General features: G+C 31.0%; 9 protein-coding genes and 1 non-coding gene across 12 annotated transcripts; 3 read left to right on the top strand and 7 right to left on the bottom strand.

Annotated features, from left to right (window-relative positions):
* Positions 1–426: 426 nt before the first annotated feature.
* LOC105112619 (uncharacterized) lies at positions 427–3140 on the bottom strand. Of its 2 annotated transcripts, none has more exons than XM_011008380.1 (3): positions 2886–3140; positions 2363–2569; positions 427–770 (listed from the first exon to the last, which is right to left on the bottom strand). In XM_011008380.1, exons 2-3 carry the CDS (start codon positions 2522–2524, stop codon positions 603–605), a joined length of 330 nt encoding a protein of 109 aa, XP_011006682.1. In that variant the 5' UTR covers positions 2525–2569; positions 2886–3140; the 3' UTR covers positions 427–602. The 2 variants fall into 2 exon arrangements, with proteins under 2 accessions (XP_011006682.1, XP_011006672.1); XM_011008370.1 differs by having other exon boundaries at positions 2363–2545; positions 2886–3138.
* A 4422-nt stretch (positions 3141–7562) lies between these two features.
* On the bottom strand, positions 7563–9215 carry LOC105112612 (momilactone A synthase-like). Its single transcript, XM_011008357.1, has 2 exons — positions 9047–9215; positions 7563–8484 (listed from the first exon to the last, which is right to left on the bottom strand). The coding sequence occupies exons 1-2, from the start codon at positions 9082–9084 to the stop codon at positions 7695–7697; spliced, it is 828 nt and encodes a 275-aa protein (XP_011006659.1). The 5' UTR covers positions 9085–9215; the 3' UTR covers positions 7563–7694.
* A 6110-nt stretch (positions 9216–15325) lies between these two features.
* On the bottom strand, positions 15326–16590 carry LOC105112606 (secoisolariciresinol dehydrogenase-like). Its single transcript, XM_011008345.1, has 2 exons — positions 16492–16590; positions 15326–16192 (listed from the first exon to the last, which is right to left on the bottom strand). The coding sequence occupies exons 1-2, from the start codon at positions 16527–16529 to the stop codon at positions 15415–15417; spliced, it is 816 nt and encodes a 271-aa protein (XP_011006647.1). The 5' UTR covers positions 16530–16590; the 3' UTR covers positions 15326–15414.
* Positions 16591–20161: 3571 nt separating this feature from the next.
* LOC105112594 (secoisolariciresinol dehydrogenase-like) lies at positions 20162–21383 on the bottom strand. The gene is made up of 2 exons (XM_011008333.1): positions 21273–21383; positions 20162–21016 (listed from the first exon to the last, which is right to left on the bottom strand). Exons 1-2 carry the CDS (start codon positions 21308–21310, stop codon positions 20239–20241), a joined length of 816 nt encoding a protein of 271 aa, XP_011006635.1. The 5' UTR covers positions 21311–21383; the 3' UTR covers positions 20162–20238.
* An 11716-nt stretch (positions 21384–33099) lies between these two features.
* Positions 33100–33689, top strand: LOC105119056 (uncharacterized). The gene is made up of 2 exons (XM_011017158.1): positions 33100–33452; positions 33611–33689. Exons 1-2 carry the CDS (start codon positions 33100–33102, stop codon positions 33687–33689), a joined length of 432 nt encoding a protein of 143 aa, XP_011015460.1.
* Positions 33690–43909: 10220 nt separating this feature from the next.
* LOC105112584 (bifunctional nitrilase/nitrile hydratase NIT4A) lies at positions 43910–47359 on the top strand. The gene is made up of 5 exons (XM_011008322.1): positions 43910–44247; positions 44336–44515; positions 44613–44906; positions 45704–45985; positions 46891–47359. The coding sequence occupies exons 1-5, from the start codon at positions 44022–44024 to the stop codon at positions 47040–47042; spliced, it is 1134 nt and encodes a 377-aa protein (XP_011006624.1). The 5' UTR covers positions 43910–44021; the 3' UTR covers positions 47043–47359.
* Positions 47360–47785: 426 nt separating this feature from the next.
* On the bottom strand, positions 47786–51435 carry LOC105112567 (uncharacterized protein At5g41620-like). Of its 2 annotated transcripts, none has more exons than XM_011008305.1 (3): positions 50349–51435; positions 50132–50269; positions 47786–49564 (listed from the first exon to the last, which is right to left on the bottom strand). In XM_011008305.1, exons 1-3 carry the CDS (start codon positions 50754–50756, stop codon positions 48146–48148), a joined length of 1965 nt encoding a protein of 654 aa, XP_011006607.1. In that variant the 5' UTR covers positions 50757–51435; the 3' UTR covers positions 47786–48145. The 2 variants fall into 2 exon arrangements, with proteins under 2 accessions (XP_011006607.1, XP_011006613.1); XM_011008311.1 differs by having other exon boundaries at positions 50132–50254; positions 50349–51433.
* Positions 51436–59709: 8274 nt separating this feature from the next.
* On the bottom strand, positions 59710–61397 carry LOC105112550 (photosystem I subunit O-like). The gene is made up of 4 exons (XM_011008283.1): positions 61196–61397; positions 61017–61089; positions 60736–60915; positions 59710–59917 (listed from the first exon to the last, which is right to left on the bottom strand). The coding sequence occupies exons 1-4, from the start codon at positions 61299–61301 to the stop codon at positions 59821–59823; spliced, it is 456 nt and encodes a 151-aa protein (XP_011006585.1). The 5' UTR covers positions 61302–61397; the 3' UTR covers positions 59710–59820.
* Positions 60166–60237, top strand: TRNAQ-CUG (transfer RNA glutamine (anticodon CUG)). The gene has a single exon. It is a non-coding gene; the product is annotated as a tRNA-Gln (tRNA).
* A 1422-nt stretch (positions 61398–62819) lies between the features above and the next one.
* Positions 62820–64167, bottom strand: LOC105112558 (F-box protein At2g27310-like). Its single transcript, XM_011008294.1, has one exon. It carries the CDS (start codon positions 64071–64073, stop codon positions 63045–63047), a length of 1029 nt encoding a protein of 342 aa, XP_011006596.1. The 5' UTR covers positions 64074–64167; the 3' UTR covers positions 62820–63044.
* Positions 64168–70843: the final 6676 nt, after the last annotated feature.

Below are 70843 nucleotides of genomic sequence, written 5' to 3'. Positions count from 1 at the left end.
TTCTATTGTTTTTATAAATAGATTTATTTTTATTTTTAAAAAATTATTTATTCTATTGTTTTTATAAATAGATTTATTTTTATTTTTAAAAAATTATTTATTCTATTGTTTTTATAAATAGATTTATTTTTATTTTTAAAAAATTATTTATTCTATTGTTTTTATAAATAGATTTATTTTTATTTTTAAAAAAGGCTTGATTCATTATCTTGCCCAATAGTGGTTGGGTGATATGGGTATTGATTATCATTTATGAGAAATAAACAACTTTTTCGGCAACTTCTTCTTCTTCTTTTTTTTTCCGGTTTTTGGCCAATAGGGATTGGGTGATAGAGGCATTCATTAATTATCTTGAGACGAAAAGATGACCGATCCCACACTTGAGCATCATCAGATCAGAGAGTAGTACAAAAGCAAGCTAAGAAGGATCATCAACACATATATTTCACTTGTCATTGATTATATGGATGGTGAACGTTTGACATTGTGACAGCAAATAAGATGTATACTTTTGCATGGGCGGAACTTCAAAGAGTGAACAGAAAAGGAAAAGCTTTCGTTTCCAGAATACACCCTGAGCAAAATTCTTGCAAGGTCGCATCCTAGTCTTCCAGGATCTGCTGCCTTTCAAGCTCAATAATACGTTCAGTCAAAGTGCCTGAAGGGCCAGTTCTTGGTTCGTTAGTACACTTGCATTGCAAGAGTTGCTGCTTAAGACTCCGGACAAGCTCATTAAGCCTGTGAATGTTCTTCTCTTGTGATAAGATAATCTGCAAAGTCGAAGACGTCCATTCGGTGTTTTAAGGAAAGAGTAAGCAAAATTTTGAGACAAAACTGGAATTCTTTTAGCGTTTCTATTTATTCTAGAGTTTGCCTGCAACAAGTAAAGATAAAGCTTGACATGATAAGCTACAATAGGGATAAAGTAGCCGTATAATGATAGTCTCCCTGTTAAGCGACAGCTCAGGAATCACTAGAATCTGAGTGTTACAACAGGTAGCCAAAAAAGAGTAATATAGAATAACATACAATGATATGCCAAAGTCCCATATTAAGAATCACAAGCTAAGAAAATGGAAACAGCCCCAGTTACATCTAAGTATTACATTAGTTAACCCGAAAAAGGCAAGGTAATTACGCGAATTTAATAATGTAAATGTTCAAAAACAATATCCTCGAGTGAACAAAATAAGTTTACAATTCCAGGATCCAAGAAACTATAATGTCCAGGTTACCACGACAGAACTACATGCAGAAATCTCGACATATGAACAACTAATCAACTAAGACATAGAAGCATTAGAAGTTGATTACAATATTTGGCCTCCAATTGTGATCAGGGCATCTTTCTATATGTGGATTATTTATAACAAACTAAAGGATTAGCATTTATGTTCTATGACAAGACTTACTAATACAAAGTCAGTACGATCATTTCACATTTGTTTCTTAATTGAGAGCTCTCAAAGTAATGACTTAAAAGATCATATATCTTTGCTGAATAATAGATCTTTCAAGAGAGTTATTTTGGCAGAACCACTCAATACAAAAATGCCAAACTATTGTCTTCAAATTGATACTTAAGATGAAGAGCTAGCATTTTTATTGGACATGATTACGAGAATGTCAGTATAATAAGATAACCTCCATGGATGTTTGACAATAGCAGAGTAGATTTAGAAATGATGGGTGTTCCAGGTTTGAACCTGGCATGGTGATGCAGTGGATTTTAAAGAAATGTCAAGTTTTCTCTGAATTTTATTTTTTTTGTAATAAGATAACAGTATTCTATGATCCGATTACAGAATTTTGGTTTTCTACAACCCTGGTTTTTCACTCTTGTTTAAATTCAATTTCATATTAGCTTTAGCCATTATTCTGCGGTAGCTGCTGTTTTTTTGATTTCCCTACTATACATCGCACTGGATCTAGTAGCAGCCCCTATGAAGGCAGAGATTGTTACATACATAGTCTAATGCTCCAATTACAACAAACAAATTGCATTATCTAGCGCCATTGTATTAGCAAGTCATAATTAGTAAGATCACCCCTGCACTAGTTATCGAACTGATTTGGTCTACATAGACTATGTCTATCAAACACTTATCCTATCAAGGAAGGCAAGGGTAAACAGAACACATAGACTTCAAAACATCAATGAGCTGATAACTCCAAAAAAAACAGCTTCGGTAACCAATACACATTACTTATAGCATGGAAGATGTTCTAAGTACTAAATGCAGCTAAACTTACAATTTCACAATCAAAATATTCTTTAACAGTTGCAAACACAAATGATTTCATTCACAAACCAACCCAATAAATGGATGGAGAAAACATAGAGAAAGACGACACTCCTTACCTTCTCTTTTACACCTTCTTCCCACTTTGAAATCTGTAGCTGCTTTGGGTTGACAGCAGGCTTCGTGTCAATGTCATTTACAAGAGGTTGTCTCCACTCAAATTGGGATGTGATTATCAGTATCAGTAACAGAAACACAAGTAACATAGGCCTAGACATCATTATAAGCTGCTCTCACAATACCTGCTCAAAATCTAAGAATAAATACTAAAAAAAAAAAAAAAACTTTACGGTCATTCTTGTTTCAAAATTATGAATCTAAAGAAACCCATTTGAGATTGAGCTAAATAGTCATAATCTAAACACAAGCCAGCCCCAAATCGAACATTGCTAAACCCAATTAAGCCTAATTTTGCCCTAATATTCTTTTCGGGTACTTAGAAACCAGAGTAAATGAGATGCTTCTACTTCAACTTGCAATCTTATATATACTAAATGCTCAAAAAACCCAAAATTCTTTTATCTATAAAATGCAAATACGAAACAAAAACAAAACAATATTAAACGAAAAAAAGAAACTTACAGATCATCGAATAAGATGAGAAAAGCCCGTGTCCAAATTCACGATCGGTTTTTGCTAAGTTTTCTTTTTTGACTTTCAGGTGTTTGGGTTTTGCTTTGTGATGATGACTATCGTTTTGAAATTAAGGGTTTTTTTTTTTTTTCAGGAATAGTTTAATTTGGGGGGCTTTAAATGCTTGTTAAGTAGAATTTTTGAAGCAAAAATGAGATTACTTGATATTCAAGAAGCTTTTGCTACAGTACTTTGAAAATTAATCAGTTTCTATCTTAAAAAAAAAAAAAAGTTGTTGATTTTAAAGATAGTGATAGATTAGTCCCTTTAGTTTTTTAAAAATCAATTAATTAGTCCATGAAATACCAGAACAATAACCTACTTTTGTAGTCAAAAGTTTCCTTCTTACCTACTTCGATATGTTTTCAATTCAATTTATATATAATTAACCAAAAACACTTGACAGATTTAAGAGTATAATGATTGAATATTTAGTTTTCAAGATTTTATAGATTAATTAATTGTTTATGTTAAAACATAAAGAATAAGTTATAATTTACTCACTGATTATAAGGGATTCCAATGGATCAAGTTGGAGTTGGATTATTCTCCACCGAATCCTATTTAGAATATCTAAATTCATGAATTGATTTTGCTTTTAACCTATTTAGATCAAGTTCGTTGAAGAATATACTTCATCTGATCTGATAAAAAAAATATTTTATTAATAAATTATAAAACAAAGTATAAATTTAATGTTTATTTATAAAATCATAAAAAATCTAATGAATTATAAAATAAAAATTCATGTATAATATTAAAAAATAATAAATTTATAAAAAAATAATTAAAAAACCAGTTGAAAGTCCATGCATTAAGTGAATCCCTTATCTATCTCCATATTTAATTTCATTCAATTCAAATCAAATTTTATTCTAATCTTATCACACAACTATATTAACTATATTTTTAAAACTTGTTCAACCAGCTGATCACTCAAGGATTTGACTAATTCAGGATTGAAATCAGACGAAGAATGATTTAAAACTCGTCTAACCCAGCAGGTTGACCCGGTTATCCAATAAAACCAGGTTGAAAACTCGATTATAACCCATTAATTATTTTTTATTTTTTTTTAACAAAATAACATCTTTTTTATTTATAAAAAATAGAATTGACTCAGTTGACCCAATCAAAACCCGTGATCCTGGCCTTGGGTCTGGTCAGCATCGGCCCAGATTTAAAAACATTGCACAAAACATAAAAGTCCAATCCACCAGTATTTGATAACTAGTTATAAGTTCCTTGGTTTTATCACGTCTTAGTCTTTGGACAAGATAGTTTTTTTATCACGTTTTTGTCATGAATTAGATAATTTCACATGCTATATTATGAGTTAGATAATTTTTTTATTAATTTTCAAAAAATATTTAGATATTATTAATATTTTTTTAGCAAAATAAAATAAATAAATTAGGTAGAGGTTGATCTTATATGTTATAGTTGACTTTGTAAGTTTAAAGACAACTTAAATGACTAATAAAAATATAATCTGACTAAAAAAAATTAAGACGATATCTTTTTAAAAGAATATTAAAACGACAACATATTGAATCCACTTAGATTTATTTGGATCAACTCGGATTTACTCGAATCAACTAGGGTCAATTTGTTAAATCTTCAACATAAGTCATAAGACCTTGATAACCCTGTAAAAAAAATATGAAGTAAAGAAAATAATAAAAAAATATGAAGTTCAATTCTTAATTAATCTAATATTAAAAGGATGAAATTGAAAATAAAATACAATTAGAAAAATAAGTTGAGTCAACCTGAGTTAATTTGTTAAATCTAAATCATATGACCGGAATAACCACATATAAAGCAAATTGAAATAAATTATAAAACCTAGTTCCTAGTCAACCCGCTATTGAAGGGTGGAATTGAAAAAAAAATCAAAAAAATTAAAAAAACATGAGGCAACCGGCTAATTCATGACTCGGGTTATGAGACTGTAATAATCCATCCTTCAATATTCAAAAATAAATCAATTTCAAAGCACAATTTCTAATCAAACTAATGTTTAAGGACTACATTGAAAAAAATTAAGAAAAATAAAAAAAATATTTCGAGTCAACACACATTGAAAAAAATTAAGAAAAATAAAAAAATATTTTGAGTTAACAGAGTTAACTTGTCAAATTTGGATAATAAAACTGAGATAACTCCATAGCAATAAAATAAAATAAAATTATGAAGTCAAATCCTCAATTTACCCAATGTTGAAGGATGGAGTTCGTAAAAGAAATCCAATTAAAAAAAGGTAAAAAAACCCAAGGCAACTCGATTAACCTATAAAACTCGTGACCTAGGTTATGAAACTATGATAATCCCATCCCATAGAAAGAAAAAAAATAAAGATAAATACACAATATGTTGAAGGATGAAGGTAAGAAAAAAAATCAATTATAAAAAGAACAAAAATATGACCCGAGTTAACCGAGGTTAACATGCCAAACCTAAGTCATAACATCGGGATAACTCTATGAAAAGTAAATTAAAATAAATTATGGAGTCCAATATACATTAAATTCAATGTTGAAAAAAAAATTAAAAACCAAATTATAAAGGGCCTTGTCATTTCACTGTTCATTACTACAGTAAAATATCAAAGCCTTTTAATATATGTTAACTAAATTATTGTCCAGTCTACCCTGTAAGTTAAATTATATCTTTTGGGGTGTAAAAAGAATATGAGTGTTGTTAATGCATTTTTTTAGCAAAACAAATTACACAGGGATTAACTTGATGTAATTCGTCTACTTGACAGGTTTTAAAATAACCCGAATTGTAATGCCCCACACACATTTATCCCTATCCTTTTTTATCATTTGTAGATAAACTCCTAACCTTTTGTTATTTGAATATTGACCTCTCTTAGTCTTACGTATTCATTTCATCCCCCCACAAATGTTTTTTTTTCCAACAATTTAGTACTATATTCACTTTTTATTTCATCAATTTCAATATTTTTATCTTGATTTAGGTTTCTTTAATTTAATTTAATCCATTTTACTACTAGTTAAATTTTTCATATTTTAATGACCCAGAAAAATTATAACCGAGGGTTTACAAGAACAATCAATAAAAACATAGTTTTACTAAAAAAAGAATCAAGACAACATATTTTTTAAAATATTAAAATAACAACATATTAAATTAACTCGAATCAACTTAGGTTAACAAACTAAAATTGATACAAGGTCATGAGACCCTAATATTAAAAAACAAGTCATTTTTTTTATTAAACCCAGTTCTCAATAATTGAACTTTGAATGGTGAAATTGAGAACAAATTCAACTAAAAATTAGTTAAGTTAGCTCGGGTAAACTTGTAAAAATTGGATCATAAGATATAGATAACCTTATAAAAAAATTATGAAGCTCAATTTATAACTAACCCAATATTGAAGGATGAAATTAAAAAAAAAATCGATTAATAAAGAACAAAAAACCACATGAGTCAACTAATCAAACCCATAATCGGGTCATAAAATCAAAATAACCTCACAAAATATAAACAAAAATAAATTATGAAGTCTAATTCTAAATCAATCAAATATTGAAGGATGAAATTAAAAAAAATCAACTAAAAAAAGATAAAAAAAACCCTACTCAACCAGCCTAACCTGCAACTCAAGTCATAAAATTATGATAACTCTATAGAAAGAAAGAGAAAAAATTATGAAACCCTATTCCTGATTAACTCAATGTTAAAGGAGAAAAAAAAAAGACTTGAATTAATTCAGTTAATATGTGAAACTCGAATCAATGGACCATAATAATTTCATAGAAAACAAATAAAAAAATTTATAAACTCCAATTCTCCATCAACTTAATATTAAATGATGAAATTGAAAAAATAATATTCAACTAAAAAAAGAACAAAAAAGAAACCCAAATCAACTTAACTAACCTGTAAAATTATTATTTGGGTTATAAAATCATGATAATTTTATGAAAAGCAAATTCAAAAAGATTATGAATTTTAATTCCTGTTCAATGAATAAAATAAAAAAAAATTAATTAAAAAATAAAAAAAACTTGAGTCAATACAGATTACTTGCAAAACTCACAATACAAGTTATGATATCAAAATAATTTTATAAAAAATAAATTAAAATAAATTATAAAATTCTATATCAATAAATCTAATATTAAAAATTAAAATTAAAAAATTAAAATTAAAAAAAATTAAAAATTAAAACAAAAATAAACTTGGCTTTTCACTCTTCATAGCCAAGTGAAAAGCCAAATCTTTATAGTGTATGTTAATATGGGAGAAAAAGTGAACACACGAAGTCTTTCCAAAAAAAAAATCCAAGCATCTCTTGGGTCATTGTGTGGCCCATTATAATTTTTTTTTTTTTCAGTTTTTCATTTAGCCTTTCCTAGAAGGCTAAGACCAGAAGTGTGGCCCCTTCTTAGAAGGCCCTTGAGAAATAACGTCCGAATATCGATTAAATGAAGTTAAAATACTACCTAATCCCAATTTTGATCCCTAATTTCTCGCATCCCAAACTTTAATGATGACGTGTGTTGACAATATAATATATGTATTTTTATAAAAGTTTTTCTTAATTAAAAATATATCAAATAATATATTTTTATTTTTAATACCAACACATAAAAAAATATAAAAAACATTAATTTAATATTTTTTTCAAAAACAAAAACAAATATTTGTCTCTAATGTTCTAATAATCTATCCTAAAAAGCCTCTTATAACTAGTACAAGGATCCTTTTGGCATCAAGAGATCAGAGACCATACACACTTGGGTTATCATACATACAAGAACCGTTATTGACGATGGTGTAGCCGCCATCTACCACAAGATTGTGGCCACTCACATATCTGGAGTCATCACTTGCCAAGTAGAGAGCTGCTTCAGCCACATCTTCAGGCGTCAGAATTGCTCCCTTAAGGTTAGAATAACCACTGCGAATTTCATCATCGGTCATCTTCAAGAAATTTCTTGACATTTCAGTTGCAACAGTGTACGGGGAGACGCAATTTACACGAATGCCAAATTGTCCAAGCTCAACAGCTGTATTTCTCATTAGCCCTAACACGCCATGCTTTGAACTTGTGTAGGCATGGGATGCAAAACCTCCCAGAATACCACAAACACTAGAGGTTGTTATGATGCTGCCTTGTCGAGCCGGCTTCATCACACGAGCAGCATGTTTAGTGCCCAGGAAAGGACCTACTAGGTTAACCCTAATGACTTCCTCAAATTCAGACATGGAAACATCAACCATGTTGGTTTTCACCACTCCTACAATACCAGCATTATTGAACATAACGTCTAGCTTGCCATGCCTTGAAATGGCTGTGTTCACTGCATTTTCTACATCCGTTTCTTTTGTAATGTCACAATGGATAAAAGAAGCAGATTCAGAGTTCAAATCTTTGCAAACAGAATGAGCCAACTCATCTTGAGTATCTGCAATCACTACTTTTGCTCCATGTTTGAAGAAGTGTCTTGCAGTTGACTCTCCAATGCCACGAGCTCCACCGGTGATCAACGCCACTTTACCTTCTAGCCTATAAATTCCACACGACGGCCACATAATGCAGCCATGTCAAAAACGTGCTTCATGCTAATAATTTGAAGTCTCTTACGTTCTTATGGATGCCTTGATTAAAGAAAACTTACTTGATTTTGCCATTCGTACTAATGGTAGAATCATATCCATCATAAAACTTACGTTTCTTTAATAGAACTCAGATTTAAAAATCTAATTCAATAACATAGCTGAGCCTCAAAGAAGCCCCCCAATGACCCAATGAAAATCTTGAAGTCTAAGCCACTTTATAGATTTCAAGAATCTTTTATATAAAATTAAGATGAGTTTGAAACAATACAAAAAATTGAGAATTATTATATCCATGCATGTTTGAGGTGCCTAATGCCTACATTTCTATATGATAATTAGCAGAAGACAGATGGTACTGATCTGGTAAGTTCCAGCCTATATATCTCTTAATCAAGAAGTCAAAGAACAAATCAGAGAAGCTAAACATTTCATTTATTTTACAGGAATCTGGTTCGATTGATTCTCAGCTAGCTAGTCCAAAGTGTTGAAGGTAACAAAACTGAGATTACCTTCTTGCAACTGTAGAAAGTAGCGAGACACTTCCCATGTTAATTTGATCACTTTGATGAGCTAGGTATGCTCTTGCAAGCAAGAGTATATTCTTATTTTTTTCAGATCAAGACTAGAAATCTTGAGAGTGAAATAAGTCTCTAAAGAAGATTATCTTAGTTCTTAAAGTTATGGCCTCTTCTTTTAATGGAAGTCACAATCAAGTGTCGATACAGAAATCGTTTCTTCTCCACTACTTTGTAAGATGCCATCATTTTCAGACAATGGATCTATCACATCGGCATCTTCCTTGAAATCGCATCGGGTAACAAAATAGAATGGCCCTACAATAATGAAAGCTGAAATAATTGCATTGGCTTTCTCATCTACATTAATTATTCATAGCATAGTCGAAATATTTTACTTGGATCTAACCCGGTTAAAGACGTTGTTGATGTATTCATCAAATCAATTTATAAATTATCGAGTAAATTTAATTTTTAATTAAAACAATGCTGTTATGAGATTTTTTTATAAAAAAATATATAAGTACTACTATACTGTTTTAGTTTTTAAAAATATCATTTTAATTTTAGATATAAAAAAATTCAATATAAAATTTATCATGAATCAAGCTCTAGATGTTCGGTCACTGGGTTGATTCACAAGCCAAATTTTATAACTGTATGATTTTTCATTATAATGACAAATAAATTAGAGAAAAAATTGTTTTAAAATCTTTATTTAGAAGGAAATTGCAAGTATTAAGGCATATTTGTTTTCTGATAACTAGTTTTCAGGAAATCGCTTTTCAAATTTTTTTGTATTTGTTTGTCATTAAAAAAGTTAGTTAATGAAAAACACTTTCCAATCAAAGAAAAATTTAGCTTGATTTCAAGAAAAGTGTTTTCCTAAAATATTTGGGTAGAAAACACTTTCTTGAAGTTGTGAAAAATTTAAAAATATCATATCATTTACTGATTATATCAAATGTGATCTTCAAACTTTTAATTGCTATATATATATATATTTTGAATATTTTTTTTAATTTTATCTCTTAAAATTTATTTTTTATATTAACTTTGGTCCTTATTTTTATAATTATTATTTTTTTCCTTATAATTTTTTATTGAAATTTTTTATCTATCAAATTTGGTCCTCATTCTTTTTATTGTTACTTATTTTATTTGAAATAATTTATGAAATGTCAACTTTATTATTTTAATTTCTTCATCTTTTTTTTTATTTTTTAGATTTGATCTTCATTATTTATTTTATTTGAGATAATTTATGAATTATATATTTTTTTAATTTCATTTTCATTCAACCTTTTAATTTGTAAGATTTGGTCCTCGTTATTTTAATAAACTTGAGAAAAATAAAATATTAATAAGTTATTTTTTAGTTTATTTTCCACGATATAACCAAATACTGGAAAATATTTTTCAACTTATTTTCTATTACACTATCAAACATCAGAAAATAATTTACTTTTTCAGAATTCACTTTAAAAAAAAAACTACTTTCTTACAAACAAACAGAGCCTAAAAAAGTAATTTAAAGTAATTTATAAATGGATAAAAAACCTATTCAAATAACTCCTAGGCCTTCTATTCAGGAAACTCATATATCCTAGTCTTACTCCTCTTGTATTACTCTCGATTTCCCTATTACTTTGTACTTCTATTTTTACTTTTTATATGCTGAGTCTGACTAGGACCACATTTTCATTGAAGTATGTTAATGTTTCAGAAAATTTATACTTATTAATCTTCCTTCACCTGGTATTTTTTGATAAAAATATATTATTATAATCTTAGTTCATTAGTAGCTCCTAATCTATGTGATATAATAATATATAAAAACTTTAATTAATCTCTCAATTCAGATAAAGTAATGAGTTTTGTTTGTAATAAAAATAAGATAAACTAGGAAAAATATAGAAAAATATGCATCTGGGCTAAAATAAATCTTTCATATATAAAAGAACAATAATTTGTACTTGAAAATTTTCTAAGAGATTAAGGGTATCATATCCATCATCTATATAAATTTTTAAGTGGCTATATGGAACGCAATAAGAGTGAATATATACTTAGAAGCTTTTAAGTGATTATAAGTTCTTGGTAAGTAAGAGCTTGTAGTTTTACCAGCATTGTCACAAGAATTAAAAGTCATCCACTAAAGAGTGGTCACCATAATTTCTTTTTTTTACGAGGCATAAACTCTCCAAGAGTGGTGATTACATGATGTTGCAATTTATACTTAAAAGATCAATCACATTCATCTCTTGGAGATTATTATATATAGCATTAGGGAGATTATATTTATCCCTTGAAGATTGATATATATAGCATTAAAAAGATTACATCTATTCCTTAAAGAGTGGTGTATATAGCACTAAAGAGACCAATTAAATACATTCCTTCTAAGATATATTATTGAAAGGCTCTAAGGGATCACCAAGAAAAAATGAAAACAGTCATTTTAAATAACTTATTTATTTAGAAAAAACTTACATTTTTTTATAGATTAATTTAGGTGTCCATGCCAACTTGCGTGCTCGACGACTAATCCCATAGACCCTGAAGTTAACGACCAAGTAAGCCTCCAGTAGTCATCATATGAACAATGAAAGACTCAAACTTAAGAACATAGATGAAGCAAATCTCTTAGTCCCAAGTTTTTACCACTTAGCCACCATCTAAATGGTTAAAAAATAAATAAAAAACTTACATTCTTTTTTTTTTTAGATTAACGTGGGTGTCCGGGTCAGTTTGCGCGCACCACGACTAATCCCACGGGTCCTGAAGTTAACGCTATATATATCAATCTTCAAGGTCCTGAAGTTAACGAGTATGTAAGCCTCCAGTAGCCATCATATGAGTTGGTTACTTGAACCTGAGAACACAAAGAGCCTTTCAATAATATATCTTAGAAGGAATAAGTTGGTTATTTCAGCAGTGTTCAATATGAGTTGGTTAGTTTGTAAGCCTCTAGTAGCCATCATATGAGTTGGTTACTCGAACCTGAGAACACAAATGAAGCAAACCCCTTAATTTCAAGTCCTTATCACTTGATCACCAATTAGATAATTAAAAAAAAAATATAAGTTTTTTTTATATTAACATGTGATGTATTTTTATAACTATCCAAAGAGAAAAAAAGAGTCTTTTTTATATTGAACACTGCTGAAATAAAAAATTACCACAGCCAATAAGAATAAGAATGTAAGTTTTTTAATATATTAACAAACCAATTCATATTTGGATATAGCACCATGTTCTTGGAGATTAGCTCGTAGCAAAGACTAATGTCCTGGGCTTGGCAAACCGCCAAGCCTAGCATGCTGAAGACGCATTTATTTGAACATACTTATTTTTTTGCAAATTTATGCCCGTGAACCTTTCTTGACTTGTTTTTTTAATAAAAATATGCTACTAAAAACTTAGTTGATTGTTCTGCACTGCTTCAGGTCAGAGGGTCAGTGTTAGCAAAACTGAAGTTTTGTTCTCCAGAAATGTATCAGACTCGTTAGCTCGAAACATTAGTAGAGACTATGGTTTTGGGAGAACTGAGGACTTAGGCAAGTATTTGGGAGTTCCTCTTCTGCATCAGCGTATCACGAAGCAAACCTATGGTTACCTCCTTGAGAATATGAAGAGGAAGCTGGCTAGTTGGAAGTCTAATAACCTCTCACTAGCTGGACGTATCACACTCTGCAAATCAGCTCTATCCACCATTCCTCTTTATCCAATGCAGTCTACAATTCTTCCTAAGGGTATCTGCATGGAGATAGACTAAAGGTATCTGAATGGAGATAGAAAAGATTTGCAGAAGATTCATCTGGGGCATGAAGAAGGGACGGGACAAAACCCATCTTCTTAATTGGAGGACACTTTGTCGGCCTAAGGTAGAGGATGGTTTGGGATTAAGAAGGATGCAAGATATGGACAAGGCATTCACTATGAAACTGGCTTGGGGTATTCTTAATAACAGCAGCAGCTTGTGGTTGGAATTTCTGAAGGCAAAGTATTCAAAAACTCAGATCCAGATTACAGAGTTGCAAGCGACGAGCCGGGATTCTTCTTTGTGGAAGGACATTTGCAAAATCTGGCCACAGGTTCGCTTTTGGACAGATAACTGGTTGGATGGGTTTGACCCCTTAATAAACCATTCCATCCAAGAGGTTCCAGTGAACATGATTAATTTAACAGTTGCAGACATGGCAAATGACGGAAAGCATCGGTGCTGGGACAAATTTGCCCACACGCTGCCTCTGCAATTGGTGATGATTTTGGTTGGTTGTCCTCCACCAGCATATGACATGGAGGACTCTATGAATTGACATTTATCTTCGGGTGGGGAGTTTTCAATCAAATCAGCTTATGGGCTGCAACAGAGCAGTTTGGATGCACATCGCGACAAAGATCCTTTATGGGGACTCATATGGCATTGGAAAGGTCGAGAGAGGGTGAAAGTCTTTCTCTGGACGGTTGCACATGAAGCCATCATCAAGTTGCTATACATGGCTGACTAGTAACCTAAAGGATACGAAACAGACTATATTATGAATATGATTACAAGTTAAAGTCCTAAACAAAAAAAAGCAAAAAGGAACTAAACAAGAAGTTTATTCTAACTTGAAAGTAATTTTGCCGACTCAACAGTTCATCTTGATTTAAAATAACAAAATCTAGTTTATTTTCAACAACAGCTATGTCAACAGCATTTTCAACATCTTTTTCTCGAGTAACGTCACAGTGGACGAAGGAGGCTGATTCAATCTTCAATTCTTGGCAAACAGAGTGGCCTAATTCATCTTGAATGTCTGCAATCACCACTTTAGCTCCATGTTTGGTGAACAGTCTAGCAGCGGGCTCTCCTATGCCACTAGACCCTCCGTGATTAATGCCACCTTACCCTCTAGCCTACAACACCAGCCAAAAGCTTTCATTAGATCACCTGCAAGACATTAGCATTTAGGCTCTAGCTAACCAAATCAGACATCAATTTTTTTTTCAACTCTCACCGTGTTGGTTTTTCCCTAATCCATTTGAATTCATGAATAAAATCAAACATAGTGAGAATATAATTTAGAGAAAAACGAAGATATGTTTTTAAATGGACAGAAGAACAGGCCATTCGACAAGGAAATTCTGAAATTGCAGTCTTGGTTTGGACAAGCCGAGGAGTGTTGAAATTCTGAAATTGCAGTCTTGGTTTGGACCAAGCCGAGGAGTGTTGAAAACATGCTGCTAAGTTAACAAAAATCGAAGAAGCCATGCCATGATGGTGTGTTCAAAATAATTTACTCGATGCCTTGGTCAAATTTAGGCATGATGCTTTATTATAATCATGCAACTAAAAAAACGAGCACTTGAAATACTTTCTTTAATCATCATCTCTACATCGTATCTTCTTTCTCGCGGCATTTTTACTCTGTCCTCTATTCCTTTGTTGAGAATTTGGCCTTTAGGATTTTGTCCTCTCTTATCCTTCTGTTGAAAATTTTGCCTTTCGGTGGTCCACACTCCATAGATTTTAGAAAATGAACAAGTCGGCAGCAAAACAGGATACTTAAAGAACTACAGGATATATCAGGAACGACCGGATTTTGTCCTCTCTCCCAAGTCCCAAGACACTTCTGTTTCTCTGCTTTGTGCTTAAGAGCAGAACACTGATGTGAAAATATATCAAACTCAGCACCCCGTATACATGAATATAGTTAAGATATATGTAAGGTGATATAAATATTCACGACAGTAAAAAATATATTTTTAAAATTTTAAAAAATATAATTTAATTGATTAGATTTTATATTTGTTTTTTAGAAATTATTAATTTGAGTTTTATAAATTTTAAAATTATTAAAAATTTAGATTATTAACTTTAAAATTTATAAAATTAATTTAAAAAACAATATTAATTAAAAAAAATCTATATCTTTGAATTATAAGAGAGAGTAGATAGCAGATTCATGGACTCCAGCACCAATCAAGACAAAAACTTCCGCATCTGCCAGCACTTTGTGCTTGTCCTGAGTGGCTGCTGTAGTAGTAGTACAATTAGAGAATTGCTGGTCAGCACTCTTTTTCAAGCAAGAGTTTTTCTATTATTAAATGATAGCACCACAGCAACAGTTTTTATCAAGAAAACATCACGGAGAAAATTACTCCTGCCTACAATTTTTTCAAAAACATTGCTTGTGATTTTGGGTGTATTACGACTTAATTTCTAACAATGCCATCTTGCCTGATAAGGGAAGGTGAAAAGAGTTCGTCGGAAAATAACATATCTTGAAACTGAAATAATTATCAAATTAAAGAAGACTTATCATATTGCTTAAATTTATGGCTTCATCATTAATTTCATCATAAATCCAGATTCAAATAGATTGTGGAAACATACAAAAACCTGGATTAACTATGGTGAAGCCCCCGTCTACAATCAGATTATGCCCACTAACATACTTGGACTCATCACTCCCCAGAAAAAGAGCAGCCTCAGCAATGTCTTCTGCTTTCAGAACTGCTTCTCTCAGATTAGAGTAAAAACGATTTACTTCATTATCATCCAGCTTAAAGAAATCCTTCACCAGTGGGGTCAAAACAACGTAGGGCGACACGCAATTTACACGGATGCCATGCTGCCCTAACTCCACAGCTGTGTTCCTCATTAACCCTATCACACCATGCTTTGAACTTGTGTAGGCATGGGATGCAACACCTCCAATTGTTCCGCAAACGCTAGCGGTTGAGATTATGCTACCTCGCCGAGCAGGGATCATTACGCGGGCTGCGTGCTTAGTGCCTAAGAATGCGCCCACTATATTGACACTAAGGACCTTCTCAAATTCAGCCTTGTCGTTGTCAAGTATGTTTGGTTTTGGCGTGTCTGCTGCTCCTGCATTATTGAACATGATGTCCAGCTTTCCATGCTTAGAAACAGCTGTGTTAACTGCATTTTCAACATCTTTCTCTTGAGTAACATCACAGTGGACGAATGAGGCTGATTCATTCTTCAATTCTTCGCAAACAAAGTGGCCTAGTTCATCTTGAACGTCTGCAATCACCACTTTGGCTCCATGTTTGGCGAACAGTCTAGCAGCGGACTCTCCTATGCCACTAGACCCTCCAGTGATTAATGCCACCTTGCCTTCTAGCCTACAACACCAGCAAAAAGCTTTCGTTAGATCACCTGCAAGAGACTAGCATGGAAGCTCTAGCTACGCAAATTAGACATCAATTTTTTGTTCTTTTAACTTCTCACCATGTTGGTTTTTCCCGAACCGGTTTCAATTCATAAATAAAATCGAACATAGTGAGAATTTAGGGGAAAACGAACATATATTTTTAACATGACAACAGTTAACAAAAACCGAGGAAGGGAAGCCATGATAGTGCTCAAATGCCATGAACTAAAGAATAATCTACTCAAAGAAAGCAAATTGAAAATCAATTACCTTCTTAGGGCTGCTGAGACAAGGGAAACACTACCCATGAATGAGTATCAGCTCCCCTGGCAGCCTCTGTCTGTATTTTCCCAGCACATGATACTTCCCTAATATAGCCATCATCAAGGCACCTATCGCTCAAGCACCTGTCCACGTGGAAGGCACGTCATGCACACACAATATTTTTTTATTTCGAGCATCTACAATGAGAAGTGTTATATTAAAAAGTCAAATAAAAAATAACCTTTTAAATAATATAAATATAATTTTTTATTATATATATTTCAATAATAAAAAACTATTTAGAAAATCCAATTATATTTTAATATAATTATATAACTAATTTAGATTTATTTTATGTTTTAGAATTTTAGATATATTTAAAAATTTGATGAGTATTCATAGTAATAATTTAAATTCAAATAGTAATAATTAAAAAATCAAACAATAATAGTTTAAAGTTAAACAATAACAGTTTAAAGTTGAACAATAACTATTAAAAGTCAAAGTCATACAATAACAGTTGAAAAGTCAAATAATAATAGTTCAAAGTCAAATAATAACAGTTTAAAGTTATATAGTAATAATTAAAAATTGAATAGTAACAATTCAAAATTAAATAATAACAATAAACTTTCACGTGAATACTATAAATAAAAATATAAAAAAATTGAGTCATACAAACACTTGTATATTGAGATACCATTTGCCTCACGTGTTGGAGAAAGAAAATGAGTTATTAGCCAACTACTATAAAAATAATCATTGATCAACAATTATTTATTTTTATTTTTTTATAGAAAAATATAGAAAAAACTTTTCACATAATAAATAGCTAAAATAGCTATTTATTTGCTTCATATATTAAAGTGAAAAAATAAAAAATAACTAAAAATATAATTTTTAACATTTAGTTTTTCATTTAGCTATCTAGTTAAAGATGCTCTTAGAAGTTGAATAACTAAGGTAAAACACTCCGCTCTAGAAAAAAAGTTAGACTCAGAATGAAATCCAAGCTATTCATTAAAAAAAACTTATTTTAATATTAAAAAAACAGTTCATAACTCTCTCATTCAACCACTAAAGAAACATTATTCCATAAATAATTGTGATTTTAACACTCCATCACACCATGTTTAACATTAATGTCCGCCAACAAACAGGCCTCGTCGCATTGCTTGGAGGCTAGCTCAGCTTCAAGCATATTTACCACATGCAAGCTGACATTAGGAGTGGAATGAATCACCTTGATTAGACCATAATTGCTTAGCAGCCCGTCCTCGTTATTGTAAAGTGATAGTACAAAAATATTTCGTTTTCCATTTATGTTCTCTTTCTGTTGATTTGTGAACTCCTTATGTTCTCTTTCTGTTGATTTGTGAACTCTTGGTTTTTTTAGATTAACATGGGTGTCCGGGTTAGCTTGCGCGCACCACGACTAATTCCACGGGCCCTGAAGTTAACGACCATATAAGCCTCCAGTGGCTAACATATAAGCAACCAATGACTCGAACCTGAGACCACAGAGAAAGCAAACCCCTTGATTCCAAATCCTTACCACTTGGCTACCACCTAGATGATTGTGAACTCTTGGTTCCTTAATTGGCCTTTCCATGATCCTGTCTGTTTTGTTTTTTTTTTTTGTTTTTATGAAATTCCAATCTGTTTTGTTTAAAAAAATAAAAAATCTGAAGATTGTTTTTATCATTATTTTAAATTACTGTTGACTGAATATCTAAAATAATATAGTTTATAATAATTTGATAAACAGTAAAATACCGCGTAGGACACGATTCTTGAAGAGGCAGCCTCGGATTATAATTTTTTATGAAAAGGAAATGCCAACGTTATTTTTTTGATCTCAAGCAATCATGATTTTGTTCAAAATTAATTTATTTTCTGTCAAAGAACACGAGGTGATTGTCCTCCCTTGTTGTCTTTTCACCTAACATCACCTAACATCGATTGAGCCAAAAATATATTTATTTTAATGGGAGTCGTTGAGATTAGGTATATTCTAATTATACCTAAAATCTAATAATAAAACTTAGGTTTTTTTTTTTAGTTTTTTTTATGAACTTCATGCACAAAATTCAACATTAATAATAAAAATAAATATATTTTTAATTTAATAAAACAAAAGATATATGTATTTTAGTGAGAGTAGTTGAGATCAGGTATATTCTAATTATATCTAAAATTTAATAATAAAAGTTAGTTTTTTTTTTAGTTTTTTTATGAACTTCATGCACAAAATTCAACTTCAATAACAAAAATAAATAGATGTTTAACTTGAAAATTTATTAAATAATATTTTTTATTTTTAAAAAAATTATTTTTAACATCATCACATTAAAATAATCTGAAAATATTAAAAATATTAATTTTTAAAAATAATTTTAAAACACAAAAAAAAACATACCTAAATTTTAAAAAATTAAATTAAAATAAATTATATAGTTTAATTTAATTTAACATAAATAAATAAAATAATAAATAATAAATAATAAAATTGATATAAAAGAATTAATAAATATTTAAGTGTTCACTTTCAGAATACTACTATAAATTAAACTTTGTAACATATTTATTTTTGTGTTTTAAAAATATTTTTAAAAAAAATTATTTTTTTATTTTTTTTATTTAATATATTTTTAATATTTTTAAATTATTTTAATATACTCATATAAAAAAAATATTTTAAATAATAAAAAAAATATTAATATAAAAAAATTATTTAGAAAACTAACTCCAAAAGTTACCAACTTAACTAGTCTTTTGCGACTTCAGAAAGACCGCAAACTTTTCCTCACGGTTCCAGTTTTTAACACAAAGTCTCTGTTTTTTTTTTTTTTTTTTAATATACTATTACATACGAATGCTTGCTGCCCCTGTACATGGGCAATCCTTGTTTAATTTGCTTTTCCTTTTTTGCATTTTTCTTCAGTTTCTTCTTATGAATCTTAACATAATTAGACTCAGTCAATCACAGAACAAAAATAATGGGTCAATTGCGAACTCTTTGTATAGCATTGTAATTAATTTATTTCATTATATGTATAGATTAATTAATTAGACCCGGCTTTTGTTCTCAAAAATTGAGAAAATAGAAATGGGTTTCGGCAATTGAAAATTCTAATTAATATGCTGTCATTTTTAGATCATAAACTGATAGTATCTAGAGTTTAAAATGGCTCCAGAAAACGGAAAGGGAGTTGAATTTTATTTTATTTTATTTTTCCAAAATCAAAATGCCATTCACTATTAACTATGCTTGAAGTAGATAATTTTTATAATTTATTATTAAATGAAATTTTAATATATAATTTATATAAATTTTTAAATATGCCATTTAAAAAGTTTTTAAACTTAAAATTTACATAAATACATATTATTTTAAACTTATTTTCTATAATAAAATAAAATAATAAGATTAATATTCAATACTCTTATACCATCTCATAGTAATACACCGGATTTGGGATTATTACAACTTAATTTCTATCAATGCCATCTTGTTCTGACCATAAGTTTTGCTTGAAAGAGGTAGGTGGAAAGAGTTCGTTGAAAAGATGGGTTCCCTATTATATGATTGCTCCAACCAAGCCTCCTCTAGAGAAACCACAGGAAGAAAAATGTATGGCTCCATGTTTGGAAATAAGTTATCTTGAAACTGAAATAATCATCAAATTAAAGAAGACTTGTCTTATTGCTTAAATTTATGGCTTCATCATTAATTTCATCATAAATCCAGATTCAAATAGATTGTGGAAACATACAAAAACCTGGATTAACAATGGTGAAGCCCCCGTCTACAATCAGATTATGTCCACTAACATACTTGGACTCATCACTCCCCAGAAAAAGAGCAGCCTCAGCAACGTCTTCTGCTTTCAGAACTGCTTCTTTCAGATTAGAGTAAACACGATTTACTTTATTATCATCCAGCTTAAAGAAATCCTTCGCCAATGGGGTCGAAACAAGATAGGGCGACACGCAATTTACCCGGATGCCATGCTGCCCTAACTCCACAGCTGTGTTCCTCATTAACCCTATCACACCATGCTTTGAACTTGTGTAGGCATGGGATGCAACACCTCCAATTGTTCCGCAAACGCTAGCGGTTGAGATTATGCTACCTCGCCGAGCAGGGATCATTACGCGGGCTGCGTGCTTAGTGCCTAAGAAAGCGCCCACTATGTTAACACTAATGACCTTCTCAAATTCAGCCTTGTCGTTGTCAAGTATGTTTGGTTTTGGCGAGCCTACTACTCCTGCATTATTGAACATGATGTCCAGCTTTCCATGCTTAGAAACAGCTGTGTTAACAGCATTTTCAACATCTTTCTCTTGAGTAACATCACAGTGGACGAATGAAGCTGATTCATTCTTCAATTCTTCGCAAACAGAGTGGCCTAGTTCATCTTGAACGTCTGCAATCACCACTTTGGCTCCATGTTTGGCGAACAGTCTAGCAGCGGACTCTCCTATGCCACTAGACCCTCCAGTGATTAATGCCACCTTGCCTTCTAGCCTACAACACCAGCAAAAAGCTTTCGTTAGATCACCTGCAAGAGACTAGCATGGAAGCTCTCATCATGTTGGTTTTTGCCGAAACAGTTTCAATTCATAAATAAAATCGAACATAGTGAGAATTTAGGGGGAAACGAATATATATTTTTAACATGACAACAGTTAACAAAAACCAAGGAAGGGAAGCCATGATAGTGCTCAAATCCCATGAACTAAAGAATAATTTACACAAAGAAAGCAAATTGAAAATCAATTACCTTCTTAGGGCTGCCGAGACAAGTGAAACACTCCCCATGAATCAGTATCAGCTCCCCTGGTAGCCTCTTTTTGTATTTTCCTAGCACATGATACTGCCCTAATATAGCCATCATTAAGGCACCTATTGCAAAATCAGCTGTCCCCATGGAAGGTTCCCAGTAGTCCCACGTGGAGGTCACTAGATCATTAAATAGTTTTTTCGGCGGATTAATTCCGTTGGTACTGTCAGGCATGCAGGCCATCAGAAACATTTTTACTGATGAAATCCATCGATGAAATAATTTCATCTCTATTATTAATTATTAATGTTAACCACTGACGGACTATTCATCATGATTGTGGCATGAATAACAAATATTTAAAAATTCTCTATTAAATACTGACAGCTATATTCCATCGGTAATATTAAAGGTAAATACCAATGAAATATATCTGTTAGTAAAGCTGTCAGTATGTATTTAAAATATTTGAAAAAAATATTATTAATAGTAAAAAACCTAAATAACCAAATAAAATTGCATTAAATATAAAAAAAATATAAAAACAATGTTAACTAATATTCATCCAAATATTCATTACAAATTTAATATGTTTAAAAACAAAATTAAATTAGAATAGCGGTGGAGCTGGAGCTGGAGCAGGAGAAGGCTGGTTGTTCCCAGGACCGTATGACCAAGAAGGAGCTGCATATATATCATCACCCATCCTTGATCTCATTTCTATAACTATTTGACGAAGCTGATCATAATCCATCGAGAGTCATTCATATTGTTATTTCAAGGCCATGAACTCCTTAGACTGGGTGTTTGAAATTGATGAAGAGCTCCCAACGATTGAGACACTATGGGCTGACTACAAGTTTTTTGCCATAGTGTTGGAGAACTCGTAGACCTAATATTTATCTGGTCCACAAGACGATCTTACCTTCATCCACAAATCCGGATTGAAATCTGAATAGGTCGAAGGATCGTCCTCATATCTCTCCCTCGACATGCTATTATAGGTCTCTTGATTTTTTTTTAAAAAAATCATCATATTCAATTCAAGAAAATAATAAATTATGAAATAAAATGATTGAACAAACATACCACGAAGTGTTAAGCATGGTTGTCCATGAACTGCTACCCCCCTTTTGGCGGTCTTAATTCTGCACGTACGTCTCTATAAATAGCTATATTAGACTCGACTCACGTCTAAGAGACGTAGCCTGTAAGGAAAAAAAGGTTGCAAGTTAAATAAATTATAAGCAACAACAAATTAATTAACGATATATCTTATTTAAATTAATCTTAACATCCCCTTCGCATGTGTGCCAAATGAGACGGAGTCGACGATATGCGTGGTCATTAAACCATGAATTTGCTAGTTCCAGTTGTCGGCACCAAATTGTGAGCGTCGTGTGAACCACTCAGACGTCATGTGCTCAATATATATCATCCATATATCTCTCAAGATGAATGGTAGTTTGAATTCTCGCCAAACCGCTACCTCATTCCATCCTTGAAGACTATTATCCCTCGCATATCTTTTTTTTTGTGTCGTATCAAAAATCACGCAACCTACTTCTATAGTAATAAATTAGAATTCAGAACATAAAATTATAAAACAAAAATAAAAAGTATTTTTAATTTTACTAGTATGACCATAGACAAAAACATGAACTCTAGCCTCATACACATCCGTGGTGGCAAGTTATAAACCGTCAATATAACTGGCCAACAAGAATAAGGAGCAGTAAATTACCTGAATAGGTTAAATTTGTTTGTACTATCCACAGGTTAAAATAAAAATGGGCCAACACCGACCCAATATAAAGAAAATGGGCCAGCACCGACCTAAAAAATATAATTAGTCGATTACTGTGTTATGCACAGTAACCAGCTTATTATTTTCATTTACTGCATAATGTGCATTGCTCATGTTCTGCATGCAAATGAAAGCAAGGGGAGATGAAAAAGAGAAGGAAAAGAAGTAAGAAAAGGGAAGCAGGAGAAGTGACCTACAGCTACTCTTGATAATGCTGGCGGTGATGGAGGTGGTAGAATCCAGTTGCTGGTGGTGGTGGAGGTGGCTGTGTTGAAACGGTTGAGGGTTCCTCTTCTCTCCTTTTCTTCTGTCTCCGTTCGGTTTCTCCTTTGCCTCTACTGGTGGCAGAGCTGCTGCTATCAGTCACTAAAGGAAATTCTCATAGTAGCGACAAGGAAGGTGATGATGGGTGGAGACGATAATGATGGCGATTGCAATGGTCTTCCTCTTTTCTCTTCTCTTATCTTCTTTTCCCCTATTTTTTCTATTTTCACCTCGTTGCTTTTTCTTTTCTTCTTCATCCTCTTTCCTTTCTTTTGGTCTTTTTTTTTTCCTTTTTTGCTCTCTCTTTCTCTCCTCGTCTCTCCTGTATTTATAGACAAAAACCTGGGAGAGATATAGACAGGGCGGCCACTATGTAGCCGCTCCACGACTGCCAAAGGGGGCACGTCTCCTCCATTTTCTCCAACACGTGGAAAGCTTTGGGCAAGTGGGGCTGATCAATTTTATTTTTTTTTAGAGTGAAATGATAGCAGTAAACAAGGGAAGAAAAATCTACTTCCCCTGCTCCACTTATTCAGGGGAAGAAGAAAGGTTACAATAAATCTTCCTCCCCTGCTTCGATCGTTCATGAGAAGGAAAAAAAGGTTATAGTGCCATTCAAAATGGCACCGATTTGGGCTTTTTTTTTTAACAATGTATGAAATGACGCTAAACTTATGTCAAAGTCCAAATTAGTCTTCAATTTGTAATTTCTTCGATCAAGTCCTAATTAAAATTTTGATTTAAAATTCAATGCAATTGCATCCCTTCCAAAAATTAAATAGCGGCCTTGAAGTTGGCCGCCCTTTTCACTTTGGTCTGATCTTGAATTTATGTAATTTGACTATTAATTGATTAATAAACTTCTAATTTTTTTAATTTGGCCTCTGATTTGGTTTAATTACAGCCCCTCTATTTACGTGCATTTTTCATTTTGGTCCTTGATTTTAAATATCTTCAATTAAGGCCCTAATAAACCATCAAACATCAATTTTTTTTACTTAAGCCCCTGATTTGATAAAATTAACTCTTGAAAATTATAATTTGACTTTAAAGCTTTAATTTTTTCCAATTAAAGCCCAAATTGAATTCAAAATTAATTTTTCTTGCAATCAAACCCCCCATAAATTTAATTAAACCTTCAATAACATTTAATTGAGTCCATAAACATCTTATTTTAGATTTTTCTTTCTTAAATTGAATTTTTTTTGTCGATTGGGCTCTCAACAGTCAATGATATATTGTCAAATTTCAATTCTTGTATTTTTAAACTTCGTCAACCAATTTTAGTCTTTTTCATGTCAATTTGGCGTCCTTTTTTCACTGTTATTATTTTTTTCTTTTTTTGAACATCTATTTTTTGATTTTTTTAGTATTTTCTCTTTTTTTTTTATACGAGGACCTAAAAATGGGTTACAACATGTAACACCCCACCTCACTAGCAAAATACTGTCCATTTTAGGCCTTCCAATCCACTCAAATCTAAGGCTTCCACCCAGGTTCCCCTCATAGTTTTGTTCTTGATAGCAACACATAGCCTCAAAACATATCTTACTAATCAAGGTAAGCATGCACTTATAAGGCCTTGGTTCTGGATGCTCGCTTTTGATATGGGATCATACAATTTCCCTACCTTAAGATGAGCCGTCCTCAGCTTTGATCCCAAATATATCACCACACCTCACTAGCAAGATATTGTCTACTTTGGGCATTCCAGTTCACCCAAATCCAGGGCTTCCACCCAAGTCCCCCTCATGGTTTTGTTATTGACAGCCATGCATGACCCCAAAATACATTTTACTAATCAAGGTGACCATGCACTTATAAGGTCCTAGCTCTAGATGCTCGCTTTCGATATGGGATCTTACACAACACCTCTTGATAAGGTGTTGTGTTGGAAAGGTTTTTTTATTTAATCATAAAATTATACTTAATATTCAAGAGTTGTCACTTGATATTATGGTCACTTGGAACCTAAAGTCTGTGAAACTCTTGCTAAGAGAATGGTTATGTAAGGGAAACATGCATCACCCCTTCTGCACCTTATTTAAGGTAAGATGCGTTGTTGTTTAATTGTCTTTCTAAGTTGGGTTTCTATTTATTGCTATTTTCTAAGGTGTAAGGCAGATCTTCCTTTGTGAGAGAGTGTTTACATCATCTAGTTTAATCGTAACTGTTCTAAAGTCTAAATTTAACATCGTATTTATTAATACCTAAAAGTGTACTTTATTATATAATTTTACACCTTACAGATATTAAAAGTCTACATCTAGACCCTAAAAAAATTGGAAAAAGGTTTTTAATATTTTGACAAAACCCTAATGGATAAGCATAAACTAGTTATAATATTAATTTTTATTGGATTTTCAAAACATAAGAAAGATGCAATTTTTTATGAAAATATGCTTAGAAATTTTTTAGAATTTGGTCATATATATGAAAATAAATTTTTTAATTTTTATTAAAAGGGAAATTAATTTAAAATTTTTTGGATTTTTTTTGAAATATTTTAGAGGAAACTGGGTATTTTAATATCGGATCTATATCTTACAATCTAATTATACAAACCCGCTATTATGCTAAATTGATGGAAAAGCATGCGAGAAAATCATAATTTTTTAATTTTTTTTAAAATCTTTAATTTTTTAAATTTTTTTAATATTTAATATCACAATATTATATTTAATATGTGTGTGTGTGTGTGTGTGTGTGTGTGTCTATATATATATATATATAATTAAATATTATTAATGCATATGGGTTAGGCTAGCCAATCTGACTGGGTTGAGCTGATCTCAGCCTAGAAGAGTCTGGGCCGAGACTAGCCTTGACAAGATTTGGAGGGCTAAGGATGAACCCACATAGATTGGGCCACAACTCGGCCCTGAAGGATGCTAAGGCTGAGATCAAACCTATATGTAGTGGGTCGTGACTCAACCCTAAAGGATGCTTAATAAATTGGGTCGCGATGGACCCATATGAAGTGGTCTACGACTCGCCTAAAAACAATATTGTTCTTAAAACATACTATTTTTTACAAGGTCCTGATGTCCAGAAGGTTATTGAAGGGGTTTTCATATAAGGAGTATGGATGGGTGTTGTATACTGTAACCTGTGAAAAACTCATAACCAAATTATCGATAGAAGCTTTAAAGGGCATATGGAATATGAAAACAGAGAAAAAATAGGCAAAAGCTTGGTTAACAATTTTATTACAAAGTGTAATGTGAGGCCATTTGGATTTTTCCTGTTGTAGAAGAGAGATCTATTGGGTAGGGTTGTAAAGCCATGTGAGAAACTTCCGATTATAAATCAAAGAGTCTACCAACCTAGTGGCCTTTTATATGCTCGATGATGAAAGTGTACTTGGAAAACCACTCAACTAAACGCAAAAGTTGTGGATGAGGGAGCATCTTTTGCTTGAATTGTAGCATTTTTTGAAATGAGGAATAGTCCATGACAACTATGAAGTGATATGCTGTTAGATAAAACTCAACTTTTGGATGCCATACTTTACAACTAAAATTTCCTTGAAAGTAGAGTGGCAATGAGTTTCTGACTATTTGAAAGACCCACTTTTATTACCACATATGTGTTGGTGGGCATGTTTATCTTTTAGAAGTACAACACTCCAATATGTGTCACTAGCATCAGTTTAGAGGATGCTTAGTTAAAATAAACATCAAACCCAATAACTAAATCTTTTCTAGGTCAATAAAAAACAAGGACATGGGTTTTTACTGATCATTGGAGTAGGATTTGTATGGTAATGGGCTTTTTGGTTTTGAGTTAGGTGCACAATATTTGATCATCTACAGCTCTAAAGTATTCTTTATGTTAGACCTAACAATGAAATGGAAGAACTTTAGGATTAAGAATGGTTCCATGGGCTCCTATGTCCAATAAAGTTATGGCTTTAATGGGCTTAGCATATTTAGAGGTAAGGATGGTAATAGGGGCTAAAAGTATTAGATATGAAGAGGTAATGGTAGGTTAGGCTTGGTAAAGTTCATAGATCTCATAATTAGAACTTTCATCTACAATAACAGTTATGTTATCAAGAGTAATCTCATCTATAAGAGAGAATAAGAATTCAACTTCATTATCATCAAGATTGAACTTTGTATTTTATGTTAGAAAATCAATTAACTTTAGTGACTGGGCCTTTTTTTATAGATAAGTCTTTACAAAGTGACCTTTACGCTTGCAAAAGAAATATTTGTTAAAGTTGGGACTGAAATGCTTGGAGCGTCTAGTTTGGCGATGTCTTAAGAACTTCCATTTCTTCTTGTATCCATTAAAAGAAAATCTATTGATTTTCTTGAAATGCTTCTTTATTTTAATGGAACAATTGCAATCAACATTATCTGAATATTTGATCACCAAATCTGGTCTTTTACAAGCATGAAGCATAGTTTTATCAAGCTGTAATATCTTAGTGTTGTAATATTTTGGTGAAATATTTATGTTTGTCATACATTTTGTTGAGTCCTTCCAACATTTGATGAAATATGGTGTCAAGAGATTGGTTGTTAATAACTTCTTTTTTGGTATTTGAATAATCTAAAAATTTTATCAGCTAGATCTCAAGGTATGGATGCCAAAAAGGCATGTTTGAGGCTTGGATCATCCGAACCAAAGAGAATATAATATCGTCGGTATATTTCTTTGAAATGTCTTTAAAGATCAGATCTTAAATAAGAACAACACTCTAATTTAAAGTATTCATACCATGCTATTTCTTTATCATTTAAAGCTTTACCAAGGAATACATAATGTAGCCATCCTAAAGCTTCAGAAAGAGACACCTTGTTCACAAATTACATTTATCTGTAATCATTTAAGACATGGAACCAATGCCATAAGGTTTTTAAGAACTTTGCAAGGAATTTTTGTAATGTATCCCTGAGGGTTGTGCCATTCTTAAGCATATAGCTGGTTAGCCATGAATGAAATTCAATGATTTTGTCTCGGCACTTTACTTATGGTATACCATCCAGAGTAAAGTAACCATCTACGCTTAGAGAATAAATATATGGTTGATGATGACAAGGATTAAGATTTAATTCATCATCACTGCAAACTAGTTCATCTACACTAATTCTTATGGTGGAGGTGAGTGTCTCGGTAGGCTCTTGTTGAGTCCGTGATGATTGGGGATTTGGCATCTGTACTAAAAAGGATTTGCCATCAGTAATGGTGGTAAAGAACAGGTGTCAGAAGAATTAAAAGAATCATCTTTAGTGAAATATTCTTCAAAAGTTATAGAAGTTTTATCATCAAGTGTCACTTCATTAGAGGTATTGTCACACGGTTTACAGGTAAGGATTTTAGAAATAGTTTGTTGGGAGTAAGTGTTAAAGAAAGACTGGATAGGGTTAGAAGGTTAGTTTAACTGGATCATAAGTTGATAAGGGTCCTAAAAGTTTTGGAAGGGATTATCATGTTCATTCTTTTTAGATTCAAAAGAATCGTAGGATGAAGAGATGATAGGGCCTGGTGATCTGGGTTTTTAGAAGTGGTTGATACTGAAGTTTTTCCTTTATCTCTTTTAGAGATATGTTTGAAAAGTTTTTTTGTGTTTGAGTTTTTAAATATTTGAGTTGTGGTAGGTGGAGGTTATGGACTATAGGAATGGGAATGTTTAGCCCAATAAAGGCCTGGATAATTGGAGGACATCCTATATTATGGAGGTTCATGAAATAGTAAAGGCTTGGATTTGAATTTTGCTAATTCAGCCTGAACTTGAGTTGGATTTTAAGAGACTTAATATCTTGTTCCTTTTAAGGGTCTACATATCTGTCATTAGAAGCTTAAATAAGTAAATAGTCATTTAAAGATAGAGATCTTTTGTTGAATTTCAGCACACAGTTGTTTTAGATGAAGAATTCAAGAATCAATAAAGATTGTTATCTTCCTCAGATTAGTCTGAACCAAATCAACCTTAGATTCAATTCCATGAAGAACAGAATTTTAGGCGATGGCATTTTGACTTTACCAATTAAGAACTACTTTGGTTTGGGTGACTTGTTTAGGGCGTCCATCAATATCTACACCTTGGGGGCTGTGAACTTGTGGAAGAGCTCGAACCCTGTCTTTGATGATTTTCCTGTTCTTATAAAACAGGAAAATCATCATCATAAGGACTTATAGATTTATACATGGAGACTGTAAGGATTGGTTCTGGAGTTTTCCAAGAGGAAGGAGTATATTTGACAAGATAATCAAATTTTTCAAAAAGTTGTCCTAAAATATTAATTGTTCTGTCTCCTTGATTGTATTTGTCTTTCAGATTTTTGCCTGAAGATGTTATTTCTTACCTGGAGGATTCATCATCCATGTCTAGGATACAGCAACTCTCGCAATTACAAGTATCCTAAAAAATATGGCTATCCTAAGAGAAATAATAGACTAGGAGACCATCCTTAGAGAAGGATTCTACATCAACTGGGAGAGGATCTTCAACTGGTTGCATCATCAAGATGGAGGAGGAAAAGATTCCTAGTGGAGAAAAGGAAGATTCTCTTTTCGTAAAGATAATTTCAACAATACCATCAGTCTTTTTGGTGAACTCGGGTTCTATAGATTGTATAAGGACAGAGCTTAGATACAGCTTTTCGTAATTGGTAATCCAGGAAGAGGGTAGTAACTTCTATAAGTTCTTTTTTGGGATTTTTATGGGACATAAGTACAAGTGGCTCTTTAATTGGTATAAAAAATAATAAGCAAAGCATCATTTATAAGAGGAAGTACTAAATCAAAAGCATGGTTTTGGAATCGATAAGCCATTTAATAATGAAAAGTGACTTGATAAGTGTCTTATACCTTATCAATAGTTGTGATTTGCAGTTGGACTTTTAGAAAGTGGTTAAGTTGAGGGTCATCTAAAGCCATATTAAAGTTTGAATAGAAAGTAACAACTACAGTACTACAATTAAATGTAGTTTCAAAAGATCCAATACATGCATGTTGATATTCTAGATATTTGGTATCTAGAAAAGCTTATCTTGTTGCAATGGGTAAACCTTTACGGCCATGATAAGACAAGGCTATTCTTAGAGCACCAAAATGAAGATGTGTGTAACCTTGGTAAATCCATGAGTGTAGAAATTTGGAAGGAATTTCTAAAGTAAGAAACTATTCTTGAGAGGTAGAAGGGATTTTATGGTGGTTAAAAAAGGATGTTTAAACATATTTTTTGGTGGCATGAAAGGGTTGTTTGATGAGAGTTTTAATACTGCGGATAACAGAAAGAGATTTTTTACAAAAGCATTATAAGGATTTTAAAGAGGAAAATCTGTTTCAGAGACTGTTTTTGTTATCATCTCAAATGCTAACTTCATAGAGATAGTTGAATTTAGTAGAATTTGACTTTCAAATTGCAAGGGAGGGGGAAAGATGAAAAGAGGAAGAAGTCATAAAAGAATAAGGAGGAAGAATAAGGAGGAGGAGAAGGTGTCAAATTAATATAGTTTATAATAATTTAATAAACAAAGAGTTTTACGAGCTCAAAAAAAATTTATTTTTTTATATATATAATATTGCGTATGACACGATTCCTAAAGAGGCAATCTCCAACTAGAATTCTTTATTAAAAAGAAATGCCAATGTTTTTTTTAAGATCTCAGCAATCATGATTTTGTTCAAATTTAATTTATTTTCTATCAAAGAACACAAGTTAATCATCCTCTCTTGTTGTCTTTTCACATAACATCGATAGAGCTACAAGTATGATTATTTTAGTGGTTGTGGTTGTAATTGAGGTCAGGTATAATTTAATTATGTATAAAACTTAATAATAAAAACTAAATTTCTTATTTTTTTTTTAATTTTTTAGTGGGTTTCATGCACAAAACGCAACCTCAATCACAAAAATAAACACGCTTTTAGCTCGAAAATGCATTAAAATAATATATTTTATTTTTAAAAAAATTATTTTTAACATCAGTATATACTTTTAAAACTTAAAATAACCATTCTCTCTTGTAACATGATTGAGCTAAATGTATGTTGATTTTAATAGTTGTAGTTGAGGTTAGGTATAATCTAATTATGCATAAAACTTAATAATAAAAACTAATTTTTCTCCTTCTTTCAGTATTTTTGATAGGTTTCATGCATAAAACTTAACCACAGTCACAAAAATAAATATATTTTTAACTTGAAAATATATTATAATAATTATTTTTATTTTAAAAAAATTATTTTTCACATACACGTATTAAAGTAACCTAAAACTATTAAAAACATTTAATTTAAAAAAAATATTTAAAACACAAAAACAATCCGTTTCAATCAGAAGGCATTTTCAATACGATGATGCACCGTCCTTAAGGCTATTATTCATCTTTTCAACATGAAGCCAAAAGTGATGGATTCCACCTTGTCTGATTGCTGGACGGTCCCCTCCCCTCCTGTAAAGCCAAAAACTCCAGAAAAACGACGCCCCCATTTCAATCATGCAGTTTTTCAATTATGCACTTTCAGCACGATGATGCACCGCCCCTAGGGCTATTATTCATCCTTTCAACATGAAGCCAAAAGTGTTGGGTTCCACCTTGTCTGATTGCATGACGCCCCCCTCCCCTCCTGTAAAGCCAAAAACACCAGAAAACGATGCCCACATTTTCAATTATGCATTTTTTAATGAAGGAAAAAATAATAATTACATGACGTGTGGAATATTCCGATCGATTTTGATAGCCCTTAAAAGAAACCCTTTCCAATTCTACCACATCAATATTTCTTATCATATTAATATGTTGTCTGATGAAATAGTTCATACCAGATAGCCTAATTTTGAAGGAAAAAAATGAACAAAAGAAATATAACTCTAGCTAAAAACAAATCCAAGATGACATAATTATATTTTTAAAATATAAAGTGGCTAATTATTGAATTGATCTAGGATTTACTATTTTTTACTCTATTATATAATACATGAGCCGGGTGGTGGACTTAATTTGTTTTCATTATTTTGTTTGCTTAAAACAAATTATATATTCCAATTTTATTCAAAATAAACAAAGTATTAAATGAAGATATTGATATAAAAGAATTGACAAGAAAAATAAATATAAAAAAATCAAATGAAAAAAAAATAAAATCCCTGGGAAGCCGACTTGCTCGACCCAACAGAAAGTTTTTTGAACATGGTGGCGTGTTGGAGAATAAGGAAAGGAAAATTAATTAACTGTAAAATGAAAATATCTGGAGAATGGTTTGAAGTGCTTCAGAGCTTCAAATCTTAAAGTCATTTTTTCTTCAAATCTACGACAAGAAAATTAAAAAATACCATCATGACAATAAAATAAAATAAAAAAGTCAAGAAACTCTTGAAATCTGAAAGCATAAAAGAGAAGGAAAGAAAAATGGGTTTCAAAAAAAGTTTTTCGTGATATATATAATGTCAATACGCTATAAAAATATTATATCAAATCTAATCAACCCACTATCATTTTTGAGATCATAAACTGATATTATCTAGAAATTAATGTCTCTAAGAGAGAGAAGTAAGCTTTAATTATCTTCCAAAGGAACCCGGAAAGAGAATTAATAATATTTATTGCATGACCAAAGTAACGCCATTAATTACTATATATATATTGAGAGTGCTTTGAGACACCAGGCAGGGGAATAAAGTTAGGAATAAAAAGAAGGGTTTAAACAATGGATATCAAATATACAGTAATATTGTTTCTTCTCTTGGCAAATGCCTTGACTCCCTCCTCCGCAGCTTGGGACCTGTGGACCGAAAAGATGGGGTGGAAAGTAAATATCGTCAATCAATTGAGCCATAACAAGAGGTTGTTTGTGCACTGCAAGTCTAAAGATGATGATCTTGGCCCCCACCATGTTCAGAGCAAGGATCGATTCGTGTTTCGTTTCGTAGAGAACTTCTACTGGGCAACTACATTGTTTTGGTGCTCTATGTCCAAGGACAGAAAGAGTTATGCTTCTTTCGACGTTTTCTGGTCTGTAGATAATCTTCAGAAGAATAAAAACTTCAACCTACAGGGATTGACCGCTACGAGAGAAATCATTTGGCTAGTGAGGGATGATGGGATTTATTTTAGGGCAGTGAGAAACTATGGGAACAGTTATGTGCCCAGGTATATCACGGAAGAGATCTTCTATCGGAAATGGGATAAAAAAAAGTAACCATGCATGAAACATCTCGTGATTAAAGAGTTAATTATCAAAATAAAGTGTTTTGAATCTTATTTAATTCCTACTCACTTTTTTTTTGCCATGTCGGATTTATCTGCAGATTGTTTTCTAAATTATACTTTCTCCTTGAACAGCTGTTGTGTTCCTCTGTTGCTCTTGTCGATATTAAAGAGTTTTGACGTAATCTTTCTCACAGCTATCTGCATATCATTTCATTGTAAACTTCACGGCAGAAATTTTTTTGAACTTTATTAATGAAGGAGAATATAGAAAGGGAGATTAACAAGCTGTAAAACAGATATATCTTCATATCCCAATATCTAGGTTTTTATGTGCTTAAGACAAAAAAATAAGTTTGACGTGCTTCAAAGCTAGCATAAGGACCGGTGCCTAGGAAAAATTGACGATGTTAGAAGATCTGTTCTAGGGTTGCTGGGGGGAAAAGAGAGGCAAATGTCTACAAAATTAGAATTATACTTTATATTAGGATTGTGGTTTTATATTTAAATTGCATCATAAATATATTCACATATGATGGAAATTAAGCAATACAGGAGAGTTAAACAAATATAGAGGATTTAATTCATTATTGATCCACCAATGGGTCAATGATCGGACCGTTTAGTCGGTGGTACTATGATAAAAATATATTATACTATATATAAAACACAAAAAAAAAAATATAATATTATACTATATATAAAACACAAAAAAATATATATAAAGTAGTATGTACATAACTTGAGTTGAGGAAAATCTTTTTTTCAAAATCAAGTCAGTACTTGACTATTTAGTCCATTTGACCGGATTTCTTAGTGTGTTTAGATTATATTTAATATTGTGATATATAATTTTTTATTTAAAAATATATTAAAATAATTTATTATATTTTTTTTAATTTTTATATCATTATATCAAAATTATTAAAAGCAATTAGAAAACTTCAATTTAAATTATTTTCAATCAAATACACTTTTAAAGGTACATTTTTAAAACACTTCGAAATACAAAAATAAAAGTTGGCCTAGCAACATCGATCTAAACCAATTAGCTAATCCGAGAGAGTAATTATAATTTTAGGATTCTTATTCATGCAATGAATGCACTCCTTCAAATCCTTGAATTAGAATGTTCAAAAATCAAGCATCCTGATGAATTCTTGGATATATATACTATCAAAATATTTTTGCATCGTTGAACAATTAATTAGACGAGTACTCTTGGCAATGGAAAAATATTTTGTGTTCTTTCAATGGATAACAACAGTTATCATGAATATATATTATTTGAAAAGAAACGAGGAAGGTTTTTGCATTTATATTTGAAGCCTACCAAGATACAAGATAATTTTTAAATATAAAAATAATTCTGAGTAAGTGTTGCTTAGCTGATCAAGTTTTAGATTTGCTTTTTAAAAGTTATTAGTTTGAATTTTACAGATCGCAGGGTCATTAAAAGTTTACATGATCGTTAATTTCATGACTAATAAAATTAGTAGAAATACATATAAACTGACCCGAATACATACATTAATAAAAAAATATATAAAAAATAAAATGAGCTTAAATGCCATATTAAATGATATCCAAAATAACATTGAATGAAAATTTTATAATAATAAAAAAAACAAAGATCTAGATCAAAAAAAAATTATTATGATGACTATATGTGTGTGTAATGATTTAAATCTAATTAATACATTATCATTATTAGATCATAAATTATAAGAATTTCATTTAATTAAAAATAAATAACACTTACATTTAGATATGAAGTCAATCAAACTACAAGATGATCCTTTGTATATAAAGAGTGAATTAAATTTAAATGCCATAATAAAATTTTTACAATCAAACTAAATATCTAGAATTCAGATCTAAAATATAAACATTGTTTAACAAGTTAATGTATAGCTTGCATCTTTTCTTTCGGCCATTCACTGATTTCACTGCTACCTAGATCTTTCAGCTGATATTTTTATTTTCATGCAAGGAGTCACGGGGGATTTTGAGACAAATTAAGTGTAAAAAGGGTAAAAAATAAAAAGCAACCTACATTTACATCTAGATTTATAATAACTAAAAGCTCTAATTATTCTATAGAAATTTTAGATGAGGAGCTAGTCATATAATAAAAAAGATATATAAATATCATCATCACATATAATAGATGGTATTGTTTTTATTATCCATTAAACAAAGTCCAAGAAATGGGTCTAGCATTGGACCTTACAGCTCATCTATCATTTCGGTGAATAATAAAGTTATATTAACTGGCCCTATAGTTTATTAATTAGCCCTTAAAGAACAGGTCCTAATATGAAACCATATTAAACCATTCTATCATGGGATGTGATGGGATCATTTAAAGAGATCATGTATTAATTGGTATGATTATTTACTTATCAACATCTAAATAACGGATCCAATATTAAAGGATCCCGGATTCATTAATAATTAATGGAAACAATTAATTCATTATTGTTTGGGAATGTAATTATGATTGTTTTTTAAATTATTTTTTATATCAAAATACATTAAAATAATATTTTTTTATTTTTGAGATTAACTTATCAAAATAATTCAAAATATATTAAAAAATAATTTTTAACAAAATAAATAATTTTTTTAGAAACACATGTTTCAAAATATTCTCATCAACTGATCCTATCATTTGATAATTAACATTCAAAAGACAGAAACTAATATTAAACTATTTCATGTTGGATCAATTATCTAACAATGAAAACAAGGATCATTTTTAATTTTATTCATTTTCATTGATCTTGTTGTTCATTGATCAGCATATATGAAAAACTAGAACTAATATTAAACTATATCATTTTAAATTGATTAATCAATTATTATTTTATCAATGTTTTTTTTTTTACCTTATCTTTTTAAAAAAAACATAATATGATCATTCATTATTCTAATTCTTCACACGTTGCTTATATCAAAATCATCTTTATAACGTATTCAAAATTAATCAAATCCTCTAGATTATATTCATATATTCACAACCAAACAATCACTAACAATTTCCAATCTTATCAACAGCTTCTCACACAATTAATTACCATTCAAAAACTCGTTTTATATTCAAGTCATTTCTAAAACATGCTCATACAAAATTAACATCAATAATTTTCCAGCCTAATACATCATTTATTTATTTTTCCCTAAATTACCAAAACACTTAACATGTTCATAACTCTATGAATCATGCAAAAACATAATCAATTAAACATCCTCAAATAACTTTCTATATCAAAGTGCAATATCCTACTTAAACAAACAAGCTTTGTCGCAGTTATGCGGTGTCGCGGTAATTGTCTACCCTAAAAAATTATAAAAATAAACAGATATATAGTTTATTATAACAAAATATAAAGAGGCAACGAGAATTTCTTATCTCTAATCAATAAAATATGGATTGAGAATTGCCACCTGGTATTCTTGTCACTATGAACTCTAATTGGTCTCAGAGATGGGGTACGGAGACTGGCTGCGTAAAGAGAAGGTATTAGCACCCCAACTACGCTCTACCTAAGGTAAGCTGCACTATTGTGTCTAATGAAATCTAAGATCTAGTTGTGGTGTTTAAAATTTGTCAGTCTATTTATGATTTAAGAAAAGTTCTTCTCTGTAAAGAGATCCTTACATTTTCATGTAAAAACTTAATTGTTCTATGCCGTTAATAAAAAAAATACCTTTTTTAATATTATAAATATGTTTTACTTATAAATTTGTAATCCCTAGTACTAAAACAAAACAAAATAAAATTTTATGGTTTTTGCAGTTTTAGCCAATGTTCTCTTGATTTTAATAAACTGTTTATTAAAGCCAAAATGCATGCTAAAACATTGTTTTTTGGTATATAAAAAACACAATATAATTTTTTTAGCTTTGAGACACTTGACCTTATGCATAAAAATATTTTTTCTGTTTTTAATTTTTTAAAATTTTTGAAAGTTTTGACAACAACCAGGTATTTTAATACCAGATTTGTATTTTTATGACATAAAAATACTACCCGATATTACTCAAAATGACATAAAAACTATGTGGAAAAATTATAAAATTCTGAAATAAATATTTTTGAATTTTTTTAAAAAAATGAAGTGGATCAAACCTAGCTCACCCTTTCTAGGCTGAGCCGGATCTGACCCATCTACTGTGAGCTAGACTAATGTCCCAGCTCAAGACCAAATGGACTGGTTATTATGCATGAGCACATTAATCAACCATTACTACATTTGATGCAGAATCATGTTCTACATGCAAATGTAGGTGAGGGAATAAATAGAGAAAAGGGAGGTGCAGTTACCTGGAACAGTGGCGTTGCTGGTGGTTCGCGATGGCAGGTGATACTGTTGGGGAGCTGAGGGTGGCAGGGGGCGGCGTTTTTTTTTTCCTCTTCTCCCCTGTTTTCTTTCTCTTCTTCTTTATTCCCTTATCTTCTCCCTTTCTTTTGCCCTCTCTTTTTTCTTTCTTTCCTCCTCTCCTCCTTATTTTTTCATCGTCCCTTTTTCTCTTTTCTTCCTTTTTTTTTATAGGCAAAAATAGAGAAAGATAGTGGACAGGGGCGACCACTATGTTGCCGCCCCAAACAGCCCAAGGGATACGTCCCCTCCATTCTTCCACCATGTGGCAAGCAAGTGGGTTGTCGGTGTCTTTTTAAGGTTTAAGAGAGAGGGGGAGTTAGTGAGAAATAGAGGGGAGAAAAAAAATCTTCTTCCCCTATTCTCTGCACGTCTAAAGGAAGAAGATGACATATGGTACCATTCAAAACGGCATCATTCCAAAGTCTCTTTTTTTTTTAAACAATGAATGAAATAGCATCGTTTTGAGCAAAACACATTGTTTTATTTAAATGAAAAAGACACTAAACTTATGTTAAAATACAAATTAGTCCTCAATTTATGATTTGTTCAATCAAGTCTTAAATTGTAATTTTGATTAACAAATCAATGCAATTGCATTTCTGTCAAAAATCAAACAGCGGCCCTGAAGTTGGGTGTCTTTTTCACTTTGATCCTTGATCTTGAATTTATGCAATTTGACCCTCAATTGCATAATAAACTTTTAATTTATTCAATTTGGCTCTTGATTTGGTTTAATTTCAGTTCTTCTATTTACACGTCTTTTTCTATTTGTTCCTTGGTTTTGGATTTCTTCAATTAAATCCTTACTTGGCCATCAAAATTCAATATTTATGCAATTAATCCCCTGATTTGAGCGAATTAACTTTTAAAAATTATAATTTGATCTCAAAACTTTAATTTCTTCTAATTAAAGCCCAAATTAACTCCAAAACAAATTTTCTTGCAATCAAACCTTCCATAAATTCAATTAAACTTTCAATAAAATTTAATTGAGTTCTTAAACATCTGATTTTTTATTTTTCTTCCTTAAATTGAATATTCTTTGTCAATAGTGCTTTCATCAATCAATAAAATATTGCTAAATTTTAATCTTTGTAATTTTAAATCTCCTCAACCAATTTTTAATTATTTTTAGGGTGCTCTGGCATTCTATTCTCATTGCATATTTTTTTGATAATATTTTTTAATTATTTTTTATTTTATTTTTTGAAAAGAGAAAAAATATGAATTGGGGAATAACCCAAAAATGGGTTATGACAATCTTAAATCCAAAACAAACCATATTCAATTTCACAAAATCAAACAAAAAAATCAATTCCATGCATTTTTTAACTCAATTTTGCTTTCTCTTTTGGATTTAAAAAGAATAGAAATAACCTATTTTAGGTCGTATTTTGGTATGTTAAAAATGGAGTGAATTAGTACAAGAGTGATTATTTTGTAAGATTATTTTAATTGGTGGATTGATTCGAGAGTAATTTCTTAAGATGCAAAAGAGTTTATAAAAATTATCTAGTAAAATTGTTTGCAAGGAGTTTAAATCAAGGGCATCGATAGTTTTGATTAGAATCGAAAGTGATGTGATGCAGGATGTAAATCCCTTGACTCTTGGTTTAATTATTTCATTTATAATATATATTTATTTAATTGTAAACATCTTGTAGGATGGTCAACTTTATTTAAATAGGAAGTATATGCTTTTATTGAGGAATTAGTAAATAATTTAAGGACTTTTTCTTGTTTCCTTTCTGCCAACTTGAAGTTCCAATTGATTAAACACTTACATGTGGAAGGAGATTTAAGTAGTAGGATTCAAATTATGAATATTCTTTTTTTAATTAATTTTTTATCATTTGATTATTATCAATTGAACTACGTACTAGCTTGTAAAAACTATTTCTATTTAATTACTGTATTGAGTATTATATCTCACAACTATATGCCTTTAAATATTGTAAACTTCTCGGAATATTTTTTTTTTTTTTGAACTTTGTGGCATATTGGAGAATAGGGAAAGGAAGATTAATTCAGATATATCTTCAGATTCCATCTAGACTTAAGTTCTGAAGACAATAATATATATATATATATATATATATGTGTGTGTGTGTGTGTGTGTGTGTGTGTGTGTGTGTGTAGTTCTGAAGATTAATATATAGATGGTCTGAATTTGATCTAGTATCATGATTTATATTTTAATTGAATTATAAATATACTTGCATATTAATAATGGAAATTAATCAATAAGGAGAGGTAGTAAAGAGCCATGTATAAAAGTTTTATAGTAATTTTATTACATATATTCCGAGTAATGATTTGATCAAGTTATGGATTGTCATTTTATTAATCCACTTAATGGATTGTCGGTTGGATTGTTGGGTAATTAAGTAGAAAACTAAAGGGCATAGGTTTTTTTTTTCTAGGAAAGATTGCATTTGTTCATCCTCTTACATGGTAGTAAATTATTATAGATGGACTTTGTAATTTTTTTTATTTTTTTATTTGATCCTCAAATGTTTTTTTTTGTGTGATTGCATCTTTTTAGGTCAATTTCAAGAGAAATTGAATAAAATTTATTAGCTAAGAGTGAAAATGAAAAATTTGAGATCAAAATAGAAAAAACACTATAAATAGGTGTTTATTTTTTTTAACTTAGTCCTCATATTTAAAAAACTATAAATGCTTCATACCTCAGTATTTTATTAATTTTATTTTGGTATGAAATTTTATTTTTTTATTCTTTAATCTCTAGCTTGAAAGAGAAGAGAGATAGAGGTTGTCGGATTCCAATGTAAAGGGAGAAAATATTGTTTAAGTTGATTTAGGCCATCAAAACGGTTTATTTTTTTTTTGTAAATGGTTCCATTTGATAAGGGAAATTCATATTATCTGATTTTTTTCCTTGAAATTTTTTAAAAAAAATCTAAGATCATAAAGATTTTTTGTTTTGGGTTTATTGCTTATTTTGGAACTTTTTAGGGATTTTAGAGGCCGTTAAAAGGTTTATTATAGTTTTTAAGATGTTTTTTGAGTGTGTTTTTTTATTGAAAAAGGGTTAAAAATATGTTTTTGAGACAAAGAATTATCTAGCTTGATTTTTTAACTACCACAATGGTTAAATTCTGGAAAAATTAGGTCATACATTGTTTGTCGTAGCAGGTGATGATTTGTTTGATTTTTTTTCAAAAAAAAATACAAACGACAACATAAAGAAAGGCCCATGTGTGTGGGCCCTAACCAAGATTTTTTTTATTTATATATAGATTAACAATTTTCTTTTATGTTATTTTATTTATAGAATCTCTTTTAAATGATTGTTATTTTTTTAACTTTTATTTTGCCCACTTTATATTTATATAAATTTAAGATAAAAAAATATTATTTAACTTGTTCGAGTCTTCAAACTAGATCATGAATTTGACAAGTTAAATTGCAGCATTAAAATTGTTATTATTATTTTAATTTTTTTATTGATATCTTTTTAATATCTTTTTAAAAAACAATTTTAAAATTTATTTTTTAATTAATATCACTCATTTGTGATTTTTTTAATTTGCTTATTTTAACTTTTTTTTAGATAGATATATTTTTAAAAAAATGTGTGTTTAGTTTTTCAAGAAATTTTTTTGATTCATATATATATATATAATTGTTTTAATCTTTTGTATATATGTACTTTATTTTTTAAAATTAAAAATCATATAGTTTTTTTTAATATGTGTAGTCTTCTATAATATTTTTTTTCTTTATCTTATTCAAAAAATTTAATCTATATGTTTTTTTTCTATTATCATTTGATTGGATAAAAAATTTATTTTAATTAAGAAGATTTAGAAAACACAACCGAGTAAATATCCTGTATTACAAGATTAAATATGTTGATTTATATTTATTTATTGATTTTTTTAATTTTATTTTTAATTAGCATTAATGTTTTTTTTAAGTATCAATATACATAGTTTTTAATTTGTTTGATTATAAATATGCATAAACGTTTTTATTTGCACTTAAAAAATCTATTGACTATGAAAACACATAAAAAACTACCATATATAATTTTTTTAATAAAACATAAAAGCGCAAGTCACATAAATAATTGATACCATAATAGAAATAAATATATTATGGTTTATATATGAAACATAAACAGTAAATAGTAAAGTAGTAAGTGCATGGTTTTTAGAAGTTGAAGATACCAAATTCAAGTTAAATAATCTATAATTGTTTTTTTCAAAACCGAGTCAGTATTTGCCTCCTTACATAACATCATTCCAATTGATCACGTAACCGGATCATTAGTTCAAGTCGTCGACCTAACTTGAAAACATTGAGTTAATAATACTATATAAAAAGAAAAGGTAACTACACAGTTTTTTAAATCTTATTTGCTACTCATATTTTTTTAAATGTGGGAAATTATTTCCAGACAGATTTTTATTTAATTTTTAAAAAAATATACTTTCGCATTGAACAATTATTGTTGGATTGAGAATTCAAAATCTATTCGCATGCGTGTATGTGTAAAGCTTTGTGGAGTAAATTATAATATTATACCTTGTTATTTTTTTTTGCTCTTATCCTTTGTTAATATTTATTCATATGTGATCAAGTGAATAAAAAAGAAAGAAACATGTACTATTAGAAGGGAGTTCTAAAAATATCATCATACAATTTTTACAAATAATTAATACTTCTGTTTTTTAATTTATAAAATTATCTTTAAAATCAAACTTCTTAATACATTTCAACCTCGTTTCTGCGTCTAAAAAGGGTGAGTTAGAAAAATAATCAACAGTCAACTTTAGAAGGGATTAATTTATGATTTTTAAAGCTAAAAGGACTAACTTGAAAATTTTAAAAAAGGGGACCTAACTATAATTTACTCATTTTTTAATTTGCGTTGATTTTAATAAGAGCCAAGAAAACCTCATCCTTCCAATCAAAACTTTTGTGGTCACAAAACTTCCAAAATAAAGATTATGTAGAAAATCACTGGATAATATAAAGTTTTGCCAAAAAATAGAAGAAAAATTGAAAAAAAAAGTGAAATATAAATATTGACAAGTTCAACTAAAAAACCTACTCAACTCTCTCTCTCTCTCTCTCTCTCTCTCTCTCTCTCTCTCTCTCTCTCTCTCTCTCTCTCTCTCTCTCTCTCTCTCTCTCTCTCTCTCTCATGTATATATATATATATATATATATAAAATATTTTAAACACTTTAAATTTAGTAATAAAGTCAAATCCAAAAACCTAAGTTTGGAGGTCATGCCCGATCTGTGTCTAGATCTAGAAATCATGTCAAACCCCCGTGTCCGGCTTTGACACCAAATATGATTGTCAGTCCACGCCCGGGTCTGACACCAAACATGATTGATAGACCTAAGGTTCTTGGCGTAGTATCTAAACTCAAGTAGCTTGAGTTTAGTTTAGTTGTCGGATCCAAATACATAAAAGTTTGAAGGTCATGCCAGACCCATGCTTAGATTTGGAGGTTATGCCAAACCATCGCGCCTTAGTCTGACACTAAATATGACTGTCAGCCCATGCTTGGGTCTGATATCAAATATAATTGTTAAATATAAGACTTTTAGCGTAGTACTTAAATTTAAGTAGCTTGAGTCTAGTTTGATTGTCAGATCCAAATACATAACAAATAAATAAATAATAATTATACATTTTAATTTTTTTAAAAAAAATATAAATAATTAATTATCAATAATAATTCAACTGTGATATCTTTATAAAAAAAAATATGTTTATGTATTTATCTAGACAATATTTGATCAGATTTGATCATTACAAAACTCACTCCTGGTGTGGCTGACTTATTAAGATGTATGGAAAACATACAAATATCTTTTTAAATAAAAAATTAAAAAAATAATATAAAAAATACCAAAGCATTCTCATAATTCTTTTAATTATGAATTATACTCAGATGAATTTTATTGTAACCATCCACAATAATTTTGTCTAAGGAGCTGCAATGAAAATCTGAAGTCATATCTATATATATAAACAATGGATAGGACATTAATATAAGCTCGACACTCGCCATCCCTAATAAGAAGCTTGATCAATCCAGAACTCTCTAGTACCAGACAGAAGCGAGATAGAAGAGTCATGCAAGCAACTGTACCAGTTTCATCATCACTTCATACAACAAGTACAGCAGCAGACCCAACAGCGCTCTCCACACAGACCAACAACATGGCTCTTGTCCCTGCCCCACCATCGGAAACCCCACTTTTTGCAGAAGTAGACATGTGTTCCGACTCTTCAGCAACTACTGTCCGTGCCACTGTTATCCAAGCCTCCACTGTCTTCTATGACACTCCTGCCACTCTAGGTACTTCGATTCTTTATGCCCCAGATGAAAAGGAAGATTTATTTTGTTAGTTGTCATGTTCTAAGTTCTGATTCTTGTTTGTGTAAAGATAAGGCTGAGAGATTTCTGGCTGAAGCAGCTGGATATGGGTCTCAATTGGTTGTGTTTCCTGAAGCATTTATTGGTGGTTATCCTAGAGGATCAAGTTTTGGTGCTACCATTGGTAGTCGTACAGCTAAAGGTAGAGAGGATTTCAGAAAGTATCATGCTTCAGCCATTGATGTTCCTGGTATATAAGAATAAGACTAAAAGTTTTTCCTTTTATGAATTTATTTGTTGATTGATTAAGGTTTTAAGTGGTTATTGGTGATTTATGTAAAATATAGGTCCAGAAGTTGACCGTTTGGCTGCAATGGCTGGGAAGTATAAGGTGTATTTGGTGATGGGTGTGATTGAGAGGGAGGGATATACACTCTACTGTACTGTGTTGTTTTTTGATTCTCAAGGTCATTACATGGGGAAGCATAGGAAAGTTATGCCGACGGCGGTGGAGCGTATAGTATGGGGTTTTGGAGATGGATCAACGATTCCGGTTTTTGGGACTCCGATTGGGAAAATTGGTGCTGCTATCTGTTGGGAAAATAGAATGCCACTCCTAAGGACTGCAATGTATGGTAAAGGTGAGTTATTCTGATAGTTCTCACTTCTAGTCCTACAATTAATGCATGGGTGAGAATCTTTCCTGCATTAGTACATTCACTCTTGGGTGGCCCTCTCAGGATGACAGTTTTAGCTGGACAACAGATGAATGCCTGTGTGGATGTGTGCTTGAGTGGCTGATCCATAATGGGTGTGTGTTTTTGTGTCTTCCTGTGTTTATTAGTTTGTGCCGTGTTCCAATTTTGATCCGAGCTTTGAGTTTTATTCACTGCTTACTTTGCAAGTTCAGCTCAATTAAAGGAGCTGATTCAGAGTTGTGCTAGGATAGAGTTGATTGCATAGATCATTGCCAACATCTCTTTTTCTGTGCATTTATGCGTTTGTTGAGATTTTATTGAACGTTTAGCTAAGTAATTCATCTTCTATGTCCATGCCTGTGCTTGATATTGCATTTTGGAGTTTTATAGTATCAGGCTGCTCATTCTCATAGTTGCAATAGTAGTTTGCTCACAGCAACATGTAATCTTCATGTTCTAGAATTGTCCATGTCAATTTGAATACTCTAGTAGAGTTTGTATATCCTCATTCTGTTTAGACATGAGCTGTTAAGTGATATGAAGTCATATTTTTTCATTGTAGTGATTGAAGGTCATGGAAAGTTACTTACATTGCTTGACTATAACTGGTATTAATATGACATATTTCTCGTTATTGTTTGGCTGAATCAGATTGCTGTGTGTTTTATGTTTTAAATTCTCTATTTTGACTGCATCTTCTGTACCTTTTCATTAACTCGTGATACTTTTTTATGTTGTAGGTATTGAAATATATTGTGCACCAACAGCTGATTCCAGGGATACTTGGCAAGCAACGATGACCCACATTGCTCTTGAGGGAGGATGTTTTGTACTATCTGCCAACCAGTTTTGCCGGAGGAAGGATTACCCACCTCCCCCAGAGTATGTCTTTTTGGGCGTGGAAGAAGACCTCACACCCGATTCTGTTGTCTGTGCTGGAGGCAGTGTCATTATATCACCATTGGGAACTGTTTTGGCTGGACCCAATTATGATGGGGAGGCACTGATTTCTGCAGATCTAGGTATGTAAATTGTCACTTCCATCTTAAGATTTTATGCTTCTATATGCCATGAAACTTCATTCTTACTAATGCTTGCCAAAGAGAGTAGTTTCTGTTATTTTCCAAGGAGAATATACAAATCAAATATAAGTGAAGATGTTAGAGAAATTGAGTCCAAGTAGCTATGATGGTTGGTTTCCGAATACATTAAGGAGACACTGGAAACAGACATCAGCAATACTCTTCTTGAATCTCTGCATGAATGATATATTTGGTTGAGAGCACACTAAAGCATTAAGAGAGAGAGAGAGAGAGAGAGCATCCTCTATTTTGAGCTATTTCATGAACAGTGCCAAAGTGCTTACAAGCAACACTTAGTACTTATAACCCCATCCATCCACATTTTATTCCCTTCCAATATTTTACCTTTCATGGGAACATGACTGATCGTTTCATGGCTTCACCATAAATTGTTTGAATTCCTGCAATCTTGGAACGCTAATTTTGTTTAACTTTAGAAAGGTCGGTAATGATGTTAAAAAGAGTGATTTTTTAAATTTAAAAGTATAAAGTGCACGATGAAAGGTGTGTAAAACATTTGGGACAGACAGAATACATGCTAAAGGGAAATCAGGCAAATTTCAACTGTTAGGGCTTGAAGTGTCTATCACTACCTGATCTGGCTATATCCTAGTTGACTGTGAAAAAGTTAATGCTTAAACTTCAACTCACTCACAAAAAGTTATGTTCTGATGGGTCAGAGAAATTCTCCCTGTTCTTCATTTGTCTATATCGGTTGCGTAACAAACTGTAAATGTTTTATGATCGGTTACTATTAAGGACGTCCCTATAAAGTGGATTGCTTTAGTTGTGTTCTTATTTTCGAGAAGAAATCTGATATTGATAATTATCAAAATCATGACCAGATCTTGGAGAAATAGCTAGGGCAAAATTTGACTTTGATGTGGTTGGACATTACTCAAGACCTGAAGTTCTCAGCTTGACTGTGAGGGACCATCCAACTAATGCAGTTATGTTCACATCAGCATCAGCAAAAACTGAAGCCTCTCGTAAATAGCCTTGCCCTCACTTTCAAGCTATTACTGCTTAACACGAAAAACGGAGCATCCTCGTCACTAATAAATGGATAGGTGCTGGTTCTGACAACATGATCATCACAAAGGTCAGGTGTATGTTTCCTGTTGTACATTCTTCTATCCACAAAAGCCTCTCGCGTAAAAGCATGTTACGTTCTTATGGCTGTTATAGTGCTGCAGCCTGGAGTCATAGATGGTCTATAAACTCTTCCTCCAAGACTTCGATTTGGACTATTTTTTTTCTGAGGTATGTATGCTGCAGCTAAGTTTGCATAAGTAAATTCCTTTTTGTTTGATACCTGGGAGAACTTGTGGGGCTCCTCCAACTATTTCAACCTTGAGTCTTCATTCATCAATACAGGGGCCTAGCTTGAAAGAGTCAATTTGCATGTGGTGGTAAAAAAAACTATGCTGTAGGGAGCCAGAACAGTACTGACCTTGGTATCAGAAAATTTACCAAACATGTTCCGAGTACCAAGAAATTCATATGAATATATTAATGGTCTCTGAATACTACACAAGATCCACTGCAGGCTGACCTCATCTCAAACATTATGAAGTTCAATAATTATAGTCAAAGTTGGCTGTCTCCATGTTAACCTGGCAGAGGTTCAGTTAGATGTCATTAGTCAACCAAAAAGGCAAATGATTTTTATTAAAATGTCTCAACGTTTTAATAGAAAATTTTCTAGGATGGCAGACAAGGAAATACTTCCACGCTTCGTTTCCTGAATGCATCTGCCAATTCAATCTCTTCCCTTGATTTTCTCATCTGAGAGAACTTAATAGATCAAAAAATGTTTGAAACATGATTATTGCGTTACATTTGCATGGACTAATCTTCTGAGCAATCGCTTTTCATATATAAATATGATATGCTTGTTGTAGATCATGAATGGTATTCCACGAAAGCAGAATAATAAGAATACGTAAGTATTGGTTGACAAGTGATCTCAGATCCCTATAGCTTGTATATGATTTGTATTTACTGCGGGAAGGCTTGAAATTTTAGAAGAAAATGCAAGCACTGCATTTCTGCAAAAAGGGAAAATATAATAATAATAATAATAATAATTTAGAATGTTTAATGTCTGGAGCTTGTCGAAGTTCGACAATTACCTCCTGCTCCTGCTACCCTGGGCTTCAAATTATTCCCTTGTATCACAGGTGAACCATCTGAAACTACACTGCCAGACTCTTGAAAAGGCAAGGATTGCCCCCACAGCCGCGTAGGACTGTCTAAGTTTTGTATTGGTGATCTTTTAGGGCCAGATAATATGTGGTCTTTGAGAATCCTCACTGACCTATATTTCCTAATTTCATCTTCATGACCTTGTGCTTGAGAATTGAAACCAAGCTCGGCTACCCTTTCCTGATCGGGCATATCTGGTCTTGCCTGATTTTCACTGATCAAGTCACGGCCAAGACCATCAATACCATTGGAATTTCTTGTTTGCAGACAAATGTTTCCCCATTGAATATTATCGGAGATCGACTTCCTTCCCTTGAAATCTTTACCTCCTGAAAACCACTTCGAATTGTCCTCAGAAGCGTAACACCATTTGTAGCTCTTGCTGTTATTGTCCATGTTTAATTCAATGGAATGAAGATCACTATCCGCTGAATCATCCCCGTCATGAACTTCTCCATTTCCTGTTGCGCCCCCTTTATTTTCTTCTCTCTCGGCCTGTTGACACGATCCGAATTGGATTTCCTCTAAGTAAGCTTCAAGCTCTTTAATCCTGTCATAATTTGGAGAGCCATCACCATCTTTTTCACCTACTTTTTCTCTCAAGTAGGTCTCGAGCTCATTTCTTAACCTCTCCACCGCAGCATTTTTCTCCTCGAAATGGTACTTAGCCTCAGAGAGCTTCATCTGGACTCTTTCTTCACGCAATACATCAGCAAGCTGAAGCATTTCCCTTTCTTTCTCCACCTCATCTCTCACCTTCGCGGATTCTTTTTTCATTTCTTCAACCTCAGCTCTGTCGTCCCCTATACCTCTAGCTAGCTCATCACAAACTTGCTCTAATATCTCTTTCGCCCTTTTTTCAGTCTCTAGCTCTTTCATTGCCTTTGACAGAGATTCCTTTGTATCGGCCAACTCTTTCCCAAGCTTCTTATTCAATCTCTCTGTTTGTCTTCTTAATTTCCTCTCAATTTCAAGCTCTTCTGCAACGCATGCTATAGCACTGCGAATCCTATCTCGCTCCTTGCTCTTCCAAGCTGCCTTCTCTTCCTCAAAATGCTTAACAAGGTACTCAATCTCACTGCGGTTTGATCGCTGTTCTCTTATCAATTGATTGACCGAAATGCAGGCTCTATCAAGCTCAATCCGAAGGGCGGAGACAAGAGACAAGCCTGATGAGTGCTTGTCCTCAAGACCGCAGACATGATTCAAAACTTTCAAGAGCTCCTTGGAGGTGGTTAGCCCATTACTAACATCCTTCAAACAGGTCTTAATTCCAGTTGTACGAGACCGGCCTTTCGGATGACTTTCAATCTGCATTTTGAGAAGTTGGATCGGTTATTTCCTCATAAATTATCCCTGTAAAACAACTGTGAAAAACTAGCAGATCCTTATTTTCTCACAAATTCTCAAACCAATCATCCATTGATGATTCAGAGAGTACAAAGAAAAGAAAAACATGAAGAAAAAAATATGCAATATTACTATGCAACATTGGGCCCTTTGAGAGACAACGGAAAATGTTTGGTCCTGATTCTGAGACGCAATTGTGTCAACCCAAAATCCTGTGAAGATTTTCTTTTTTTTTAGGTTGAATAAATCTAAAGAATAGAACAGGTAGAAGAATTCAAAATTTTGATGTCTTTAATGGCTGTTATTATTATTATCATTATTTCCTGGAGATAACAATGCTGAAGTTACTTTGTTGTTTTCTTTCCAAGAATAATGCTGAAAGCTGCATTAACTTTGGTGTCTGTAGAGTCAATTTGAGTGACATATTTCAAGCACCAATTTTAAAATATGGACCATCCTAATCTTGTATATGCTTTTGAGAACATGGACAATTATTTGAAAATGACATCAAAAAAAGTTTTCATGTACCTCCATCAAACTGCAATTGCCAACAGAATCCAGACCTCCAAGATGATAATCAGTAAGCTGAAGTGTCTTCGTAACAACTGATGTTCTTCTCCTATGACTATGGCCTCTAGATCGCTCCATCCTCTGCATGGCATAACCCATTTTTTTTAGTTGAGAGTAAAATTCACATGATATATGAAATCCCGAAAAAGGAAATGAAATTTAAATATGTTTTCACCTCTGAAAAAGGAGTGTAAGATGGATCTGACAAATGTGGCAGCCTTGCCACCTTTTCTCTGCTTCTAACCTCTTTCTTGTCTTCCAAATCCTTTTTAACTCTTGGAGAAGGTATTCCATTGATCTCCCACAAAGTGGCAGCTAATTTTCTTGCAGAGACTGAGACTTCTTTGGCTTTGCTTCCATTTTGATGTGGGGTGCACTTGGTGGATTCAGCATTTGGCTCTGCCAAAGTTGGAGATTTTGAGCTTGTCATCCAGATTGGAACAGGAGTACTAGACCCACCTCTCTTTCCAACAAGAATAGCTCTCTTGAATCTGTACTTTTTGACTAAAGAAGACGACGAAGACGATGAATTCCCTCTCTTTCTTATCTTACACTGCTGCTGCTCTCTGCCTTTTGCCTCCATGAAACTATATCATAATCCTAACAATCCAGCAAAATGTCTTATAAAATTCTTACTAAATAGCCTTGTTTTAGTGCTCTCAGGATTGGAACCACATAATTACCAGCATCAAAGAATGTTTTCCAGGGATTTTTAAAGATTTGCAAGATTTGTAGCTTCAATGAGAGATTCTAGCACATTTATGAGGCAAAATACATGCAAAAGTGCCAAGTATCTTGCTAGCTGGGTTAATGGTGGCACAAAATTCAAGAATTATACTACTACTACAAGATTTCAAAATCTTATAAAGATTTTAGAGATTTGAAGGTTAAAGTTGATAAGAGTGACCCATCATCATCTCTTTGTTCACTCTTTTTTGGCAAGTCCAAACTTACAACTACCTTGAATTCCTCAAAGAACACACACATAAAAGAAAGAAAAAGTGGGAAATCAAAGATTCAAGAACCTAAAAAGGGAGAAAGGAAGGTTGGGGTGGGGGTGAGGACAAACTGTCAAGCAATGGGATGTTAGCAGGAAAATTTAGTGAGCTTTGATTCATAGATCTTGAGAGGGAAACAAAAGGCAAAGACAGAGAGGGTAAACACTTAAATGTGTCGTTAGCGTTGCTGTCTTGTCTTGGTTGATAAACGAGGAAAAGAAGACGACGTGGCGTACACGTGAGCGTTTCTTGTAGTGAATCAGGGACGTGCATCTGTAAATGGACGGTCGTGATCTTGACTATGTTCCTTCGAATTTATCTTGTCTCCCTCGTTCTTTGCATTGGAATGTTCTTTTTCTTTTTCTTTTTCTTTTTTTGAATATATACCTTGAAATCTAATCATAAATTTAATCAAGCTGAAATGAATGTCATGACATTAGATTGGTTTGACCAAATTGAATGGAGTTTGAAACAATTCGAAAGATAAATTTAATTCTTGGATATATTTTACTTAATATTTTGTGATTAGGTGATGCATTTATAAATCTTCACACACCAAGATTAAATATATCTCTCCTATTTTAGCTAGCAATTCATATTCAACTGCTCTATTGTTCTCTTTGAAGAAAAGAGGAGGTTAAAGAACTTCCTCAAGTACCATTAAAAGGAAAACTTTTATCACGAGTCTACAAAGGGAATTATGGGCCACTTTTATTTCTATTTGTTTCAATAACATTTGATTTTTATATATAATATTTGGGCATAGATTAATTGAATGTGGCGTGAAATTATTGATTGTTCATCTCTCATGCATGTAATTAGAACATGGATTGTTAAATAAATAAAAAATTAAAGTGTTTTTAGAGTCTGTACTTGTTTTTCAAGGTGATATAAAATAAGAATTGAATATACATTAAAATTATTTTTTATTTTTAAATAATTATTTTTATCTAAAAACATTTAAAATCTTATTTAAAGCAAAAAAATAATTTTTTTAAAATGTAAAAATAAACAATATAAAACCCAAAAACAAAAGATCATGGGAAAAATGATATACAGTGGGACGTGCTCAAACAATATCAAGCAAGAAATATATTAATTACATGATTAATCATCCTCGACACCTCAGCTTAAAGATCTAAGAAGCTAGCAAAATCATAAGACGATCATGTCCTTTGACATTTTCTTCGTGGCCATGGACAAGCACATGAGAGGATGCAAGCTTGTCTTTGAATCCCACAGCGCAGCCCCAAAATGTCACGTTGAGTGGACAGAAATTCGAAAAAAGAAGAAGCAAAGGGCTTCTATGCAAATATGAGAAAAAGGGAAAGGTACAAGAGTGGTAATTTCAGAGGCCGTTTAATCAGTACCAGGACGTGTATCATCCGTCCATTGTCAGTCAAGATCTTGGTGAGCGAAGATGTCAGAGGGTCGGTTGCGGTGGGAAAGACCCGATCGCTCGCAGTGAAGTCTAGGGTTCCAATTCTGTCCCTACTGCTTTAGTTATCTACTACATCATGTCATACGGATTGGCTATATTTTTTTAATATAAAAAATATATTCTGATATTTCTTATATATCTTCAGTGATGAAAAATAAATTGTGTAGCATTTAGTTGATTTTTATAAATTTGAAAACAATATGAAAAATCTATATAAAAATATAGTTTTATTAAAAAAAATTAAAATATTTTTTAATATTAAAATAATAATATATTAGATTGACTTGAATCAACTCGAATTAACATATTAAATTCATGATTACGTTATGAAACTATGAAAATCTCATAAAAAATAAATTATAAAAACTTAATTTTTAATCAATTTAATATTAAATGATGAAATTGAAGAAACAAAATCTAAAAAAGTGACTTAAGTTAACCTATTAAGCTTGCAACTCGGATCATAAATTTGAGATAGCCTCGTAGAAAAAAATAAATATATATATATATATATATAATTTAATTATCAATTAGTTCAATGTTTAAGGATGAGATGAAAAAAATAAACTAAAAAATAACATAAAAAACAATCTAGATAAATTTATTAAGCCTATGATGTAGATCATAAGATTGAGATAATATCATAGAAAGAAAGAAAAACATTATTTAAATTAATTAACTTTTTAAATCCACAACTCTAGTCATAAAACTAAAATAACTATATAAAGAGTAAATAAAAATAATTTATAATAACCCTAATTACAAGACCAAGATATCCTCTTAGATATGGACAACCAAATAAAAAAACAAATATAATGTTAAAGGACATGAGACCGAGATAATCTCTTAGACAAAAAAACAACTTGATTTAACGAAAATTAAAATACCAAAACTTGCGACCCTAATTATAAGATCAAAATATCTATACAGAAAATAAATCAAAATAGGTTATGAAACTTAATTCTCAACCAAATGAATATTGAATGATAAAATTTAAAAAACATAAAAAAATAACTCGAGTCAACCCAAACTAATCCATTAAACATTATTCATGGGTTATGAGATTGGATTAACCTAATAAAAAGCAAATAAAATAAATCATGAAATATACTTTTAATTAATTTAATATTAAAAGATGAAATTGAAAAAAAAAAGTTAAGGAGAAAAAAACCTTAACTAGTTAGATTAACCTATCAAACCTATGATTTGTGTCATAAGAATAAGACAACCCAATAAAAAAATAAAATTAATATTAAAAAAAAAAAAACATCAATTAAAAAAAAAAAAAAAACACAAGCAAATATTTTTTAGAACCACATCAAAACATGTAAGGAAAGTACTACTTATTGCTATAATACTTTCTTAATATGTTTTAGTATATTGTTAATAATAATAATAATAATAATAATAATAATAATAATAAGTAACATTGTTATTGTTGTAATAAAGGTATAGTTGTAAAATTTGAATTAGTCTAATGTTTCAATCTAGAATATAAATCAGCTCTTGATGATAAAAAATATAAAAAAAATAAAATTAGATTGATCTGGTTAAAAATTTGAGTTAGATCAATTAAGATTTGATTTGATTAAAATTTAATTTAATTTTTCTATTTTTATTTTTTTTTATGAGAATGATGTTGTTATAATATTTTTTTATATAAAAAAAATGAATCAGCCCTCCCTAATGACCTGAACCGAATCGAGCTTTACGTGAATGGATTCAAGTGAGGTGAAATTGTGAAAGTTATATATGTGCGTGTGTGTGGACAAGGGACGGAGATAAGAGGCCTCCCATCCTCCACCTATATTATTCTTTGCTTCTATTGCAAACAAAGAATAATAATCACTCTCCTTATGTCATTAAAGATTTACACCATTAATTTTTATTAAATAAAATATTTAACCTTTTATAAAATAAAATAAACATTGTATTGTATATATGCAGTACAATTATTCAAATTAATATTGAATAAATCATACAAATTATTCTAGATAAAAAAAGAAGTTATTAATATATGAAAACTATTAATAATTAATTTAAATATGGAAGTCAATCGGATTAAAAAATATCTATACATTTATGCTCGGATAAATATTATTGAATGTTTTTAACTGTATGCATCTCTATTCTTTCCAGAGGAGATTTCATTCGAACGGATAGGGATGAATCTGTGTAAAGGCGGTGCCATCCTCTGGGCGGTCGAGGAAAGCAAAAAATCTGTGTGATGACTCGGTATGAATCCAGTGGCAGGAACGTGGGGGCCCTCCAACGACTCTCAAGGTCTGGGACAAGAGGACGCCCAGAAGCTGTTCGATTGAGGGCCACCACACCTTCTGTCCCCTTGTTAGGGTAGACGCCCTACTTCACTGACAATGCCACTGGCCTTCGACACCATCTTTTTAGCAAAAAGAAATAAATAATCAACACAGTTCATGTATACTGTTTTTATTTTTGAATTTAAAAGGTGCTTTTAGTTTAAATTATTTTTTGTATTATTAAAAATAAAAAAATTATTTTAATATAATTTTAAATAAAAAATATTTTTAAAAACAACTACTATCACAGTAACAAATAACACCTACAATTAATTAGCTAATGCATCTTTATTCATGGAATTCATATCTTTTTTTTATAACCAACCATGCCAATATTTTATTACAATTATTATTATTATTATTATTATTGTTATTTATTAAAATACAATAATATTATTGTTTATTTAGCTCTACATTACCATGCAATAATGTTATGAGTTAAGTGACTTGATTTATGTTAATTTATTACTCTAAAAAAACATTGTTTTAAGATTTCTTTAAAAGTGAAAATGGCATCATTTAAAAAAAAATTATATTAAGTTTTGACTATATCAATCAAATTAATTTTTAATTATATTCTATATAATACATAATATAAATCAGGTTATAAAAATCGACAAATCATTAAACTAACCTATCAGACCAGGATAGATTCTACAGCAATGCTCTTGGATTAGAGATTTTTAAAAGCATCCCCTTGTAGTAAAGAGGAAACTGAAAATATAAAGCACAATCTTGCTAAACAAGGGGCCTTCTTCAACATCTCTAAACTTTTGGATGGTTATTGTTATTTCATGATATTTGAAGGAGTTATTGGTAATTTATGCATAATCCACTTGTCATTGAGGGAATCATCATGATATTATTAACCTAATGATTGCTGCATCATCAAGGACTTGAAAAAAACAAAAAAAGAACAAGAGAAAGCCTGTTTTTAGTCAAAAGAAGCAGGAGATAATGTTCTTAGGGTCAACAATTGATCACCTACTGATTTTTTTTTTTTATTATTATTATTAGCATCTACAGATTTATTTTCTATACTGGCCAGTCGTGTTTCTGACAGTCCTGCAGTGAATTAATTCGACGACATGTGAATCCCGAATCCAATCCGAAAATCATTCTAATACTTATTATTATTATTATTTGCGTGACAACGCTGAATGCAAGGCATCTTCATTCCAATTGAAAAACTATACTCAAAATAATACTATATTAAAAGAGAAAAATACATTGGGTCATAAATTAACTAAATTCAGTACAAATTATATCATATCAGATAACATGTCTTTAAAATCAAATAAAATTAAATGCATGGCTGTGAACCAATTTAATTATTAATATATTAAAAGATAAGAATTAACGCAACTATTTAATATTTTAGATCACTTTCAAAACATCTAGAAAAAAAATAATTAATTAAGGAATGAGTGTCATAGAGTTAGTAAATAAAAACCAAGCATGCTAAAACTTACATATAACTTACAATCAATTCATTTATTATATTAAAATATTAATATTTAAAAATTAAAAAATGCAAGAGTATATTTATAAATTATTCACAAAATTAAATAATTCAAATTAGTCATTTTGAACACAAGCATGGATCACACATTTATATTCAAAGTCAAAGAACTACGGTTATTCTAATCAAATTCAAAATGAGTTATATTTTATTCTATGACTAGACATTAAATTCTAAATAAGTATATCTATAAGTGTTAATATATAACCTCTAAAAATCAAGTTCAAAGTGTAGGCTTACTCTAATTATGGTAATAATAAGTTATATTTAGCTTTATGATAAGACATCAAATTTTAAATAAATACATCTATAAATACCAATATATAACCCCTAAATGCCTTTTGAATTATATTCATATTTTTACAAAATACTTAATAAAACATATTCAAAATACCTTTTGAATTATAAACATATTTTTACAAAATACTTAATATTATCTATAAATTATTTATCATACATGTCCACCTATTTTATGAGAGAGAGAAAAAATACTTTAATAAGAAAATCTTATTTAGTACATAAATATATATTTTTTTAACTCAAAATAACTAATTAAAAAAATGCAAAACTGCCATGAAAATCCAGAAAGAAAACCAAGCGCTTCTACCAACTTAATAATAATAATCACTATAAATTATATGATCAAATGCATTACATTGTTTCTAATTTCTAATTTAATCAAAATTTAAATATATCATTAACTTAAATAACTATAAGATCCCCTTAAAAAATCATTCAATACTAGAAAGATGTTATTACACTATCTTTTTTCTGACAAAATATTTTTTTAATAATTTAATACCAAAGATAATTATGTAAAACATATGGCAATTATAATCCAGAAATAATAACATTACAAAATATGATGACAAAAGGATAAGAAAACATTTTTTTTTTATTTCAATTGAAGAAGTATTCTAAGAAAAATTAAAGTGGAGTTGTTGAAAACTATTTATGGCAATTATTTTTTTTTAAATTATTTATTAATTAAATAATTTAATTCAAATAGAAATCAAGTTCTTTCTTAAACACCTTTCATATATTAAAATTATACTTAAAAATAAATTAATTTTTATAGTTAATCAAGTATATTGAAAAGTTTTAAACCAAACTATAAAACCTATTCACTCTCCAAAATAAATTTTAATTGTTAACTACCAAGTTTCAATAATTAAAAATATTTTTTCATAAATTCATAAAAATTCTAAAAAAAATTTGAAACACACTAAAACTTTTTAGTAATGTATTAAATAGAGACAACAAACTTTGGGATCATAAAACATTCACACGAATCGTACTCTTCAATTAACCAAGAGTGACTTCAATTTTTTTAATCTTTTTATAAACCAAAAAATTACTAATTCAATGACATACTTCCGACTATTATAATTCTTAATTCACAACTTTAATTTGAATAAATAACTTTTCAAATCAAACTCATAGCATACTATAACTAGGAATCAAATCTCAACCAAAATACTCATAAAAAGATCAAATTCTAGTAGCCAAAAGTTATCAACTCATCATTTTTTTTCTTTGTTTTTTTTACAATTCCTTAATTTCATTATTTCTTTGAATTAATCTATCAAAAACATATAAAATCATTCCTATCAATCTAAAACTCTATTAGTATAACAATCACTCCTTATTTTTACACTCGGAATTATTATGTAATTATAATATACTCACCGTTACTTATAATAATCTTAATAAATAAAAAGAGTATAATAGGAAACCTAATTAATTATATCATTTTATTTATTATTACTATCTTTTTAAAATACACACACATTTATCAAATCATATAAAATGTTATAATTTGCACCAATAATTACTCGTCAAAGGATAATGTTGCCCTTCTATTAATTTTTCAAGGCATTACAAGTTGATGGGTTAAACTTGATAAACCTAATGCGTAAAATCATAACTAAATTGATTAGAAAATATTGTAAATATTATCATTATTATTAACTCACCAATAGAATTATAAATAGTATTTTTTTGATAATATATTATATTTATCGATAAATATACCAAAAAATAAATAAAAAACATCAATAAAAATTATATATGGTTTTCTTTTCGATGATATATTAAATTTACTGATAAAAATACTGAAAGAATAAAATGAATAACTTTTTTTGTATATTTTCTCTGTTTGTAAATATATCAATATATTTATTATATATAAACTCACTAATAAATTATTTATTATTAATAAAAAAAATTTCAACAGACAATTTTTATAAGTGAGCTCATCAATAATAAACTTATCAACAACGCGTATGGGCCGCAGGCTGGTATTTTTTCCAAGCTAGCATACGTGGTTTCTTGTGTTTTCTCTCCTTATTTTAGGTGGAAGATCATGAGTACCCTTTTGTCTTCTTGATTTAAGTAATCTATTTTGTACATATTTAACTATTATTAAGAGTATCATCGCATGTGATCATGGCATAAATCCACGCACCAGCACATGCCACCTTGTTGTTGAAATTAATTAAATAAAATTAATGTGATCTATTTTTATTTTAAATAACTTCGATATGGCCAATTATGTTCTTATATTTTTGTTATTATTCTTCTACAAGGGTCATATATCATAAAGTATCCAGATCTTCACGTAACATCCTTGTCTCAAATATTGGAGTCTTTCAATTCTTCGCCATGTAAACAAATAAGGAGCAAACCTAAATAAAATAAAAAAATAATAAAAAAAATAGACATTTACGCACTTCTTATTTATTTATTTTTTTACAAAATTACTTGTTCAAGGCACATCAAGATTGACCTTTTTATTCCTTAATCTATATAAGGTATAGCACGATTAGTCCGTTTCCATGCACGTTATAATTGGGCAAGAACAATAGTTAATTGTTTTATTTAATTAAGCATTTTCAAGACTCGAGAAACTTGGAAGAGCATCGTTTAATTTTCCAGTGGAGGTATTTTCCTTGGCTTAATGCATTTTTACATTATAGCATTTTACCCCAACGGTTCAAGCAACAAAAACGGTAATCACCCCCCAAACTTATCATTTAAACCTTTAATTCAAAATTATAAAACACAACCTAGAAGTTGATTGCAAATTAACCCATATAAGATCGGGATTACGGATAAGGAGGATCGCAACAAAAACGGTAATCACCCCCCAAACTCATCATTTAAACCTTTAATTCAAAGTTATAAAACACAATCTAGAATTTAATCGCAAGTTAACCCGTATAAGATCGAGATTACGGATCAGGAAGATTAATCTAGATTAAATTAGAAATAAATACATATTATAAATAAATAGATCCAAATGAGAAAAGAAGGTGAGGTGAAGTGATAATATCATACATGGATTACAAATAAAAGCAGGCTGGTTGTTACTTTTGGAAGTAGTCCTCAGTCCTCCCCTTGAAGCCAATTTGCCCAAATGTAAGGCAAATGAATAGCCCTAGGTGCCAGGTCACCAACCATAACCTGCTCAATTAGAGATTCAAAAAAACCCATTGCATCACAATTTTAGGACTCCTTTTAGGGGACAAAAACTAGTATTCACTAACCATATTTCAAGTAGAATGCATTCACAAAAAAAAACAAAAAAAAAACTCCTCTCAATCGTTTTTGAATTCAAACCCTGAATGATTATATGAAAAGCCTACCTAGAATGATTAAAACAGTGAATAAGTTTCTATAAAAATTATTTTTTTGATGGCAATGTCACCAACGGTCCCATGGTCTAGTGGTCAGGACATTGGACTCTGAATCCAGTAACCCGAGTTCAAATCTCGGTGGGACCTTTTTGTCAATTTTTTTCTTTTTTGGTTCTAGAAAAAGTGGTCAGGACATTGGACTCTGAATCCAGTAACCCGAGTTCAAATCTCGGTGGGACCTTTTTGTCAATTTTTTTATTTTGGTTCTAGAACGTCTTTATATCCAATTTTTAATTTATTACTCGTAATCATAGATGTAAGAACAAATCAGAGATCCATCTGGAGTTCAAGTCACAAGTTGAAGAGTTCACCTTGAACAAATCAGAGCTCCATCTGGAGTTCAAGTCACGAGTTGAACAGTTCACCTAGGTAAAATTAAGCTTTGATTTTTATTTTTCTTTTCTTTTTTTCCATTGACCTCGGCAAAGCCAGGTTTCGTTCCGAGTAGACAAACACTGAGTTCACCAGACGAGATGCTCATATAACTAGGCTCCTAACAAGCCCTCTGTAATAATTATAATCTATGCTTCTCAATTAATTAGAAAACATATATTAATGAGGCTAGATGGATCATGATGGACCTACCAGAACTGAGAAGTGAGCGGAGGAGGGGTGGGGAAGTGAGCAAGTTCAGTCCCGATGCTCTCGAAGAAGAGCCCTGTCAAGCTCTTCCCACCAATTGCTGGTATGCTTGATGGCGCTATCCACCCTATCAATCCAAACCCTATCACGTTCAGGTCTTTACGCAGCCAATCCCCCTGAAAGCTATCATAGAAGAAAAACAAATTAACCAACAATTAATCCATCATTACAAAGATAATTGCGTGATCATCTCCCATATCAAATTGATTACTTTCTACACTTACCACATGAACTTTCCTCCACCAGTGCCTGCTAGCCCCAGAGGGTTTCTAGCTGTAACCGGAGATTTCACAAACCCTGAAATTCAACCATAATATAAGCTAAAATATAAGATTAAATAATCCCTTCTTTTTTAGCTAGGAGGGATGAGAAGTAAATTACTCTACTTTCATTTAGCAAGCACCTGAGCCAAGGCAGATTTTCTTGGGTGAAGAAATGCGAGAAGGAGATGAAAGTGAGCCACTGCCTAACCCTACAACAGCTGATGGGCTAGCAAATGTTGCTGCCATATTTGCTTGATAGTTAAGTTGCTATGGAAGGATTGACTGTACCAAAAATGAACAATGGGGGCGATGATCGATGGGATTAGAGGATTGTATTTTGTATGAGATGGAGATTTTTTTGTGGAAGAGAAAGATTGCATGGAAGTGCCAGGGATCAATGGGATTATGCCACCTAGGAGCTGCATGGATAAAGTGGGGTTAGATGTGGTTTGATTTGATAATGGACACCGAAGAAAATGCTATCCACAAGCTCTAAACTTGTGGAGTGGTGAAGATGGGCTGCTCTTTCTGCTATGAATTGTGCCCAGATTGAGATTGGGCAATAGACGAGTGCTATGTAGAAGAAACGAGCTCCACCTAGACCCAGTTTTGAAAGGTTTTGGACAGAGTACTGGCCCAAATTTTAAATTTCTGATGGTGTGACCACCATAATTATTGATTATAAGAATCGATTAGGCTTGGCGGGTTGGTCTTGATGTGTTAACTTATAATATAGCCGGATAATGATACAAAAAAAAACTGATTTTATTTTTAAAATGATTTTGTTTGGAGTTTAAAAAGATGGAGGTTAACTAAAGTTAATTTACTTAATATATAATCCAAAACTTATACCAGATGCTGATCTTATAATTATGCATTCAAGGACTGTTTATACCTTAGTTTGATAAACATTAGTTTTCTTTATTAAATCAGGAGAAATTAAGAGTGAAATAAAAAATATGAAAGGAAATTTCTCATTTTTAGCTGGCAACCGAATCATTGAAAGGAGAAAATCACAGACTCCAAAACGAATGCCGGCACAGCTACTCGTGATTCACAGGCTAGCTGCTGTAATTTACTGGCCGGCTTCTAGCCGGTGTTCCACTGTCCTTTCTTCTGCCATTTACTAGCTGTTTGTTCATAAATAAATATTTAGCACATTGTAAAATGAAATGAAAAAAGAAAGAAGACAACAGTAGATCGGCTAGTTGTGTTATATATATATATATTGCGATTGGAATTTTGAAAAAACAAATTGGATATAAGAAAAAGCATTTTTAGATAAAAAGAATTAGATTAAAATATATGTTTAGTTAAAATAATTGCTGAAAACAATGTTAAATAAAAAAGTATTTGGTTTAAAACAAAGTTAGATAATAAAATAACTAAAAAGTCGGAGACTGCAGGAAGAAGATTATTGTTTTTGCTAAACTCAAGAACGTTATTTTGGTTAAGCTAATAGTGGATTTACAACAGTAGTTTTCTCATCTCTTCAGACCGCGTGTAAAGCAACAATTCATAGCTTCTTCTAGACCCAAGGTTCGGACCGTAGTTTGCTCTGAGATCCCATGCAAAATCACAACATATTGCAACCAAACAGGTATAAAACTGTGGTAGGAACAAAACGCAGTACCAACCCCAAAAATAAATGGGATATTATATTAATTCACAAGTGTGTGTGTGTGTGTGTGTGAAGATGAATTAATTTGTTATTGTTTCAACTTTAGCATGCTGCGTGAATTGGCCTTCACCATAAGATAGATGAAAGGGGAATTTACAAGTTATTATAAACGAAGATATACAACGTCAAAAACCAAACAATTACAACTCCATTGATTTGAAGTGATTTTGAATCAATCCAATTGATAATTCAACAGATATGCCTTTAATGATCTTTCTTCCTCTATCTTTCAAATATAATTAATGAATGAATAAATTCTACTAAATAGTCAACATTCCTTGATTTTCCCTTCACCTCTTTCTTGTTAATCACCTGAACAAAATGAAGGACCAAGAAGACACAAAAATGGTGATCCCAGTGACAATGCAAACCATGTCCAAAACCTTTTCCATCTTCTGCTTCCTTTCTTTCCTCTCCCTCTTCCTCTCTACAAATTCCTCATATCTTCCTTTCCCTTCCGTCCCACATTTCCCTTTCCTCCTCTCCCCTCTCTCCATTGCTTCTTGCAGAACTACCAAACTCTCCCTCCCGGTCAAGTTCCTCCCTTCCATGTCCTCCATTCCCACACTTATCTCTCTCACCTCCATCTCCCCTCCTTCCTTCTCCCCACAACAAACCATCACTCCACACTCCACAAACTCCTTCTCCCCTCCATCTCCGGCCATTATGGTGGCAAACTTCACCACCACTTCCCCAGTTAGCCAGTGCTTCTGCACTGAAACTGGCCTCCCACTTGACAAATTCATAGCCCTTCTTCTTTTTGGATCTATCAAAATCCAACTTAACGTCATATTTTCTTCAAGTTGCTTAACAAACGAGTCTTTTTCACCTGTTTGATATTGTATCGATGTCTGCACAAACTCTTTGGGCTCGAGCAAGTCAACCCTGAAGGGAGAGCACCTGAACCAATCAGTCAAAGTCTCATTCTTCTCAACCTTCGAGAAAATAGGAACATCCTTGTAATAAATATCAACCGCTGAGACAAGATATTCAGTGCTTGTTGTCAGAAACGATGAGCTGTGATGGTGGTGGTGGAGGAGAGGGTATGAGTCTGAGAAAAATGACCGGTACCCGGAAGAGAAGGTGGAGATGATGCTACTCACAGTTGGATCATTAGTGGATGGCCAAGAGGAAGTGCAGATATTCCGCCAGAGTTTATCTTCTGTAGAGAGAGCATATAATTCTGATGATGCACAGGCTGAAGCAGCCAGGGTTGGGCCGTCTAGGAGGGTGAGAATATGAGTCTGGAGGATGTCAGGGTGGAGAGTAGAGATGGTTCCATCTTGTGTGGTAGTTGATGATGGTTGCTGCGGTGGTGGTGTGGAGAGAGCAACCATTGATGCTTCCGATGACGTTTCCTTTGGTGATGGTGGGGGGTTCAAGACTTTGAGCAGGGACAAAGTGGGGGGAAGGGGTGGGGGGGTTCAAGACTTTGAGCAGGGACAGGGTGGGGGTAAGGGTTGGGGTTTTTTTTATAGGGGATGGAGAAGTTGAAAAGTCAAAACTGGATTCCTAGTTTAAATTTTTTTATGTGAGATCTCTATAACGATTTTCTTACAATATATTATAAGAACATAAATTATTTGGCTAAGTTATGATAAAATTCATGTTTTACGGTATGTTGTAAGAAAAAAATTTATTTTAAAATACATTAGTTCCTAATATGGATCATTTATTGAAAATTCAATCGAAGAAATTTAGATTTTATTTTAAAATACATTTGTTTCTAATATGGATGATTTATCGAAGATTCAATGAAAAATCTTAGATTTTTTCTTAAAAAATCAGTTTTAGAATATTGTTTAAAATATAATAAACAAAAAGTTATATAAAGAGGAAAATTTTGTTTTTTTAATTTTTAAGAATTCACAAACAATTATTATTATTATTATTATTATTATTTTGCTTGGACAGGTAATTAGATGAGAAGGATATGATTCAAATCCAAGTTATATTCTTTGAAAAAGAAAAAGAAATTAATATATATATATAATCATGCTCCTATTTAAGGGCCATGGTGTTCCAATAATTTTAACCATTTTCTCTTGTGCATCATTGCATGTGTTTTTCATTTATTTCATAATTTAATCAAGTGTTTTAAAAAGCAGTCAAAAAACTACTCCCATATCCCTTTTAAAAAGCAAAAGAGAAATCAAAACCTGACAATTAAATTAAATCAAGGATGCCATGGATACAGATTCATCTTGCATTCCTCGCTGGGCAAGAGGAGAGAAAGTAATGGAGGGCAGACTACAAATCAGATTCCCATCTTTAAGCTACAGATCAAATCAGTTCATAAGAATCTTAAAGCTTTACGATCTGATCCCCATGTTCATCTTCAACCTTAAATGTCTGCAGCTCTGTGAAGGCCAACATGAAATGCCAGTGAATTTTGGGGGACTAGACTGCAAGGTTTTTTAAAATGGGCATTGATTTGATTGTTATAATCAATGGTGCATGCACTTGTGTTGCTTGGTGCTTAAAATGCTAGTCGTCAATTTTACTTCGCGTAAGCATGGGGAGAAAGGGATATCTCAGAACGTTTGATAATTCTCAATTTAATTAGTTTAAAATCAAGAGTTGCTTGGTGCTTGCCATGTTGACTCGATCTCCGGGTAAAGAAAGGGAGATTTTGGTTCCAAAAACAAGAATTAAGAATTTTGTTTTTTCTCTCTTAATTATTCTTGTAATACCTGACCGGTTTAATATGTGATAATTTATATATTTGAAATTTAATATAAATCAAATTTCAAGTTAAATCAAAATAAAAATTTATCTCATCAAATCCAGTCCACTTCGCTAGTTAACCTATAATTTAGTTAAAATTCAATTAAGATTTATCTTGACTTTAAAAAATTAAAACAATATTTTTTATTATTTTTTTAATAAAATAATTTTAAAAACGTAGTATTTTAGACTGAGATGTTCAATTAATTTGTGATAAAAAACTTCACCAACCGAATTTTATAAATACGCTACCAAAAACTGTATATTCTATTATCAATGCAATTAATATTACATCACACACACACACACACATAATGATCCTCGATAATCTATTGACAATAGATATTTTATTTTATTTTCAGTTGAATTGGTTACAAATAAAAATTAAATTGTTGTACATAAGGAACCAATTAAAGAATTAATTGTTAATCAAATAATCAGTTTCCCATCTTTAAAACTGTTTTAGTTTGAACGATGTTAATTTGCATGTGCTTAACTATAAAAGAATTAAAATAAATAATTAAATAATTTTTTTTTATATATTTTTTCCTTGATCATGGTAATTTTTGTTTTGCTATAGAAGAATTAATAGTATCGTGACTAAGCCTAATATGAATAAAGTGCGTGCTAAATTGATTTAACCCATGAAAGTTTGAAAAACAAATCTCAAAATATAAGAAAATATTTATTGCAAGTTGGGCACATTTCGGCCTAGACTTTACATTTATTTCTCCTATATATATATGTGTGTGTGTGTGTGTGTGTGGTAGGATTCTGTGATATATATTCAAACACACCACTATGTATATATTTTAATTCGGATAAGATGATAGTGGGTTTTCAATTCTAAACCTAAACTAGGTCATATACCAAACTTACAACATAATCTAAAATTTTAAAAATGAGATAATTAGCCATATATAAATATATTATATGTCTAAAAATCAATGATAAAATTAGTATATAAAATCATTTTAGATTGAAAATTAAGTAACGTAGATTTATTTTTAAAAATAAAGTGTTTTTTTCTTAAAATTATATTAAAATATTTTTAAAATTTTTATTTTAAAATTACAGAAAATATTAAAAAAATATTTATTTAATAATATTTATTTATTTATTTGAGAGGGGGTTGTTAGCATAAAGCATGTGGGATATATTGACATGCGCAATATAGCAGCATGTTGACTGGACCATAGCATTAACTAGCACCATTCCAATTCCACAGCTTGATTTGTAGACTTTGAACCATCTCACTCGTTGTTGATTATGCAAAAATAAAAAAAAATAAAAAAAGAAAAAAGAAAAAAGAAAAAGAAAAAGACCGAGTTAAAGGCGCTGGTCAGTAATGACATGCTTCATACTCTCTCTTCCATGGAAAAATCAAAAACTTCAAGAAATTCAAGCCGCCGCCGGCACCTTTCTTTAATTATTAACCAATGAATTATGATCGTAACTATTCCTATTCACGTCACGGCAATCAAAGCTTCTGAACCCGATCCCCCTCTGAATCCGTCTAGAACCCGGAGCATGATGGATGAATTGATTCAAGTTCACTTCATTTTAAAATGATTTTATTTTCAAATAATTAAGTCAAAATAGATTTTCATCACATTTAATATAATAAATTCTATATAATTTAATTTAAAATTTATTTTAAATCATGTCTTGAATCGATAAATTATAAATTAACTTAGGAAGTCATGTTAAATTTAATAATATTAACAACAATACAGTAAAATACCGGCAAAATATTTGGTTTATTAAAAAGTTTAGAAAATTACAGTTATAATATAGATGTTGTTTGATTAGATTAGTTATTGTAATACAAATCATGTATAAAAAAAATGAAGCAAGATTATAAATTTAATCTATAGTGTTGTTGATATATATATATATATATATATATATATAATTGAATAATCCCCTCTCGTAATCTTTCTCTTCTATTTTTATAATCAAGTATATTGTACTTCGAATAATTGATCCGATGTTTTTGTTAAAAACTTATATTACATACATTTTATTTTATATAAGGATGTATCAACATATTTTATATTAAAATCTATTTATTTAAAAAGTCAATAAATAAAAAGATAAAAAGAAGGATGACCCTTCTTAAAAGCTTAACAAAAATCTTAACTCATGACAATAAGATCTGGAAAGAAGAAACACTTAATTTTCTTAGACTCGACTATGTAATAGGCTTATGCATAAGTGAGTTTGATAATGTGTCAAACCTAACTCTCTTGAATTTGGCTACGTGTCAAATACAAGTGCATGTAGGTCTGACGAGATGCTAGATCTTATCCTTTTGATATAAGATCCAAGATGGTTAAACCTAAACCTAACTCTCTTGAATTTGGCTACGTGCCAAATACAAGCGCATGTAGGTCTGGCAAGATGCTAGATCTTATCCTTTTGATGTAAGGTCCAAGATGGTTAAACCATGATTTTGGTGTTATTTGGATTGCAACTGAAGATATCAATAACTTGATATCTTCTAAATATAAGAAAAACTCTCTTGTCATTTTAGTAGGATCTTTGATATCGTAAGATTTTGTTTAACCACTTATATAGATGAATTATAAAAAAATAAAAAAATATTGACTTTAATGTTGAATATAAGCATATTTTGCGAACACAACATGTGTTCAAAAATGGGATGTTACAAAAAAAGTTATTCTCATCGACATTAATATTGTATACAAAATGACGTGGGATTGTTTGTAATAGGCACATAATATTCACATTAACATTTATAATATGTAAGAGGACACTTACATCAACATTAATAGTGATGTATTAAACTACTTTCCCATTTAAAAAGACTTTCAACCCCTCAAAGAAAGATAGGAAAGTTCAAGGTATGAAAGTTATAAATACTCTCTAAACAAATCAAGTAAAGGATTCATAATCTTGGCTCTTACATAATATATTCTCAGCATTTATCACACACAAACTAAGAATAGATAATATTGTTATTAGAATTTAATGTTCATTTACTACAACTTCTTATTATAGAGTCATTAACTTAATCATCGAAGGGTTCCTAAATTCTACTAAAAAAAACCCATTGTATAGGAAATCAGGCCTCTATCACCAACCCTACAAGCCCCTATTTTTGAAGAACAGGAGATTGACATAAATGTGTGATCATCTTTTATTCAAACACTAAAAAACTCAAGTTCCCTAGCATTATGGATTTTAAAGCATCATCAATTGTTGGCATCTATGGGAAAACTACACAAAAAGCCATCAATTGTTTCTTCTAGAGTAAGTTTTGGATGTTTTTTATTGTTATAAATGACCAATAATCAAGAAAACAAAGGGAGCGCGACCAAGAATAAGGCAGGCAAAAGGAAAGAGTACCCTTAATCATACATACACGTGGTGGCTATAATCTTAAAGCACCCTTAGACAGAGGTTAAAGTCTCCTCACTAATCCTTTCTCTCAAAAAAAAAAAAAACTAAGTCATATAGGCCTTAGGCTACCGACTATTGGCGAAGACCACCTCTCTGATACTCAAGGTTTTATAAGCATCATTCTTAGAGATCCGAGGTAGCCTTTCCCTCTTCAGATGATCTCTCGAGGCACTATAAGAAGAGTTTTCTTGATACAAAGAACTATCTCCTCCCTTACTAGGAGAGGGTGTTGAAGGTTCACCTTCAGACCTAAAACCCAATCTGATGGACCCCTTCTCACTGCTCTCTTTAGTTTTTTATTGGAATTAAAACTCATTATTAGAAGGAGTGTTACCTTCATAATTCTTGGACCAGACTTGCTCATGAGTCTATTTTTTTCTAAAGAGGAAAAGAAGAAGAAAAATGTGTAAGATAAGAATATGATAATGACATACTTAAATAAATCTTCAGATCAATCTTATAAAGACTATAAAAAGTAAAAAAAGAAAACCAAGAGATAAAACAATTATGGTTAAAAATAAGATGATTTATTACCCTTATTGTTGGATGAATGACCTATTATGTCATCTCGAATCTCTAAAAATCTACTTAATTGCTATAATAAAGCCAAGCCATCATTTTGTTTCTCAAGAAGACCTTCTCTAATAACATAAGGATCCCAACAGTTTGATATTAGATAGAGAAAACTTATAGAAAATGTAAAACAACTTTAATTAAAGAAAAGAGATGTTTTCAAATTCTTTATATATTAAATACACAAAAACTTAGGGGCTACCAATGAATCAATGTATTTTAAGCTAAAACTCATTTAATCAAAAGGACCATAGATAAAGAGGCCAAGAGAATGATAATTCATCTTAAAAGCTCAATAGAAGTCAAAACCTTTAGAAAGAAAGTTTAAAAAGATGACAGACTTAAGTATTTTGGGCTCAGCCATGTAATAGAACCAAACATATATGGGTCTTACAAGGTGCCTAACCTAACTTTTTTGGACTCAGCTATGTCAAGCCCAAACACATATGGGTCTGGCAAAATGATAAACCCAACTTTTTTACACTCGGATACGTGTTAGGCCCAAACACATGTAGGTCTAACAAGATACCAAACCCAACTCCCTTGAGCTTAGCCACACGCTCAATTTAGATGTTTTTTAGTTTAAAAAAATGTTATATTAATGTTTATTATAAAGGTTGATCCCATTAACATTAATGTTATGTAAAAGATGACATGAGGTCATTTCATATAAGCATATGATATTCTCATCAACATTAATATCGTGTAAGAAAACATTCATTTCAATATTAAATTTACATCAACATCAACATTAATATTGATGTAAGGGACTTCCTTTCCACTTGGATGTAAAAAAAAAAAAAGGAAAGACTTTCTATCCCTTAAAGAAAAAATTTTAAGGTACATATATTATAAATACCCTCTGAATGATCTAGGTAAATTGTTTACAATCTTGACTTTCTCATAACATATTTTCAGCATTTATCATATACAAAACAAAAACAAAACATTCTTGTTCTAAGAATTTTATGCTCATTTACTGTAACTCCTTATTATAAAGTCATTGACTTAATCATTAAAAGATCCTTAAATCCCACCAAAATGGATTATTTTATAGGAAATCAGGCCTCTATCACCAATCATCTGAGTCCTCGGTTTTAGAGTATAGAAAAGTAATATGAACGTGTAATCATCTATTATCTAAATGCTCAAAAACTGAAGTTCCCTAGTATATTGTATTTTAGAGTATCATCATATAGTGTTTTTAATTATAATTACAGATAACTTGCAAGATCATCAACAAATCCCTAAGAACTACCATTATTAAACTTGACCTAGCTTTTAATTCAAGCTAAGTTTAAAATTAAACCAAGTAATGAATTGATGTGATCTAATCAACTCGCTATTTGATCAAAATCTGATCTTATTTTTTTAAAAATAA

The sequence above is a fragment of the Populus euphratica genome, unplaced genomic scaffold (genome assembly GCF_000495115.2).
Source record: "Populus euphratica unplaced genomic scaffold, PopEup_1.0 scaffold5.1, whole genome shotgun sequence".
NCBI lineage: Eukaryota > Viridiplantae > Streptophyta > Magnoliopsida > Malpighiales > Salicaceae > Populus > Populus euphratica.
The sequence above is the reverse complement of the archived record's forward strand: the minus strand, read 5'-3'. Positions and strand labels throughout refer to the sequence as shown.

Excerpts from the sequence above, each read along its gene's own strand:
- LOC105112594 (XM_011008333.1), bottom strand. The coding sequence starts at position 21,310 with ATGGGGAGTGTTTCACTTGTCTCGGCAGCCCTAAGAAG. Across the intron at positions 21,017-21,272 it reads GTCTCGGCAGCCCTAAGAAG|GCTAGAAGGCAAGGTGGCAT; the intron begins GTAATTGATTTT and ends CTGGTGTTGTAG.
- LOC105112550 (XM_011008283.1), bottom strand. The coding sequence starts at position 61,301 with ATGGCAGCAACATTTGCTAGCCCATCAGCTGTTGTAGGGTTAGGCAGT. Across the intron at positions 60,916-61,016 it reads GGTGGAGGAAAGTTCATGTG|CTTTCAGGGGGATTGGCTGC; the intron begins GTAAGTGTAGAA and ends CTTCTATGATAG. Across the intron at positions 59,918-60,735 it reads CCGCTCACTTCTCAGTTCTG|GTTATGGTTGGTGACCTGGC; the intron begins GTAGGTCCATCA and ends CTAATTGAGCAG.
- LOC105119056 (XM_011017158.1), top strand. The coding sequence starts at position 33,100 with ATGGGGTGGAAAGTAAATATCGTCAATCAATTGAGCCATAACAAGAGG. Across the intron at positions 33,453-33,610 it reads GGGAACAGTTATGTGCCCAG|ATTGTTTTCTAAATTATACT; the intron begins GTATATCACGGA and ends ATTTATCTGCAG.
- LOC105112606 (XM_011008345.1), bottom strand. The coding sequence starts at position 16,529 with ATGGGTAGTGTTTCCCTTGTCTCAGCAGCCCTAAGAAG. Across the intron at positions 16,193-16,491 it reads GTCTCAGCAGCCCTAAGAAG|GCTAGAAGGCAAGGTGGCAT; the intron begins GTAATTGATTTT and ends CTGGTGTTGTAG.
- LOC105112558 (XM_011008294.1), bottom strand. The coding sequence starts at position 64,073 with ATGGTTGCTCTCTCCACACCACCACCGCAGCAACCATCATCAACTACC.
- LOC105112619 (XM_011008380.1), bottom strand. The coding sequence starts at position 2,524 with ATGATGTCTAGGCCTATGTTACTTGTGTTTCTGTTACTGATACTGATA. Across the intron at positions 771-2,362 it reads AAGAAGGTGTAAAAGAGAAG|ATTATCTTATCACAAGAGAA; the intron begins GTAAGGAGTGTC and ends TCGACTTTGCAG.
- LOC105112612 (XM_011008357.1), bottom strand. The coding sequence starts at position 9,084 with ATGGGAAGTGTCTCGCTACTTTCTACAGTTGCAAGAAG. Across the intron at positions 8,485-9,046 it reads CTTTCTACAGTTGCAAGAAG|GCTAGAAGGTAAAGTGGCGT; the intron begins GTAATCTCAGTT and ends TGGAATTTATAG.
- LOC105112584 (XM_011008322.1), top strand. The coding sequence starts at position 44,022 with ATGCAAGCAACTGTACCAGTTTCATCATCACTTCATACAACAAGTACA. Across the intron at positions 44,248-44,335 it reads TGACACTCCTGCCACTCTAG|ATAAGGCTGAGAGATTTCTG; the intron begins GTACTTCGATTC and ends GTTTGTGTAAAG. Across the intron at positions 45,986-46,890 it reads ACTGATTTCTGCAGATCTAG|ATCTTGGAGAAATAGCTAGG; the intron begins GTATGTAAATTG and ends AATCATGACCAG.
- LOC105112567 (XM_011008305.1), bottom strand. The coding sequence starts at position 50,756 with ATGGAGGCAAAAGGCAGAGAGCAGCAGCAGTGTAAGATAAGAAAGAGA. Across the intron at positions 50,270-50,348 it reads CTTACACTCCTTTTTCAGAG|GGTTATGCCATGCAGAGGAT; the intron begins GTGAAAACATAT and ends CTAAAAAAAATG. Across the intron at positions 49,565-50,131 it reads GCAATTGCAGTTTGATGGAG|ATTGAAAGTCATCCGAAAGG; the intron begins GTACATGAAAAC and ends CTCAAAATGCAG.